Source organism: Brachyistius frenatus, unplaced genomic scaffold (assembly GCF_029030835.1).
Source record: "Brachyistius frenatus isolate BFR_SWC_R1_liver_20210118 unplaced genomic scaffold, ASM2903083v1 Contig_39, whole genome shotgun sequence".
Taxonomy (NCBI): domain Eukaryota; kingdom Metazoa; phylum Chordata; class Actinopteri; family Embiotocidae; genus Brachyistius; species Brachyistius frenatus.
In genome coordinates this window covers 600-72,688 of record NW_027210638.1, presented here as the reverse complement: position 1 = coordinate 72,688, position 72,089 = coordinate 600, and the positions used below count along the sequence as shown (strand labels likewise).

The 72,089-nt window shown below is 41.7% G+C and overlaps 2 protein-coding genes across 3 annotated transcripts; both read right to left on the bottom strand.

Moving 5' to 3' along the window:
• Window positions 1-58,175: 58,175 nt before the first annotated feature.
• igf2b (insulin-like growth factor 2b) lies at window positions 58,176-64,904 on the bottom strand. The gene is made up of 4 exons (XM_069701852.1): window positions 64,720-64,904; window positions 63,718-63,868; window positions 61,982-62,163; window positions 58,176-60,582 (listed from the first exon to the last, which is right to left on the bottom strand). Exons 1-4 carry the CDS (start codon window positions 64,792-64,794, stop codon window positions 60,343-60,345), a joined length of 648 nt encoding a protein of 215 aa, XP_069557953.1. The 5' UTR covers window positions 64,795-64,904; the 3' UTR covers window positions 58,176-60,342.
• A 1,645-nt stretch (window positions 64,905-66,549) lies between these two features.
• On the bottom strand, window positions 66,550-71,155 carry th (tyrosine hydroxylase). 2 transcript variants are annotated; one of them, XM_069701849.1, is made up of 10 exons: window positions 71,073-71,155; window positions 70,881-70,948; window positions 70,722-70,772; window positions 69,842-69,987; window positions 69,623-69,758; window positions 68,839-68,908; window positions 68,697-68,753; window positions 68,251-68,346; window positions 68,024-68,157; window positions 66,550-67,384 (listed from the first exon to the last, which is right to left on the bottom strand). In XM_069701849.1, exons 2-10 carry the CDS (start codon window positions 70,910-70,912, stop codon window positions 67,225-67,227), a joined length of 882 nt encoding a protein of 293 aa, XP_069557950.1. In that variant the 5' UTR covers window positions 70,913-70,948; window positions 71,073-71,155; the 3' UTR covers window positions 66,550-67,224. The 2 variants fall into 2 exon arrangements, with proteins under 2 accessions (XP_069557950.1, XP_069557952.1); XM_069701851.1 differs by having other exon boundaries at window positions 67,250-67,373.
• Window positions 71,156-72,089: the final 934 nt, after the last annotated feature.

Below are 72,089 nucleotides of genomic sequence, written 5' to 3'. Positions count from 1 at the left end.
CATTAGGGCCTCCTGACGTCACTGGTCTAATGTTTGGGAAACACAAAATGTCCCTCTGATGTGCTGATGCCATGCTACTCAACTCACAGCAAATATTTACCAGCACAAAAGCCGCACTACTGGCAAGGCCAAGACAATATAGAGCCAAGTAATCTGCTTGATTACTCTTGGTTTATTCCATGACAGCCATTACAAAGATGCCCCTTCCTTAACATCTAGTTTGAGTAAAAACTGCCATGAGACATCTACACTGTACTCTACATGTAGTGAGACGCGAGTGTTCCTATAGGAGCCCTGCAATGAAATCCTTTTGCTTAGATCCATCAATGTTAAGTGATTAGTGGACTCACTGGCACCAAAAAGGGGCCATGGAGTCATAAGCTGACATCATGTGGCATCCCGCTTTGCCAAGTCTTTGTAAAATCATATCACTCCGTGTTATGAGATTATTATCATGCATGACAGAGACATGCCACTGTATTGTGTTCCAAAGTATCCATCAGGGTTTCCCTCAATTTAGAAATGAGGTCATTTTCATATGGCAACACGATTCTAACTTTAAACCAGGTTTGGTCCACTGTTTCCCACTCCACCCTTCAACCACACCAGGAATATCACTCACTCGCCTTGTCTGAGAACACTTAGTATGTGTGAGTGCGCGCGCGATTGTGCGATTGCACGTTACGGTGAAAAAGAGTGAGCGTGTGGAAGTAAAATAGAGTGCGAGACTATCACGTCTCAGAATAAAACAGGGCTCAGATTGTGAGATGGAAAAGCCTCGGCGAGTGATGTCAGACAGATTTTACACAGGATTCAGCAGTAAGGTCACCGCGTCAGTCATGGAACAGACCTCAACGCACTTCAAGCTCAAAAACATTTTAGTGGCTCCTCTGCCCTCCTCGTATTTCCATCACCACATTAGCAACAGTGGAGCTTTGACTGTATATCAATTTTCACATCATTTTCATCACCTACCATGTGAGTGTTTTTGTGAGGTCCATAGAGGGATTATGAGGATTCATATTCATGATGTTCATTGCTCGTCTCCTCTACCTGCTATCTCTGTGAAGACAGTTCTCAGTGTGTCCCTGTCCACTGCACGCATGTCCAAATTTAGCCACCTGCTACGGTTGGGTGATCATTTTTGATGGTGCTTTGTTCCTGATGGTGTGTTACTATCAGAGTGAAGCAAAGCTACCTAGGGCTGGCAAATGCATCTCTAACTATGTGTTTTCGGTCTCCTCCTTGGTTTTATTCCTCCTCTCCTCATTTCTTTTCTTTCCTTCTTCTATTTCAAGCAGCTTACCACAGCCCGAGCCCATTACTGGGAGAGAAACACTGGATGAGTGTAAAGCCGGATTTATACGTCTGTGTCAGGGTGTTGCAGAGGCTACATGTGAAGTACAGCTGCAGCAGCTCAAAAATATAAGTATACGTAGAGTCTGTGGGAGCGACAGAGACATCACGTGGAAACCACAAAATTTGTCATCGGTCAAATTAGGTTTATTTATATTCTGCCTCTTGATAACTGTACGCATAATTATTTTTTTGCAATGTATGCTAGTGGTACCATTTCCTTTGTAAAACCACTCCTCACCTTGATCATCGCTTTCCATCATAAAGAGAATGAAAACATGTAGTCACGATAACTCCCTCTGGCCCGTTTTGAGTGGCGAGACAAATCTGTGTTTTGTGATTCAGTGGAATTTCCAGAACGAACCCAGTGTTGCCTCTGTTGCTCTCTATCATAAAGTGAACAAAAAAGGGGGGACACTCCAAAACTCGGCTGGCCATTGGGCGTGGTTTCCACTCAATTTAAATTTAGCACACAAATGTGACTTCAACTGATAGCTCTGCGCTGGATGTAAACAAGTGTCACGTGTAGCAGTAACATAGACAATAATACTGTTAAATGGAAAAAGGTTTCTGTTTTCAAACCTAAAAACTATGAAAAGATCAAGCTAAAGGGTTTCACAGCATCTCCACCCACCTGCTGCTGTTTGATTATCAGCTGTTAGAGATGCAATGTCATTTGAGCTGCCTCGTACGATGCCTGTATTCCTTAAAAGTCTGTTTCCCTGCCTTTTCCTGATAACGTTTGTTGCAGTCATCACGCATGTTACGTTGGTGACACATCACTTAACATAATCCTACACTGAATATAATCCATTCTAATCTAAATAGACAAAAATCCATGTTAAAACATCTGCGTTACTGTTTTTTATTTTTATTTTTACACGCATGTATAACTGTGCACCCGTTGGGTATGTGGGGATGTGTGGGTGTGTGGTCAAGTGTGTAAGTGATCTGTGCAAGTGAAGACTGCTCATTTGAAAGGGGATGACATCATCCCATGTGAGAACATGATCTAAACTATACCCTCTCGGATGTTTCCCTTTGCTGCAGTAGTTGCCACAACTAAATTATGCTTTGGCATGCGCTCTCTCGGGTACAGCAATACGAGTCGAGCAGTATGTCACACTATCCGCAAGACGCTGTGTGTACATGTGAAGTAGTGTACACCTATATAGCAATCTAAGGTCTTATGCTCATTTCTAATTCAAATTTATTTCCAAGATATTTTAAGAGATAGATTTTTACTAAATCTCCTCCATTTAAAAAGATCACATCAATCTTTTCTCTGGTTTGTCTCGTCTCCTACCCGTTTCTCATCACACCATATAGTAAATGTAAATATGTGAGGAACTGTGTGAGCCCACAGACCTGAGTTAGCGTAGTATGGGTGTGTGTTCCGCAGTCTGCAGGTCCAGGGGCCTTTAAGGGAGCTGCAGTTCAATCCAAATGAATGGGGGCATTATGTAAGTGCTTACAACATCGAGAAATTATGTAAATGGATCCGTTGCTACACAACAATGCTCCTCCTGTCAAAATATAAACAACACTGTACGAATGGCCAAATGTTCACAATGTTGAAATATGATGAAATATGCCCCAGAGGTGGTACACATGATTATATGTACACACATAGGGGAAGTTTGCACTAGTTTACAAAGCCTCCTCAAGGTTCAAATTTATGAATCATAGTCCGCTCCCATGAACGGTGAACTTCAATGAAATTAATTTTCTGGCCAGCATCCACAGGCTTCCATTGAACACATTAAGAATTATGTGTTATGAAGATTTATAAAGAGGTTCTTATGTGTTTGAAAAAGCACTTGATATATAGGATTATGAGTAACGGGTCTTCTCGGTTCATCTCTTGTGCTGTAGGTGACGTGGGGAGGTCCAGCTGCGAGCCATCATCGAACACAGCGCTGTCCCCCCTTATACACACTTTATGCGTCACTAGCTGTTTGAACTTCCCTGGCTGTTTTTATTTGGTTATGCATCTAAATCATCAGGGGTCAAGTAAACAGCTCTGGTGGAGGTAAACAGCCTCAGGGACAGGCTTTCCTCTGGGGCCTTCAGCAGCTGAACTTCACACACACGCACGCACGCACGCACGCACGCACGCACGCACACACACACACACACGCACGCACGCACGCACGCACGCTCACACACTCGCACACCCATGCAAAAACACTGTTGAGTTGGGGTGCAGATAAAACTGCTCACGCCTCTTCTGCGCGGGTTCAGCTCCAGGCTTCACTCGGCGCTGCCAGATCCTGTGGTGCTATACGAGCGCCGATGACTGTTGCAGTCGGTGAGATGATGTTTTCAAGGATTCACATTGAACTCTGCTTCTCATCACTCTCTCTCTCTCTCTCTCTCTCTCTCTCTCTCTCTCTCTCTCTCTCTCTCTCACATACACACACACACATCCACCTCCTTAACAAATCAGGGTAAGCAAGAGAGAAAGAGGGGCAGAGAGCGAAAAAGAGGATCAAAGCCAGTGAGTGGGATGGATTCTCTGAAATGAATAGTGCTGGGGGATATTGCTTTAACCTCTGTCCAAAGCGCTGTGCTCAGGGACCTCCCTGTTTGTTTTAACGGCTCAGAGTTAGCAAGGATCTCTCTAGCCGCAGAAGGAATCTAGGCTAACAAGACATATTCACTACATCCGAGCGGGTGTTTCATGTCACAAGAGGTTGTTCATCTACAAACCATGCTGTCTGCTTCTTCCATAAGGGATAACAGGACATCCCCATGACAATGCATTTTTGTGGTCGGCCTGATATTTTGGCATTTAGTCATCATTGAAGGGTTTGATCATTCACAGTCAAGATGTACAGTAGTATTTTATTTCAGGGGTAGATCAAAAGTCTCTCCATGCTGTGTCTAACCACATCTAGGACTGTATTAGGATTTATTTGTTTTGGGCCCATCCACTTCACAGGCAGGCCCGGGCCATCAACAACTCTTCCCTGCCACACCCTGTTTTGATCAAAATGTCATTAGACTGTAGATTAATCTGGACAGACATGAAAATACTCGTGTCTTTTATGCACTTATCACCGTGGGCGCAACTCCACTCTCGTTTTGGCGCTGAAAGTTCTCACATTTCTGCCATTGAAGCAGACAGCCTGATGACGATGATGCTGGGGAGTCATGGCGCGACCCCTCCTCTCCTCTCATCGCTGTCTGTGTTATCACTCTCCCCTCCCGTCCCTAAAGAAACCAGTAGAGGGATGTTTGCACGCCGCACAAACATCATGAACCACGGGGAGTAAAGTGCCTGTTGTCATCTGGTTGGCCAAAAGCTATGAGGCTGTGTGTGTCATAGAAGCATGTTGACTATTTGCATGTTTTGAGTGACTCATTGAAAGAGAGTTTGCAATACTTCAACTGCCTTTCACTACTTCAATACCTTTAGCCTTGAAAGATGGTCTACTTGCATGCTATGCTAGTCATCACAAAACATGAAGGTCTTGTTAAATATTCCTCATGTATGACGATACAACTGTCTTGTTTCATATCGCAAACAGCAGCTGACCCATTTAGGGTAAAATAACTGAGGCGGGGAAGGAGATGGTGTGTACAAAGGAGCGTAAGGAGGGTCTGAAGATACAAGTGGGAGTGGGTAGTTAGAAAAACAATCTGTTAAGGCAGTAAACGCAAACACTACACTCTCTCCTTGTGGCTGACTGAAATTGGCTTCTCCAACTCCCCTTTCCCACTCGATATGCTGTGGGACATGTTGAAACCCTTAGTTCTTTCTCCTTCGTTCTAATAATCAGCCCCTCTCTTCTGGGGCCTCCCTCCCATCCCTCCATCCCTCTGTCTCTCCCACCATCGCTACCCCTGTTGACCCACTGCATTGCAGCACTCAGGGTGGGAAGAAACGGGGAGAAGAGCATTTGAAAGAAGGAGCGTGAAGATGTATAGATAAGTAGCAGGATGAGTAGAAGAAGTGTCAGGGTGAGAACATTAAGAGGCATGTATGGGAGGAGCAATTGAAAGCTGCACATCTGTGGCAAACGGATGAAATATGACTGTTTGAAGACAAGAAGAGCTGTCTCTTGGATTAATCACTGGCAATTACATTGACTTTGAATTGATATGTAGGGTTTACTGTACATATTCGGAGTCTCACTGATTTCCTCCCTCTTATCTCCATCCCTTGGAGGATACTGTTCATGCCTGTGGTCATGGCTTTGGTGAAGTTGGTTTCTGACTGCCAGACAGTTCATCGACTTGCCATGTGTAAATCTGCCTGGGTGGGAAACAATTTGTGGCTGACGACATGTTTCTTGCGTTTACTTGCGCGCATTCAACACACGGCCGCCGGATTTACATATCCGATTCATTCTGCCCCATAACGTCTCTATCCAGTTGGCGTCCCAAACAGTATAGGAGCGTGAAGAAAGTTTCGTTTTAGGGTTTCCCATTTTAGTTTTACCTTCAGCCTTGACCTGATGCCGAAACTTTATTCACAGCGAGCCAGGTGTATTTAGTCGGTTGCGTGTATCGTCTCAGAGGTTAGCGAGGGTGTATGGTGAGGAGCTTGGGTAATAACTCACTGAGGTCTCACACTCCTCTCAAAACAGCACAACAAGCCCCACATCAAGGGAGCTTTGAGAAGGAAATGAGCAAAGAAAGAAAAGAAACACAGCAGGAGCCGGAGGAGCCACATTTCCAAATTATTAATATTGTTTTTCAAAGAAACCCAAACACTCTCAGGAGAGAAGGGGGTAAGGGAAGAGAAGGAAGCAGGTAGATTATCTGTCCCCAGTTTTTTGGTTCAACTGAACTGTCAACATATGAGAGAAACAAAGGGGGAAAAAAGTAGTGGCCTTGGTTATATAAAGACTGAAAGCTGAATGAAACACTATCTTTATGGCGGTGTTACAGCAAGAACTGGAACTGGTGCTTTGGCTGTAGCTAAAAAAACATCCTCAGCTCTGAGCTTGTCGTTTTCATTCAGACTTGTGTTTTCTTTCAGCTAAAAGCAAGCTCCCCTGCCCAGAGAGCTGGCTAATGCTGGACACACAGTCACACAATGTGTTCTTCGTTCTCCTACTGCCAAGTCAGAACCAGACACATGCCGCTACGGTACTGTTCTAATGGCCATAACATTACCCAAGGAGGGAAAAGAGAGGGCTCAAAACAAAATGCAAGTAATGTAACGCAGAAGTAGAGGTTGATGTGGTAGTAAATAGCAGTCTGGAGTTGTTTCAACAATAACAACCCTCTGAAATCAGAGACATATTAACAAACCCCTAGATTTCCCCCATTGAAGGGATGTTTTTCTCCCCGGTCCGTTGGGAAACACTGTTGTAGTGATGGGATAAGTTGTCACATTTAGCCAGTTGTATACAACGTGGAGGTCCATCTTGCTTCAATTAAAAACTCCAAGGCGTCTGGTTTTGATTAGGGGTCCTAGCAAAACCAAGGTGATTCCTTTCTTAATGAAAACCACCAGAGAGGTTGAGCAGTACTAAAAACTGGTTAACAAAGAATAATAGTTGAACGGGGAAGGTATCTCGCTCTCATCCTCCTTCCCCTGCCGTTTCCTTCCTTCTGGCCTATATAGTTTACATGCCAGATGGACGGACCTAACCTTGGAGGGCTGCACAGGGTGATGGGGTAGGGGGTAAAGAGTTTATGAAATCAATCTCTCTCCTCGTAACACCTCTTTATCCATTATATTCCTACATTTTTCTCGCCCTGGCTGCTTGCTTTTTCACCTCGCTCTTTCCCATCCCTTTTGCTCAGTGAGGGTTTCTATGAATCCACGGTGTCTCAGCAGAAGCAGACTCGAGTTTCCAATCCGAGGGGCTGCAGATTTACTCCAGAGCGGAGGTCTGTTTGCTGTGATTTGACGATGAACCATCATTTCCCCTCCTTGGCCACACATTCACCTCATCCCTCATCTTGAGACCAATGGTATTTATTATTTACAAGCGCACTACATCTTATCTCGCGACCTTGTCACTCTGTAAGTTCAAATTCCAGATAGGCTACAACCACAGATGCTGACTTGGAAACAATTAGGCTTGTTGAACACATTCAGTGCGACAGAGCTCTTCAGTCTGGAGTGGGGAGGAAGGAGAGGGGTGACTGACAGTCAGTGACAGCATAATGTATGCCCCTCTACTATCATCTACGTCACAGAGTCCTCCGGAGACCACAAGTGTGCTTCTCACACTGTGACTTGGCCTGTGAGAAGCTCATGGAAACGCGTTGGTCACCAAGAGTGCAAGGATGCAGAAAGTGAACAGTGCCAAACGCAGAGAGAAAAGTTGGATGGGAAAAGATACACACCACCCGGTCTTCTCATAACGCTGGGCGTTTCTCAGAATGTGGTCTGATCTAACGAGCAATTCAGCTGGTGACGCAGCGACTACCTCCTTTCATCTCGTCATCTCTTTTATTCTCTTATCTTTGATTGTCTCTCAATCTTTCATCTCTGTGATCAGCTCATCTATGGGCGGCATGTCTGTGTCACACTCCCCTCCGCCTCAAAGGAGAGGAAGCCCGGAGGAGACAGGCCGGCAAAATAAAACGATGACAAATACACAGACGGACTCCATCTGAGAGTTTTGGGTTACTATGGAGTATTTCCTGAAGATGTGCAATATGTTTTGTGTAAAAGACCCATGTGGAAGATCCATCTCACAATGAAAAAAGTACATTTGTAAAAGCAACAAATGTAAACATTTCAAGATGTTTATGAAAAGACTTCATTTCTGCTCAAAGTCAATTCAACATTTTGGTGTTTAAAAAGTTATTATTCATGATAGATTTATGACTACACATCAGTGATTTAAAGCAATATGTTACAGCTACTTTATTGTATTGTATTATTTTGTAAAAGTAGCTTTCACCCTGTGCACCAATAATGCAGTATTTTTTTTTTACTCTTAAAATGTGAATCAAATGTCAGTAAAATTAAATTGATCGTAGCAATGCAAATTTTAACAAAAAAAAGAAATTACTGTAAATCCCCCTCAGACGCATCATCCAAAACTGAACTCCTGTTACAAAAGGGAACGAGCTGTCAGATACGCTAAACTCATTCATGAAGGCTTGTAGAAATCTTGGGAATAATCAGAGGCCAGTGAAGGTTACTTTTGCATTGAATGAAATATGTCTGCGGACATTTTACTGCAGCCTGGCTGTCATAAAGCTTTCCGCCTGCTGCCAAAACCAAACAGCAATTTCAAACCATTAGAAGTTTGTCCTAAGTGCAACATGAATAATATGGTCTCTCACTCTTTCAGTAAATAAAATTACTTATTTCACAGAATGTGTGATAAGTGGCTTCCCTTTCGCATTAGGACTCAGTTAATTCATCTATGTATTTCTTGTAACTGCTTATTCCTGTTCGTAATCACAGCCAGACTGGAGCCAATTCAAACATTCATGCACGTCTTGTTTTTCCTTTTGTTAGTACTGAGTGAATGAAAAATAATATGCTTCATTATCCACCCCAAACATTAGGCTGGTAAGGCCACATGTAAAGCCACAAAGATTTTCAGATAAAATGAATGAAATACAATTTCTTTTATTTGTGTTTTTTTTTTTTTTACACTACATGTCACCGATACCTTAAAGGTCGTGTCTGGGTGACATGGATGTGCATTTCGAAGGCAACAAGACTGTCAACTGGATCAGCGAGACGTTCCAGCCTTTTACAGCATTGAAGTTGATGTCCTTTTCTCATAGCTGGAGCAAAAAAAAAAAAAAAAAAAAGAAGGAAATTATGATATAAAATATATCCAAACAAACCACACGCAAGCATCCAAAAAACAGCTACATAAAAAACTCGTGATGGTTGGTTGTTTAAATTGCTTTTACAAAACCAAGGTGACTGAAGAGAGGGCGGCACGTTTGTAGGTAAGTTAACAAGGAAAGTAACGTAACCTGGCATGCATTTCTAGTTGCGCATCGATCAAAACAATCCAACCGTGCCAAGCAAGCTTGTGTTTTTAAGTCTTTGGAGCTGTAAAACCCTTCTTAAACGCAGTGTGGAGCGAACAACGGCACTGCAAGTAACGTACCAAACTTTTAGCTTAAGTTGTAGGTTAGAAAAGCTAACGTGCAGAAAGGTCGACACTGTTGCCCAGAGCCAGCACACCACCTGATCACAGCATATCTTGGCAAACTAAAGAAAAAAAAAGTAGGCTGACTGTCCGTGGGTGAGTCATTTCACGTTTGACAAATGTCACCCGCTTGCGACTAGCGAGTTGGGATTAGCTCTCACGAGCATGAGCTAACTGCACCGAACAAAACTGATCTATTGGTTCTGAGAAACTGGGAAACATTTTTTGTTTCCCACCCGTCAAGCAGAAAGAGCCTCCGCAGCCGTCTCCGTGCTTCCAAACCGTTGGAGGTCTCGTCGCCTTCTGAAAGCCTACCTCAGCAATGTTAACACATCTCTTCAGCCTCGTCTGATCGTGTCGTCGTCTACTGACCTTCTCCTCTTTGGCTGTTTCACTGACATCCCCCCTCACCCCCCCCCCACCCCGATGATGTCATTATGTTGCGCAGTTTAGTGCATTCGCTGTGCCAAATTTACTGTCCCTCTTGCTCAGACTGTCCTCTTTTTGCCGTCTCTTCTTCTAACTTCTTCCCCCTGTCCTGTGCATGAACGCTCGTGTGGCTCGTTTGGTTCAGTTTTGGATCCCGGTGTAAGAGACAGATTCGTCAAGCTCTTTGGCTGACAAATTCCTTATCAAATCGTTCTTTCATGTTCTCTGTTTAGTTTTAGTTTGTTTCTGTCTCCTCTCACTCTGACACTATAGGCATGTTTATTCGTATTTTCCAGCTCAGCGGTAGCAGTGTGGCCAACCAGCTAACGTTAATTGCTTTTACTCAGTGACTGAGATCCTCTGAGAATTTTTTTTTTCCCCCCCTGCTGTTCCTAAAGACTCTCCGTGCCATTCCTACCTTTTGAAGATCTACAGACAGATGGGCTTAAAATCATGTTTACATAATTATAAAATACTGCTGGCATTATTATTGCACGCGAGCCTGGATTGCTGTCTAAATATGGCATACCAAGGTGGAATCCAAACACATAACTGCAATTTCTTCTTTTGATCCCCCAAATGTTGTTTCTGACTCAGTAGAGTGAAAAAGAGCTGCATCAGATGCAATTTCTTGAGTAATTTTATCCATTAACCTCAAATGGAAAGAATCCAATTGCATGAAGTGACCAGACTCGCTGTGCCTGTTGGATGACCACAAATGCTCAAAGGTGAAACATGTATCTGACTACTTTATTCGACTCCCAAGGCAGCACAAATCGTAACGCTGCGGGAAGCCCAGAAAAACGGAATCGTCACAGAAGATAGTTCAGTATAAGTACGCAAAGGGGTTTTTGGAACTTGCTGTATTTCCTGTCGGGGGACGAGTGACAGCTGTTTGCAGTGGAAGAATAAAGAATTGATGCTGCATGCAGGGGAAGGCAGCTGGGCAACAGGAGACAGGAAAAAGGTTCCTTATGAAATATTGACGGAGACTGGAGATGGGGCCAGAGTATGCCTACCCTTCCTCTTCAGCTCCTCCACCAGGCAACCATGTGCGTGCTCTGGAAGGGAAGTCAGTTCTGTCAGCTAAGATGAGAGTGTTTCTGTGACTGTGTGTGTGAGTGGAGGTGATGTCAACCTTTGTATGTCTGGCGATCTCTATTTAAGAGTTGTGGGATAACTCCTCTGAAATAGTAGCAGAGTTTGGGCAGCCAGGGAACATAAAACCAGATTTTATCCCAGAAGAGAAGATATCATAACCGAAGAGAAGGAGAGAGATGTAGATGGTGGGAAACGGAGCCAAGCTAACGTATTGCACATCAGAAAGCTACAGTATTTTGACATGATGGTTTCATGACTTGCCACAAGTTGCAGAGTTAGCAGATATTTAAATCGTACCTGTGCATGGTCAAACGCGGTGAGACATCACTCTTCATGCTCTAGTTCTTTGCTCCAAATCAACATTTACTGAATTAAAAAGTGCTTAACGGGGCAGTTGGCCCACGGTGGTGGCTGTTCGTTTTACTGTAGTAAAACAGCCAGGCACCATTTGATCCTGCTTTAGTTAATGACCAGTTTTAGACAGTCTTTTCTTTCCTGAGAATGTCATGACCACCTTTGTAGAGTATGGAGAAAATGCCCACCAGAGTACAGCGAGTGTTGCCAACTTGTGCTTGCCAAGGTTTAATAGCAATATCCGTATCTGTTTCTTTCTCTTTTTCTTTTTTTTCTTCTGCCCTTAGTTAGAATCACCTTCTCACAACTACAAGAATATAGGTTTGGGGAGAATATAAACTGTAAAATCTATAATATTTTGATGTCATGTGAGTCTTTTACATGGTGACTGCAGTGATTTGATTGATGAAGATAAGGGTATTAATTGTGCTGGGTTTTTTTTTTTGTAGCAAGTTGTCCCTGAATTACCTGTGCTCCTGAATGTTTGCTATCTGTTGGACTGCAATGGAAATAACTCATGGACTTGTGTTATTCATGTGTGAACCTTCCTCTTGTAATTTCAACTAAATTATGAACAAATGTCATAATTCATATAAACTCTGCTGTGGGTCCTTTTTGTACATTGTCCTTAATTGAATATGAAGTCTGTCTGAGGACGAATTTGTAGTAAATTCTAGACCTGATTCATGTTGTTCTTGTTATCACTTACAGTATCCCCATATCCCATAGTAACTGACCAGCAAAGGCTGTTGCATCTACAGTGATCTCACTTCACTGAGACAGAGTGCTGTAACAGTTTTGCTGCACAGCCAAACAGACGGAGAGAGATGCTTCGAGACTTTTTTGACCCAGAATTACAAGATTTTATTTTCCTGTTAACTTTAATTAAAGTCGCTAATGTTACTCATTCAATAGATAATATTGAAAAAGTTTCTTATTTTTTGAAAAAAAAAAAAAAATTCAAAACCAATATATTCATGTTTCAAAATGTGACCATGAAATAGTCAAGGTTGCATGCCCTTCATAATTTCCTCTGGTCACTGTTTGAAAGCCAGAGCAGTCATCTTGTGACAAAAGCCTTCTTAGGCTTGGCTGCTAGCACAAACACAATTAAAAAAAAGCATCCTCACGCAAGCGGAGCAAACTCGACAACCGTAAATGTCGGTAATTGCTCATAAACATCCCTATCCACTGAAATATGCAGTGGCACAAACTGGTAGAATAGACTAAGTGGCAGAAAAACCAAGCAGATGAACCACACAGGGATAGAGGATGTATTTGTTTGGGTCATTAGGAACTCATGGTGACCCAGTGAGCCACAGCATTATAGCAGCGACGAGGCCAAGGCTTTCCCTTGCTGTGCTAACTGTGCGTGTATGCGCAGGGCCAATTGGCCTGCACTGATATTCCCCAGTTCGCAGAAAAGATTGTTTGCATGCCTTCAAACGCCAAATAGGAGGCAGACTGACGGCAGTTTTTGGCAATTTGCCTTTGGTGTCTGTTCATAGCAGAAAATACATAAGCAGCGGTTGTCATAAAGTAAGCTAAAAATGTCCATACTCTATCAACTCTCACCATCGCTATCATGTGAGGCAACTTGTGTTGGCGAGCCGGTATTAAAAGCTTCTATGGCTTTTGCAGTTCTTGTTTGTTTACAAGGTCACCTAAGGGTGAATAACAGCACAACAGACCTTTGTGAGGTCATTAACTGTGGTGTTAATTTGGACCAACAAAAACATTCTCGTGGACTAATAGTTTCCTATTCCCCACAAGCTCTTTTTTCACATCCACTCTTTCATGTGCAGTCACAAGGAATATCTTGTGTTTAGTCCAAAGCATGTGTAAATGGGGAGTTTTCTAGAGATATAAAGCCTATAATTTCAAGGTCATTGGAGCATTCAAGGTTAGACTGGAAGGCCTTTGGACCCCGTTGCCAAATCCTCGAAAGAGCATAGGAATTAAAGAGCCAGTACATGTGGGCGGATGCAGAGTAAACACAGTGTTTTGCAATCGTGTTGCACATTGCTGAACTGATGCACCATCCCCTTGCAGCTGCACTGCCTTATAAACATACGCGCTATTGCTTTTGACTACCTTCGGTTGTTGCTGACAGGGAAAGAGGCCTTCGTTGTACCATTAAGGCTTCGTATGAAAGTACAAGGCCTTAATTATAGTGTGAAAACTGAGGACAGAGAGAGAGAGGCGGGCTGACGGAAACCCAACACCTCACACCCAGCGGTAGCACTTTGACAAAAGAGGTCAGTGCCGAGTCAGATAAAGTTTATTTATGTTTTCCTATTAGTCCCTTTCATCGACGTCCGCAGCACACAGATAGTATCCCCCACTTTGCTTATTTACTCAGAGAGCCCTACCTCTGAACAGCTCTCATTCAGCACTTAATGTCCATAATGCCATGGGTAATTGTTGTTTTCCTCTGCCCCTGAAATCTCACCACTTCACAAGACTAAGCTCCTCTGTCCTCTTGTTTATTTTCAAAGGCCTCAATCAGGACAAATACCCTCGGGTCAGCTTCACCCGGCTAGCGGCCTTGTGTGCGCCTCAAAAGTGCCCTGAAAATCTGTTGGGCTGACATAAATTTGTTCCAGTTACATGAAGGGGCAGGAAGAATGTGGCTAGGTATGAGAGAGGGAGAAGAATCCTGGTGGTGGGACTGACTCAGGTCTTGCCCAGACTGGGGCTTACAGCAGGGATCACTCAGCTTCGGTCAGCTCTTCCTCGCTTCAAAGGCTGGGAGGAGAGGTTCTGTGAAATCATACAATAACAGTGAATATAACCACCCTTTCAAAACACAACTGGACTGAACTGGATAGGTGGGAACGAGAAAGAGCTGAGGAAGTGATGGAGTTTCACTGCTGATACAAGGAAAGATAAGAACATATAGTACTTGCTTCTGTGCTGTGGGAAAATATGTAGAAGGTACGCAAATATTCCCACATGTATATTAAAATGGAGTAAAACAAAACCTATACATTTTTACACATGCAATGGCTTAAATCCTGGAAATGGTTTATCCCTGTGTGGATTATATTATAATATTGGGTGGGGAAGGCAGCAGATTATTGTCACAACTCTGCAGATTTAGGTCCCAATGGTACAACCCAATGACACAAAAATGGGGAAAACAAAAATAACTTTACTTGCAAGAATAAGTGGATGCACAAAGTTCAAAATTGATACACAGGAGGGAGTACGTAGTCCAAGTTGAGACACTGGTAGAATGATCAGCAAAAACAGGTAATCCATAAAGGTGTTGATTTGAAGCTGACTTTTCTGACAATATGGCAAAGCTGTAGTGGCTGACTTGGAGTTTTATTGTAAAGCAACTACAGCTGGGGCACATTGGGAGACACGGAACAGGTGAGATTGGCATGACAGGCATGAGACCAAGGCATTAAGAGCAAGAGGTAGGTAGAGGGAGTAACACCAAGAGCAAACCACATGTAGGTGAAGAAGACGGACCAAAACCGTGACAGTTATTGACAGTCAGTCCCCAGCAGAAGTGTCCCTCTACTATCTGCCTGTAGTCTCCTCAGTATCAAGTGTTTAGTGCCGTGTGAGCAGCTTTTGTGTTTTTCAGCGTCAAGTAGACTTTAAGTAAACCAGGAGCAAATGTTCATTCCTCCTCTCTGGCGCCCCTCCAGCTGGTGGCGCTCTAGGTGTAGGTGGCCTGTGCCTAAAACCGGCCCTAATGATTGCAGAAATTTAGACAGTTCTTTGATTAATACTTTGCAATACTGAGTTTACCACTGGGGAAACCCATCCCAAAAATGTATGACGTCATCTAACCGAATGGTTTATAGTTTCTTTTTCTATGGTGGCTTTTTCGCAGAAGGAGACATTTTGGGGGATGCCACTGTGTCGGGTTGCCCTTCCTTTTCCATGAAAAAGGTAAATTTCACCACTGATACACAACACATGGAAGCCATCAGCTCGGACTGGGAGCTTGCGGTGCGGAGACTGGAAGCAGGCGCCTGCAGAATCGTACACATATAAAGTATATGGATATATCAAACATTCAGTACACGGAGGATACACGCCACACAAGTAAGAGTGTGTGTTTGTCTGAGTGGGTGTGAATGTGTGCGTCACTTGTATTTGAAGTGTGTTTGATGTGTCTGAGCTCCTGTTATTCTCTCTTTGACAGCTAAATCATCCCCTCCTCCCTTCCCCTGTACGTAACCTCAGAAGATGATTAGTTCATATTTTCCCCCAATTGTATGGACCAGTCCCTGGTGACGGGACTGTAATGTGTTTTATAGATATGCTACAAGTCACCCTGTAAATAGGTCAGCTGTCTGAAGTGTGATGTGTCATGTGCTCTTTTCCAGCTCTGAAATGTCTTCTCTAATGAGCCCTAGTGATTTTGGAGAGGAAAACACCACAGCCCTTTTTCCAAAAAGTCTCTCTCTGCCTCTTTGAGCCTCGCATGACAGAAACAAAAGCTGTTTGTCCTTTGTGTGTGTGTGTGTGTGTGTGTGTGTGTGTGTGTGTGTGTGTGTGTGTGTGTGTGTGTGTGTGTGTGTGTGTGTGTGTGTGTACTGTATGTGCACGTGTGTGTCTCTGCCATTCTTTCTTTCAATTTGTTTTCTTCTACCATGGTCTCTCTTATTCTTTTATCTTTTTGTGTTCGCACAGTAAAATCTTTCCTCATGACTTTTAACACTTGAGGTTGAGGCTTGGTTGCGTTATTGTCACAGCTTGCCATTTTACCATCATTCAAGAAAACCAAAACAAAAACATGTTATTTGAATGTTATTTTGAATGCTGTCCAATATTCTGTCCAAATTTCTGTTCATTACTGTGCAGTTTGGTGTTTCTGTATTTCTGTGTCAACTGCTCATCTGTTCTTATTCTCAGTGAAAGTCTGCGGTAAATTGAATTGTAAACTAGTGCAGACAGATTGAGAGGATATTAAATAAAGCAATACAATAATAGGGGTCATAAAAGGCAACAGATTACATCTCGTGGGAAAAATAATATCATGGGGAACAGAGAATAGTGAAGAGCAAACAAATATTTCGGGGGTCTTGCATAGTTCAATGAGAGGGTCCCTCCCATTTGAGCTGATGATCTAGAAAAAAAAAAAAAGTGGGCATGAATGGTACTGTAATGTAACCATGGCCACCTAGCAACACAGCATGTTACTGTATGTAATAATACATTATTCACAGCACTCACTGTAAGAATGCCATCAAATGTAATCAAAGCCCAGCCCTGATTATCACCATGCTCTCTCCGTTGATGGGTAACATATGCCGGTGCTCAGGTCCGCCCCCTTTCTTTTCACACTCTGTGCCTGCCTGCCCTTGTGCCATGGAATTACAGGGCCCCATTTCCTATCTCTGCACCCGACAAAGCCTCGAGTGCACAAAGGGGGCACAGTATCACTCCTGTCCGTAACTGTATCAGAGGCAGCACATTTCCCTCCATTTCTGTGACCCGGCATGCCAGTATGCTCTATCTCTGCTTTGCATGGACAACAGCTTTTGGCATCACAATTATAGCACATTATCGTCTTTGTTATCAAGGCTGCTTACGCCCACGTGATAGTGAGTGACCTATTCTGTACGCTGTCGGCCATTAGATCATGACCACCAACTTCACTATTTACACACACTTCCCAGAACTTTTACCATTGGCCTGAAACAGAGAGGAGGATGATGGGAAATCTGTGTTTTCCTTTTGATAGTTGGTGTTTTCTTTTTTCCTCTGCCTCACATTTTTTGGGAAAGCCTGCAGTATTAATCAGTGACACACATGTGTGCAGGACTCCCCGGAGCCTTTAGTTCAACAGGCTGAGCAAAGGATTTCCAGATTTCATTCTGATTTGCGTGGAAATTTGGAAGAAAACAATCTATTACCGTAAACAGATTCTTCGTCAAACCTGACCATTGTGTAGTCTTCATTTGGGCCATCACACTTCTGAGTGCTTGAGTGGCTCCTTTGGGGTTCCTCCTGCCTTTTACATAATGCCACCAAATGTTAAAAATTATGAGAATATATAATTGAGGTATGAATCAGTCATTATCTGATAAAAATAGGCATTATGGTTAAACTTTTTAAGCTGAAATAACACTCATTACACATAATTTTACAGGTGGGATATTACAAGGTTCAAGAATTGATGTGTTATTTATTATTAAAAAAAAAAAACATCAATCAGATGTGACCATTCCTAACAATCAACATCAAGCCGAGGTGAAAGAAAAGATGTTTTGTCTGTGATTGGAAGATTTGTCATTAGTCTGCAGTCTGTCAGGTGCTACAACTTCATCTTTATCCATAGACATCAAGTATGAAAAAACATGTCAAAAACAATGAAGGCTCCAGGAATGGACCTGAATAGGACTCGGTTCTGCATGATCGACCCATCGTGTCAGAGGAACGTGTTTGAAGTTCACGTGTTCATTATGACATGGAAGACAACAAGAATCCTGCGTCTGTCGTAATGACCTCTTGGATGTATGGGCACATAAAGCTTTACTGCCAGGCAGGAATGAAGCTATTAAGTACTGCCCATGACATGAAGTGGGTGCCAAGCTAGTCATGCAGAACCCCGCTGCTAGCCTCTGCGCAAAGTAAAGACCAGAGATCACTGGAACTGAGTACACATTTTGTGTCATAGCCTTAAGGTCACAAAGGCGTCGAATGTGGCCCCCCGCCCCCGTTAGTCAGTCCATTTATACAGAGGGCACAGCCATGGTTCAGTAATCCTGTCGTCCTTCCATTCAGTCATCTCATTCTCTCCATTCTGCATCCTTAGTGTATTCATCTGATGTGAGACAAAAGCTTGATTTTTGATCCCAGTTTATTATCCTCCATGACAGAGCACACACTTGAAGCTGACTTTAGGGGTACGGCATGTCGGATCTCACCTCATAACAACGCGGAGCTGTGCACACTGTTCATTACCTGACACATTAACCTCGAAATAAACTCTGCTGTCAGGACCTTAATCTGTCTTTGGCCACACAGACGCTTTAATTCTCTCACACGCGCTCACAAATAAACACACGCACACACACAACCGCTCACTTACACACACACACACACACACACACACACACACACACACACACACACACACACACACACACACACACACACACACACACACACACACACACACACACACACACACACACACACACACACAGACCGTTAGTCAGGATACCGTTAGTACTACCGACAGTCAACTCAGGCAGAGTTTGTCTGTGTGAATGCCTGTGTGTTTGTGATTGCTCCTGCGAGGAGAGGAGAGGAGAGGAGAGGAGAGGAGAGGAGAGGAGAGGAGAGGAGAGGAGAGGAGAGGAGAGGAGAGGAGGCACTTTCATATGTGTTGGGAATTCCCATGTATAAGATGCAGGGAGTTCCCATAGTGTTGCAGTCAATGGAATTTTTGATTAATCCTCATTGAAACTGGGAACTCCTTTTATGTTAGGACGCCAAAGTGACCCACTGTGACCTTTTGTCATCTCTCTTTGAGGCCTCACTCTAACGATTAGCCCATGCTCACAATGCCGACGCATGGAGAGGCAGAGACCAATGTTCCTAGGGCTCCAATACCCCTCCAGGGTCTGGGGAGCTCCATCCTCACCACCCAAACTGGCACATCCTGAATCAAAACAGGCTACAAGCAGAAGAAAAGGAGAAAGAGAGTGAGAGGGAAAGCAGGGAGAAGGGGAGAAAAACAAGTGAATAATAGAGGAAATCCTTGAGACTGGTGATGGAGGGAAAAGAGGAGGAAGGAGAGAGGGGAAGAAAGAATGAGAAACAGAAAAATACCAGAGCAGCAGTCAGCATGGCGGATAAAAGCCACTCTTAAGATAAGGTTGGCACAAATATGTTTTTGATCGTGTCGCAGGGTCCACAGCAAACTTTACAGAGATTGCCAAGTCACAATCACAGACATGCACAGATGTTTGAGATATTAATGTTCACAAAAACACACGTCCAGGATGGGTGAATTACCTTACATGGCTGTGTCTTTGGCAGAAGACTGCAACAATGTGGGATGGAAACACACACACACACACACACACACACACACACACACACACACACACACACACACACACACACACACACACACACACACACACACACACACACACACACACACACACACACACACACACACACACATCCAAAAGCCCATTCACACAAATGATGCAGATAGACAATATCAGTGTCCTGATCAACCTATCAGAAATCTTTGACCTTCCTGTTCAAAGACTACAAAATCAAGACAAATTGCCCCCAGTGTCTGTGTTTATTTGTTGAGTTTTGTGTGTGACTAAGTATGTGTAAAGCTCACAACGAGAGAAAGTGTGTGTGTCATTGTGCAAATGTTAACACACACACATGCATTCATTATTCATGAATGTGTGTGAATGCTTGCCAAAAAACATATCGTTCAAACAAAGGCCATTTCTCAGTGTGTGGGTATCTGTGTGTGTACACTTCAAAAACACATACTCACTGAACTCCTGTCATACTCTTCCAACATATGCTATGAGTTTGGCCTGTGTCCTGAGGAGCACTGCCATATGACTGAAAGCCCAGACAGCCCCAAACAATCAACCAAACACTGAATTGCACTCAAGCACTGGAGGCATTTGAAATGTGATACGAGGAGTATAGAATTCAACCATATAGCCACAGATTTTTTTATGTAGATTAGCCCCGTGGTCCAATAACTTTTCATCCTCGTGGCTTGAATGCCGGGAGCATATTTCAGACCTCGGTGAAGGAAACCTCAAGTTCTCCCCGGTATCAGTTGCATTTTCTCTGAGTACTAAATCCTTCCAAGAGGCCTGAGGATGCTTCCAAGTAGTAGCGCACAGGGTTACGTTGTCTTACCCTCTCAGATGAATAAACAGTGTTCAAACACTGTTTTCTCTTCTTGCCGCTGGTGAATTGGTGTTAAAAGACACTGAAACACACACAGGGTTACACAGCATGTGGGCACAGACATACACACAGCAAGAAAATGGCAAGAAACACTCGCATTGGCGTTCGACTCACATCCTCATTTTCTGAAGCAGTTGAGATAATTATTTCCAGTTTTTCTTCATTTTCGGTAAAAGTGCTTTTAGAAAATTAAGCAATTTTCTCAGAGTAGGGTTCTCAAAACAAGACTGACCACAAGTGAGATTCCACTCATATCGAGTAAATTTAAAAAAAATTGGTTCACAACAACTAGTTACCTCAGCCCAGTGGCAGTTTGTTCACTGGCAAATGTCAAGACTTGAAATTAGGAATTGACCGGCAACAGCGAATACCCTTTAGCAGAGAGCACACGTTGGAGTAAATTAACAAGGCAGGTCACAGAACGTTGTCTCTTTGCACTCCCGGCTGCGATACTTGATACTTGTTTTCAGCAGGAGAAACAATGAAAGTATTTAGTCAGATGTCACGCAGAGTGAGTTTGTCTCTTTCGCAATTCAAACCTTTGTTCATCAGGCCTTTCTCACAGAGACACATACACACATTCACAAACACATGGGCACACACACACACACACACACACACACACACACACACACACACACACACACACACACACACACACACACACACACACACACACACACACACACACACACACACACACACACACACACACACACACAGCACCTTCCCTTGGTAGCTGGGCTCTCTGAGTCGGTGCTCTTTGTGTTTTCAATTACTCGCCCTCTGATCGCCCTCTCCTCCACGGCAAATTCTTCTCTATCTGTAGCCGGGCTAAAGGATATGCAGCCATATAGGTGGAGAGAGGAAGGGCAGGATTAAAGAGGGGCTGTATGGTAATAAGGTCTGCCAAAAAACACTCCCTGTCTCTCTAGCTCGCATAAACACACATGTTCACAAAAGAGCTGTTGTTTCCTTGTAGTGCTGTGTAGCAGGTTGTGATAACGCCACTGCCAATACAGCTGTGTGCCTCGCGTTGTTCTGACATGACACTGAACAATCAGAGAAATGCGCACACTGATGAAGTGAGGGGAATAAGAATGCACCTTATAGGTTTCTGTGGGCACGAACCTCCCCATTCACTAAACATACCTTTCAGTCTTTGTATTGTTTTTAGTTTTTTTTCCAATAGCTCATGAATCAGTGTGTTGATGTCTCACTCGCGTCAGGATAATGTTTCAGAGCTTCATCTGAGACTTCAAAGATCTTGGCACACCAAATCTTTTAATCGTAAGGAGCCATTGTGTTGATGATATGGTTATGACATTACGCTTTTATGATAAATCTCATCAACGCCAAAGACAGTTAAGACTGATCCACTGAGCACACACGCTCAGCAGCATTACTTAAGTCCCTCGGCAGCTTAACAAAGCATGGCCTGTCTCCTCACTTTGCTTGTGTTTTCTAGCCTTAATGAAGGGTTACTGATGCATCAAGGAGCCCCCCCCTCATTCCCCCCTTTTCCATTTGTGCACACACATTGAGACAAGCATGCGCACAAGTTGCGATCCACATTTCTGTGAATGAATCTGATAAATGCGCTTTGTTCAGCTCTTGGATGTTAATCAGCAGTTATTATCTGAGTCAGTACAGTTTGTCTGAGAAGGAAAAAAAAATGTCTAAATGTTGACTGAGCCACTTAAAGCCGTTTAGAAAAGTAATCTCCTTAGCCGAGTTAAATATCTCGGTTCGCTATTCAGACAGTTATATCCAGCTACGGCTTGGAGACGCTAGAAATACATGGGCAGAAAAGCATGTTTTCATCTGCCCCTCTGCTGATTCCTGTGAGTACTTATCTGTGCAGACTCCATTGTACTGCATTCTACTCCCCGTAATCCTCAAAGACCAAGTTGAGGAGTTGTAATCTGGAGGAACACCTCATTCTCCGTCATTCACAGTGAGGCAGAATGAAACCCTTCTTTGATGAATAAGTCGATTAGAAAGCTCTATTTATGGTAAGTTATTCAGAAGGAGCTGAGGTGGTTAGAGGGATGAGTTGTTCTTAAAAGCACACACTGTCCTGAGTGTTTAATAGCCAGGTCTCCTCCTCGTTCCTGTAACTCCCCCTTTTCACTTTTCTGTACTCCCTCTATCAATTTTTCAATCTATCTGTCCTCATGACCTCCAACAGCCCCTCTGTCCCCTCCTCTTCCCTGTACTAGTCTTATCTAACTCTCGCCTGACTACGCTGCCAAGCGAGAGCACGAAAACTGATTTATGCAGTGGCCATCACAAGACAGCAACCATTCTCGGCTGTGGCCGGAGAGAGATAAAACCACACCATAAAGACAGCATTGTTCCCAGTCCTGAAAACAGCCACAAGTGGGATAAATACTGCTGCCTTTTTTCATGGCCTCCTCAAGGACTTGCATCTGCGTGGGCTTGTGACTGATCTTCCCCAGATCTCATGGAAGCAGCTGACTGAGGCAGCATCTCTGTGAGCGCTTATGGTGATGTATTGGCAACCTACAACATCAAAGGGAAAGCCAGTATCATCAGCATAATGATGACTAAACAGAGTGAAATGTGATCCCTTAATGATAAGCTTCCTGAAAGTGCGAACATGTGCAGTAGGATTTATCAAATGTAGAAACTGGAACAATCCAGTAACAACGTATTCTTGTGTCCTGTCCTGCATTTCTTTCACTCCATCGCTAATATGTCTGCTTCCAAGAAGCCAGTTTTGAGCTCACAAAATGTTTTCATTTATTTCAAGTAATCCCACAAATCCTACTTGAAACGTCAACAAGCAGGTCAACATTAACAACGACTCTGCAGATCATATTTTGATTAAAACCAAGACAACATGATAAAGCAGATTTACAAGCAGAATAAACCACAACACACCCCACATCACTGTTTGTGGGCTAAATTCTTATAACAGCAGAAAGATTGGCATGAGCAGTGCTATGAAATTTTGGTATTTCCCTAAACATGCAAACACGCAAGGGCATTCTTTTAAACTGAGTATACAATTGGTTTGTACTAAACAGCTTCTGGAGGAAATGAGGCGTGCACAGCACGCTGTTTTTCACATTGTCTGATCACCCTCACATGGCAATGCAGATCACTTACGTTAATGTGTGAAAAACTTGAGAGGCATAAACATGAGCAAAAACAACTGCCTGGCACCTTGAATGTTATTTGTTCCTGTTTGAGAGCATTATCAACAACAGCCATTTGTTCTGTGTTGGACAAATGTAAAAACTTCAAAATAAAGGCAAAGGAGAACTTGCGGGAATATTGACCAGTGGCTTGCATGATCTCTTTTGTCATTGTTGTTAAGCTATAGATGTTACACCACAGATATTTCACAATAAAAGCACTCTGGGGAACGGATTATGTGTCACAACCACTGGAAGGTTTTTAATGTGAAACAGATGAAGGAAGTGTTGCGTTTATGTTAACGACAAACCGCAGCCAACAATTAGGACAGAGGGAGGCTTCTCACTAAGATATGATAAAACACAAAACAAAACAGGGACATTTTAAAATGGGTGTTTCTAACAATAGCCTGATTGTCTGACGAACACAAAGGTAAGGTTTGTGAATGTGTTTGACTATTTAGAGGACTAAAAAGGGTTCAGTAAACTTCAAACTAGCTATTTTGTGTGATGTGTCATCCGACTATGTCTAAGGCAAAAGTTTTATATCTGTTATGAATGGCAACACTCAATGGCACAAAGCCGGCAGATTTAACATCCTCCTGGCTGTCTCTCTCTAAGACCAAGGTATGAATTTGACAAATGATAAAGCTGCACTTCATTCACTGCATTCGGTCGTCAGTGTTGTGAAAGTTACTGGAAATTTGTTACTGCTTCTAGTTCCTTCTATCAATGGCTATCAATTTATTTACTACATGCAAAAAGTATTTATTCTGGAAACTTTTAAATGTCTGCCTCGATTCTCTTATTGATGCATACATAGCTGCGTATATTATTTTAGTGTTGCCTGCCTGCCTTCCAGGCCCGGTTTGCCAAGCTTTCTATTGGGTATCAGCATGCCCTTCTTCCTTTTCCAGGTCGCGGAGGGCCATGACCTTTCATTCTCCATCATCCATCCCTGGCGAGGACCGGCAGTTGCCCTTGCCAGATGAGACCCCCTGGTCTGGGCTTTGCTCCCAACTGGATGACCCTGTGTCCTCCAGCACCTCCATCTAAGTGGTGCGATCCCAGTAACCTGCAGGGTTGACGGACTTGACGTCCTGGTGCACACAGGGGCTGGTGCAGGATCCCCTTCTGCTGACACACATGCCACTCGGAATCCTAGAATGCGATACGAGTGGCTTCTGCCTGGTCAGTTTTCAACTCTCTTTCCTTCTCTGGAGGGTGCCAGACAGGAAATTGGAGGAATGGATTTAATTTATTTTCAACAGTCCGCAGTTGCCCATTATTATTTATAAGCAAAACCAAAGTACAGTGTAATTAGCCAACTTCTTCAGTTTTATTAATTGTTATTGTGTTATTTGATCTGACAAAGTAATTTAGTTACTTCCAAAAGTACTAAAACCTGGAAATTCAGAAGTAGCATTAATCATTTTGCTAAAGCCTTAATTATTAAATGACAAAGAAAATTTGAAGATTTAATGGCGGTTTCAGTAAAAGTTAGGTTGAGTTGGGGGCTAAATTAAAATTTGCAATGCAACTGCTACCAAAATCTAAATCTAAATCTTACAATACACAATTTTAGATTCATTTCCAATCACAGAAAAGAAAACTGCAGAGGAAATAATGTTTTTTGTTTCTTTGTGAAAATGAGCAGCAATCAAAGAGTTAAAATTACCACTGTATTTCTATGAAGTAAATGTTCATAATGATACCTGGGAAATCAACCATAAATATTAAAATAAAACAATCTGGTTCGCTGTTAAGTTCAGTAAAAAAGTTTTTGCCTGTGATAGGATGCGTGTTATTTGCAACAGGGATGATTACTTCCTCTTGGTCTTGGTTTTATCCTGTTGTCTCTGATGTATTTCTGGAGGTGTGGTCAGATCCGGATGGGTCACTTGTGTGTGGTGTTAATCAGACCTCTTAGAGACTGCAGAGGTAGACAACAGATGCTGGTAGGAGTGAATCACTCTGCACTGAATATACCACATGTCTGGAATACAATGACCACTCAGTCCAGACACAATACCCACATATAAACACAGTAAACGCGCCAACTCACTGGCGACACTGGCATAAAAAACACTCCGCTGTACGATCAAACTCACGTACACACACACATACATATGTGTAAACAAACAACAGAGGAATAAACTGAGGGGTTGCCCCATCATCTCATCATGATTATGACATTCACAGATGCCAGACATGTATTGGTTTCTCTGAATCATCTTGCCAAATATGTCATTCTTTCTCTCTTTTTCTATCCCTCAGTCTCTTGTGTTCCTGGAAGCTAATTTGGTATCACAGTCAGAAGGCAGTGAATCAGTTAGATACTGAGCCATTAGTTAAATGGCAGCCCATAGTTTTTGTTAGTCAAATGTTGCTCGTGCTGGAGGTGTGGGGGTGTTGGGTGGTCAGGGGATGGTCATCCAAAGAGGCGTGACGTCTGCGAATACGGAAAAGACCCTTTTACCATCACCTCGGGGGCTCTAAGTCATTTCCAGCCCCGCTAGGAACATTTCACACATTGGTTAAAAAGGGCATTTAGTCACCCGCACACTAACACAGACACACAAACACAATTGTTAACATCTTGCATCTAACCCCCACTTTCTCCCCACCCTTACACACACAGACTAACAGGCACACACACACAAACAGGCACATATGCGCACACTCACAGACGACAGCCTAATTATACACAGAAGTTGCTAAGGCCATTTCCAAGAGGATATTTACACTTGTATTTATTTGTCTTTTTTCAAATATTCGATTTATGTCTCAGACTTACTGGAAGTGCTTGTTAGGATCTGCCAGGGAAAGCATTTGGGTCCACTTTAAAAATGATATGAGGCCAGACAGACTGGGAGATGAAAGGAGTCACGGTGAAACAAACAAAACACAATGAAATACCATAATGCAGATCAGAATGGGAGGGGAATGAGTGGGGGAGGGGTTAGAACGAGAGGGAAAGGGGGGCAATTTGCTGTAAACGTCTTTGGTAGTAAATCGCAACCAAATGGGTTACAGAATGAGCGTTGCAATGGTGAAAGTGCTGAGAGATCTTTTGCTGTGATGGCTGCATGGATGGATGAGCGGGAGCTGCGTGAGATAATAAACTGTAAAAAGCTTGCCCATCACTTTCCAGGAATTGCAGCATTCAACGGTCGGCACTGTTAACATGATCCCTGCCAGGGGTGGCTGGCCAAGAAAGGACTGTAATATGATAGGCTTGAATTTAGTACAATATGTTGAAAGTGAATGAGTGCATGTGTTTGTGTCTGTGCGAGTGTTTTATACCCCGTCTGCTGTTCAAACCTCTGCTAACTCTGTACTGGTGTGCTGCGTCTACAGCGGTGAGTCGGGTGAGTCCCGTGGCGAAGTCTCTCCCCCTGAGCTTGGCAGCAGGCACACAAACTCACAGGGGAGTTTGAACAGTGGCTAGAGGAGGGCAAAATCCAGCAGCATTTTCTTATTTATGGCCTATAAAATCCCATGTAATTTGGTGGTTAACTTTAATGGGTAATGGGTGAAATCCCTCTTTGTCTTCCTCTTTAATCGTTTCCACATTAAATGGGGCAACTGTCAAAATAAGATGATGTCATTATGTTAGGTCACCACTTGTTGCCACCGTCCAACACTTGACTTTAAGTACTAATCAGCATGCGGCTTTTGAAAAAAAATAATATTTTGATTTTGCCTTTTCTATTATGTTTTTTGTGGAGGAAATTGTGAGGAATGTTTGCGTCATTCTTTTTACAGTGCAGGTAGTTTTCAGTGTGTGAGCTCTGGCTTCAATGATCGCCCGCCAAAACGGAGTGATTGAAAGGGTTGAATGTGTTCTCGTCGTGCTACTGTAAAATGAAGACTGACGTACGCAGTCTACAGTAGCCTGTCTGCTGTGGCATTGTGGCCACAGTTCATGTTATTTTTCTCCATCAAATGAGGATGAGAGAGATCCTCAGCTCTATAATGGTAACTTTATGTGGCCAGAATTCCGCTACTTGCAATTCGACTGCAATGGCAGTATGGTGGACGATTTTATTCATAGAGACATTCAGGAAATACTTGTGCACAGCTGAATTTAGTTTTCCATCTGCAAATGGGCTTTAGTATGCTAATGCTGCAAGCCCCATAAAAACATCTGAGTGCTCTCTCTCCAGTTGACCATCATCCCATTACATGGATCATATGGCACATGCTTAGACATGTCTACTCCGGAAGCTTGTGTGGACAGAGCTATTGTATTATGCTATTGTAAAATCATTAGTTTCTGTCCCTCCGCTTGTGCAGGACACTGAATGTGGGGTTGCATGCAAACAATAGTTAACCTATAATTTGGCATTGCTATTTCAGACTGCATAGTTTAGTTTGTAAGGTCATCAAGGTGACCTTTAGTTACAGTACTCTATGTTGTGGATTTTAATCTGTTATGATCATAAATACTGAACTAAAAATGTTCGAGGGATTTAAAAAAAAAAAAAAAATGTTGGACTGCGAGTATATAAAATCTGGGGTGGATCAGAATTACTGGGCACTTCTCGTTCCCAGTGTGTTGAATACTACCCTTTGGTTAAAGCGATACACACAAGATGCCCTTTGGCATCTAAGACATATGCACAAGGTACTTCGTGTTATGCACTATGATGAGGCAAGTTTAAAAAGATAATGTGACAAAGTACAAAGGGGTGAAAACTACAACCTTTTCCTAACCAAGCAGTCTTTGTGTCAAACCCTAACCAAACTGCTAGTGTGTCACATTTAACCCAAACCGTAATCTTTTCCTAACAATAACCACGTCATTTTTGATGCCAAAACATTAAGTGTCTCATATAGATGCAAAGGACACATGACACCTTTTCCACCTGAGATGTAAATGGCTTTCCCTGACACCCAGGGAATGAGAACTTGTTGCACCTAGTTCTTTTTCACTTTCATTAACATTGTGAGCTAGGACATTTTGAATTCTTGAAGTCCAGTAGAATGAAGTGATGACTGATAAATTACTGATAATTAACTGATCAGCTGAGGTGTGAGGCAAGGCACAGGTTTATTTTGCATCATTCTAATAGTTTTGGAAATACATACAGACATTTCGATTTTTTTTTTGGTTGCAAATTTGTACATCGTGGAAGAATGGACTATTGGTCTTGGCAGACGTCTGCGTTTGCTGAGTCCCCTTCTAGTTGCAAGTAGCATCTGATGTGATTTTTTTTTTTCAGGTTTTTTTTTTAAAACAAACCTTATTTTCTTTTTTTTTTTTTTTTTTTTCAGTCATTGTTATTGTCATTGTTGCTGACTTTTAATCTTTCCTATTGCAGTGTTTTGGTCGCCTGCTAAGATGCTAAGCTAGCATTACACATGCAAAGACTCAAGTTTCTAATAAGACAAAATTACTTAAATAATATCGATGTCTCATGAGTAAGCGATAAGGAAGATAAAAATGATTCGCCTTTTTCAAGTCCATTAGATATTGAAAAAAATATTTGAGCCATATTACTGTACGTGTACACGTTGATTTGAGTTTCTGGTTTGTTCGCCTACAGGACTTGTTTAAACCTGTCTGACTGTCCATGTGTACGATGGCACTTGAACTTGGTCGTTTTCAGTTGGGAAACTTGCATCTCAGCAATTTTTCTTGTGAGTAAAATATTATCATCATCAACAAAAGTGATGAGTCAGACTTGCGAATCAGAGTTGTGAAAGATACTAAACTTTAAACTAAACATTTTGTGACCCTCTGCTGTGACCTGATAAATCTGTCAAACATATAAGGGCAGACTAACTGTGGTAGAATTAACAATGAGGTCAGCCGGCTCCATGTAACCTACACTTGACCTTTGTTGGAGCCATGATGAGGCATGCGTGACCACTCCTGGGTGTGTTTGTGCCCATTGTTCCAGGGCATGTCGGCATAGCAGGTTTTTTCTTCTTTTTCTTTCTTTTTTTTTGTTTTTTTATTTGCGGAGGCTTTCAAGTCGACAACCGAGAAGTAGAGTTTTCAAAACAATTTCAGAAAACTAGTTCTTAAAGGAGCACTTCTTCTGTTCATCAGAAAGGCAGAGCTCACTGTGGATCATTATATCGACCCATTAAAGAGGCATTTCAAACTGCAGATGCTTGATGTGGCCTTTGGGCAATCAGGCTGGACAACAGCTCCCTATTAACCATTCACCATTCACTAGTGACAGGACATTTTTAAACAGGCAAAAGGTCTGTAAAACACCCTGCAGGTATGAAAATTCACTGGAAATGGTATTTTGATAGCATGTGTTTGTGTTTAATAACACGTAAAGACATCATATAAATCATTTGATATATGCAAGAAATAGTAGAATATTTAATAAAGTAGTCATGATCACTGTTTGCTCTCTTTGGGCCAAAGTTCACAGCATGAGTTCAACGGTTCTTGGTATTTTGCAAATGAGAGGGGACAGTGGGGGCAATTTCAGCAAGTTCATTACGTAAAGTCTGTGCACAGTTCACCAACGTGACTAAAAAAGATTTTTCAGAGGGTTTCCATTGTAGTGATTTCAAACATGGGTTGTTATAAGCCACACACGTTTTATTAGTCGGGACAAAATGTCATACATCAGCCAGGCCCACACAGTCTGTTTCAAAATGAGTGTCCCCTGTCGACAAGACGCAAACCAAATTTTGCAAGAAAGTTCTGACGTCCAACCTGTATTTACACCCACAACATGGCTTTAGCCATGTCGAGCACCACGGTAAAAATCAAATAAGGTAAATATAAAAAATTTTGGTAAGTCTACATATATTAAATTGGTAACTCCATGAAAAATTGTGTGTATGTGTGAGGTGTAGTGAAACAAATCAAAATGGTGGACAAAAATGCATTTGACATGCTGTGCAAATCATTTAGTCATGACTAGATGAATTAAGTATTTGACGTTCACCAAACATAAAGTAGACAGTGTAGAGTTTTTTGTTTTTTAAATATCAGATTTTTGAAATGTAACTGCGAGCCCGTGCAGAAAAGATCAAATCAGTTACACAGGTCAATGAGGTTTCAGCTAAGAGGAGAACAGTAACGGCAACATCTTACACCTGCATTTCCAAATGCACATAAACACACACTAAGAGAGAGAGCTCTGTCCCATGTAGACAACTGCAGATGGCAGCATACCACTGTAGCCTTTGAAATCAAGGAGGCATTTCTCCAAAAGTATCAAAACACACACCGACAGGACTGCCATTAATGCATTTCTAATGATCCACTCCGACACAGAAAATAATTACACGGCAGTTAAAACGTGAGGTCTGCTGCTGTACCAAGTAAACTGCCCACTCCTTTTTACGGCTGCTACTTGTACAACTCCCTCAAGACCTCAGGTCAGTATGACCCAGACGAAATCCCCCAGAGAGAGCCAAGGAAGGCATAGTCTGCATGGAAATCCTTTTGCAGCAGTGTTGAACTTTCAGCTTTGGTGGTGGGAAGTTTTGTCACATTTCATAATAAGATGAAATCCACTCTCGCGTGCTTGCAGTGCGGTATGTTGTTTTTGGTATGATGATGATTATCACTGACTCAACGGCGACCAGCCACAGGAATGTCTGGGCATCAGGCAGGTGATAGCAATTATGTCATCTGAGCTGTTTTGGGTCATATCCTGTGACACCATGATATCACGATCATTTCACTGAATAAATATCCCTGAGAATTAATGGGGGGGAAAGGATGACCTCATCTCTAAATATTGTTGTAATACACTCCGTAAAAGAATGAGGGCATTGATGGCCTGTGAATACCACAACACCAACGGTGACCCTTGGATTTTTTTTTTTTCTGTTTTCCCGGCTGAGATCTGTTGGTATTTTTTTTTTAAATTTGGACACATTTTAGTTCCTCTTAAAACAGAATCACTGTGATCTAATATAATGTAACATTTCTAAATAACACGGTTGTGCAATCACTTAGAAATCAATTTGATTTGCTGGTGACAACATCATCTTCATTGACTTTAATTTTATTTTTTAATAAAAAGCACAGTTACAGTAAAAATTACATCATGATGTATTTAGTCTGTTGATCCACATGATTCCAGTGCATTTAAATTCCCAGGCCATCTCTGAACATGAAGTCTAAAATCTAGCAAACCAAACAGAGTTATCTGCTCAAGGGCAACCTGTGCTAAGCAAAGTTTTTTGCTCCCTGCCTGGAAGTATAATTCACATGAAAATGTCTGTTTGCAGTGGAGATGTGTGGGCATGAGTGTTGAGCTTGTGCATGCGTGTAAGCCATGTGCTCGTGTGCATGTATTTAAGGTGTTTTTGTGAAAGTATGCACGTACGTTTGTGTGAATCAAAGTGGGTGAAAGTGTGTTAGACTGAGAAAAACCCAGAAAGGGTGGAACTGAAGGTTTTCCTCCACCATAAAATTAGTTCAGTTGTAATAGTCCTAAAAAGCTTCATCAGGCTTCATCAACATTGTCCAAGCATTTTTTTTGCCCAGTCAGTCAGAGATATTGATCCAGTGCACAAATTAGACTATTCTCGGTGGGACAGAACGTGGTGTTGATTGTTACTTACACAGAAGGAGGAATTAATTTTAATGGTAAGTTGCAGGTAACAAGTTTTTTTTTCTCCATTTCTATTTGCCATCCATTAAAGTAATTTATTCTCACAATACTTTATAAAATCTTGTAGTTTCAGCCCTCAGTCAAATCAGCAGGGATACGCCGTCTCCTAAATTAATAGGAATTACTAATCAGAAAATGTAATTGGTGTGGCAGATGGAAGTCTAAATTAATAACTGTGTGCTTTTGTTTTGAAAAGCTTTGATTAAATCTTTATCTTTTTTTTTTTTACATATGCCTGTATAAGAAAGTGATTTTTGATAAATGATGTAAATTATATTAATAACACTGATGAGAAAAATCTTACTTACTTATTTTATTAGATTATTCTTCTTTTTCTTTATTAATGAACTTCCATTGAATTTATGAATGAAGGCTTTCGTAGATCCAATAAAAGATCAAAGTCCTTTCCCCTGGGAGGGAAAGTGTGAGCATTTGGAAAGGCTGAGGGATGGGCAGGGTTAGATGTTAGCAGGATGATTTCCTGGAGTTTAAAAAAACATGTCGTGTGTGTTTGGCTTCTGCCTTATCCAGTTGAATCTCTGTTAATCATAAACCCCAAAGGCAGCATCTCAGTGTCTGAACTTCTGATGTCAGAATGTCCCCTGGCTCCCACCACACGTCCAGCTCCCAGGAATAACAGTCAGGCTTCTGCTGTCCGCCTCAGAAGATACATACCTGTAACTGTCTGCCATGAGCTGCAGGGACAGATCTGCTCAGTGTTTAGGAACCTGCTAAACGATCGGTATGGAGATGAAATGGCGCAACACTCATCAAGTCTAAACTAGTTAGACTGATTTTTTTCCTCATTCCAAATGAGTTTCTAGTAGATGTAGAATGTGGTTGCCTCTAGAAAGTCTGAATTATCTTGCAGTGATGTTTCTTCTTTATCGCTAAGCTTGATACATTTTTATTAATTTTGTTATTTTTTGGGAACTTAACATAATGAAACCCTTACCCTTTCCAATATTATACAAAGAAACCCAACAATCAAACAATTCCCCAATAACCAACAGCTGGAGAAGAAAATAAACTCTTTTAACAGGAAGAAAAACCTAAATTCCTCTCAGATAGAGATCAGCAAAATCTAAATCCTTTAGCCAAAACATCTTCCAGACAATTGCAGCTGAATCAGATGCTTCTAAGCTTCAGGATATAAAATTCCCCAAAATAAAAAAAATTAAAAAAAGGATCTGAATCACTGATTAATTCACCATGTTTAAATTGGTCTTCTTGTGAGTCAAATTGGACATAAACATTAAGCAAACAACACAGTCAACCACACCAGGTGTATGTCACTGGATAATTGGTTAATTAAGATTTCAAATCTATTGGACCAAACTTTTTTAATTCCATAAAATATCAATACTTTTTTGTAATTTTTTTTATGATAAAGATACAAATACTGATCATTTCTTTAACAGGTATGTGATTTTTCAACAATAGTCATTTCTTTAACAAAAAGAAAAAGGGCAAATCACATGACACGTAAAATCTGCCTTTCCTCTCTGAAAACTCCTACATCAACATCTTTTATCGGACAGAGGGTGGTGCAGAAGACTTTTATTTATGTTGATTTTTAAATGTTTTTAAGAGGTTACTCATGTTGCTGCTATGTGGCAATCTTCTGTCACAAAGAGATAATCTTGCTGTATTTTTATCTACAGATGAAAAGCGTTTCCCTTCTGCCAGATCCCAGAGTGGATCTGCCTTTCTGCCATGTCATTCTCTCATGTTAGATGCGGAAGTGTGCACATGGCACAGTTGCACGGTGCAAATGTGAACACTCACATGCCAGTAAACACGGACAGGTCGTGTCCATGTTTGCTGGCGTAAATATTATACGACAGTGGTTTGGAAGTGATGCAGCCTCACAGCCGTTTTGTTTTAATATAGTATTGTTACTGATTCTGTTCAAAGAAATGATACCAAATGAGTAGCTTGTGTATATAAAAAATATCGATCAGGCACTATCAGTTTCTGAGACATGAAATATGATCCAGCAAGTCCAGTTGCAATAACAAATTACATAGTTCCAGGATTATCAGATGTGAAGACACTGCACAGTGGTTAGTACTGCTCACTCACAGGATTTTACAACTCTGCAAAGTTATCATGCTTTTATCATTTTGTCAGGATGATCTCAACAATGCAGACAGTAGAAATACAGTATTTTCATGACAAAGTAATCCAAAGATAATTATTCTTTGCTAGTTGCAGTGTAATTTTGCACTGAACAGATTTTGTAAAATGCTAATTTAATCGGACAAACTGAGACTGGGAGCTTCAATTTGTTTTGCCAAATTTTGGATTAGACTTGAATATTTGCACGATATAAGGACTGTGGAAGAAATTTAGTTTGAAGGAATCCAATTTTTTTTAAAGACAGAATTTAAAATCTATTAAAGACTCTCTCATGCATTACAAATATAGAAGAGTGGTAATCCTACACTATTTGTTGATTTAAAACCATCATACAGTACTCTGGCAACCACATGGATACGCTATGGATCCCATGATGACCACAAGGGATACAGCTCCGTGTAGTAAGTACAAACTATGCAAAATATAATTTATATAAATTATATGAAACATGCAAAACATGAATTAGTTTACGTGAAAAGGGTTAACTCGGTCAGCTAAAGTCCCCTTTCTTTGTTCCTAGATAGTGCAACATGCATGTTCTGAATTTGCAGAATTTCCACAGATTATGAAGGACTGTTTTAATCTGATAGACAGGTTATGGGGTTGGAATTGGAGAGCAATGATCATCTCTCACACAGAAAGAGAGACCAGAATCAATCAGTCAATCCAAACCTTCCACTTCTGTGAAAGGACAGGTTGCTGCAGAAGCACTTGGTGTTTCATAATGCTGTGCGAGTGTCAATGATCTCCTCTTGTGTTTGACACGCGAGGACTTATCAGCTGAGCCAACAGATCTTATCAAGACTCTGGTTAATCAGTGACCGGCCAAAGCAAGTTGGAGCTTATGATATTGGAAGGGTCAATGCTGAGCACTTGTAGCCCCCATTACGTTGTTCCCAAAGGCTTGTGAAAGTCAACTGAATTCAGAGGACTTCAAATGGTTCAGGTTCAGAGAAAGTGTTTGGTTGTTTCGGTGAAAATCATGTGAGTGTGTGTACAGCATGTGTCTCCATCTGAGCTGTGAGGTTAAACAAAAAAACTGAGCTCCTGCCGAACTTGTCTACTAAATGTCTTGTGTTTCTTCTGAAGTGTTTTTGTGTGCATTTATGGTATTTTATAGTCCTTTAGAGAAAAGGACAGAAAAGGACTGATGTAAATGGTGACGAAAAGACACGTGACAGCAGACGTTAGGGACATTCTGGCCTCCTGTGTGCTGTATCAACAAGTATATCTCTACAGATACATGGTCTACTTTAAGGGACTATCTTACTTTACAATGACAGACCAAAAGAACAGTGCTACAGACTAAAGATAAGTTTTATCATTGACTTTACTGATTCATTGCCAGATAAATTTCATGAATTTTCTTACCCTTGGCTAAAAACATGTCTACCCAGAAAGCGTTCACCTTCTTCATTTTCCCTCATTATGCGTATCTGACCATTCCTTTTTTAATCGATACTGCTATATACACATTTTACTTCACGTTAGACACCCATAAACATGACTTAAACCATATTTTTACTCTTGCTGTCTCATTTTTTGCATTTATGTTTGTAGCTACAGTGATTCGGATTTTGGCTCTGAGTAACTCAAGGAGACAAGTGATCTACAGAGCTGTGCTGTGCCTGAGCGCCTCCTGTGTAGAGACCCGGAGCGCTGGAGCTGCTGCCGCTCTGCTAACATGCTGCTCATGTTACACACATCATGTCTTTCCTTTATGTAGCAGACAGTAGCCTAGTCCCTCTGAGTACATGCCACTACGCATTATTTAATTCATAGCCCATATATGACTCCGTTGATGGCTTCTGTATTTCTAGTTTGTAATCTACCCTGTGCACTTATAAAACATTGCAATGGCTTGTAGCAGTGATTCCTTTATTGTGTTATGATGCACCAAGCCCCAGCTTGTGGTGCACAAGAGCTTTGCTGGAAGGCCTAACAATCCAAATATTGTCATTTATTTTGTTGTACAACAGACAACAGAAATCGCATATAAACACATTACAATGATGTACAAAAATAGTTTGCCTATGATTAGCCTTGTAGGGTGACGTCACATCTTGACTAACAGACCATAACGCTAGAGTTCGTTTAACGCAATCGAATTCAGACTTTTGCCGTTATAGACAGAAGAGGTCAGAAGAACCTTTTAATGATGAAGAAGAGTTGAAGTCAGCAGTTGAGGTGCTGAGTAGCTCCACCTTGAGCTGTAAAAATGTTCTTTGATTTTGAAATAGTAGCCTTGTGTTGTTGTTTATTAGCCTTTCTGAACTGTTGCATGGTTAAGTCAGTGACTATCAATTAATGAACAAAGTTGGTATGTGCAGTGGGAAGTGGTACTTGGGAAAGTTGGTTTGATATATAGTCTGATAAGTTTGTGAACCTCTGGCATCTGGGACTTGTTGATTTCACGGTCTGAGTCTGTCTGACTCAGAACTGGCAAGAACCCTACGATTGCATTCACCATGTGAGTCCTGAGTATCAGATTCACACTCCTGAGCACCAGCTCGTGGCATGAATGTAATTTACATTGCATCCGCGGTGTAAAAAAAAAAAAAAAAGTAGACTGACAGAAAATTATTTGATCGTCATGACTTGTGTATGAAACAGCACTTTTCCATTACTCATTTGTACAGTTTTACATGAGCCCAATCTTTTGTAGTGTATTCACTAAAATATCACAATGGCTAATGGAATCAGGAATTTCTTTCACAAACGACGACAAAGTGGATATTAAAAATTTAGCGCTAATCTGTAGGCTACAGGCCTATGAGTGGAAGAGCAATGTTTGTAGAGCAATACCATCGCCAGGCAGTAGAGGCACTAGTGTATGAGAAAATTATATAAACACCACAGAAATAAAGGTCTTCCTGCCAAAACTTTACTTGCTTTGATAATAGCTTAGGCTATGTATTTGTAATGGGATAGACGATAAATGAAAGACAACATAAGTAAAAAAAAAAAAAAAAAAAAAAATTCATATGCCGTTGCCGTCTGATTTGACTGTGAAATAATTCAGTTCAATTAATTGGATTTTCGGTTCTTCGTCAGCTCTACTTCCCAGTGAGTTTGTCAGGAAATGCACTTGACACTTGACATCCACCCAGATATCCAGCTCGGCTCATTTTAACTCATTCACCGCCACAGTGTCGAGACTCCATCAGGGGGTTATTTCTGTGTGGCTCATGGTGTGTGTCATAAAAGCATGGTGTTATCATGGGTCATCATGGGTGCTACACATAGACTATCAACATATATTGTTGTTCCCTGTTGTTGTTTTAGAAATATAAAAATTTTCTGCTCTCACACCTCTATGATTACAATTTTGGTTAATTTTAGACACAAAAACAATTCTGGGGAAATAAAGAAGTTTCAAGGATTTAGAATTACAACTTTGTGAGGGTTAGGGAACCTTTGTTGTCATGGTTACACAAACAACCACTTGGTTATGGTCAGCGAATGACCCTGATCATAGTTAAAAAGAACAAGTGATGACTGTTGGTAGGAAAAATACATTTCATTAACCTCAGCTTTATGAAAAATAAATTGTTTAATGGGCTGACTTACAATAATCATTTGGATGGTGTAAAGTCAAAAGAGCAAAGATAATTAAGTGTGTGTGTGTGTGTGTGTGTGTGTGTGTGTGTGTGTGTGTGTGTGTGTGTGTGTGTGTGTGTGTGTGTGTGTGTGTGTGTGTGTGTGTGTGTGTGTGTGTGTGTGTGTGTGTGTGTGTGTGTGTGTGTGTGCGCGCGCGCGCGTGTGTTTGTGTATGTGGGTGGCAGGAGTAAGTTTGAGTGATGTGGACATTATTAGGGTGGAAGGTCAGGAGCTCACAGCGGGTTTATGGCCTGTGGCTTGAGGTGACTAAGACACATATGCATATCCGCAGCGAGTCACAGGCACCCTGTAAAAACTTTGAAAAATTTGTGTCTGATTCACGGAGTCAGTTTAAGGTCTGGGTTTTCTAGCTGCGTGCAGCACAGTCTGCACCGCGGTAGCTCATATCTGTATTAGTCACGCACATGCAAAAACTAGCTCTCTGGGCAACTTATTCACAGCATGTCATTTAACTTTCAGAAAGCAGGATGTTTCGTAGATTCAAACACTTCCTGTTGTGGTGTTTACTGAGGACGTCTCCTCATGCATTATGCGAGTGGAAGCCATTTGAGGTGAGTGCTCCGTTCTTCCCGGCACACTTACTTCTTTGACATCTCAGGAGAGCGCAAGAGAAGATGAAAACAACAGAGGACAGCATGCTCATCAAGGGAACAGAAGGCGAAGGGAAGTTGTCTACCAGATAGCTTGATCTATTTACATTATACTTTCAACTTTTCAACTTTTAATAGCTTTTACATTTTTCATGAGATTTAAATAAATCTTCCCATGTTTGTACTGAAGGCTACTCATACGGCGGCTAAATATCAGCAAATATTTCTTCCTCACGTTAAACATAAATAGGTTTTATACAGTAGCATTTTCTGGCAATTCCACATTTCACACATTTATTTAGAAAGACATTAAAAAATTCAGCCAAAAATATTTGGGTGCAAAAAAGACATTTCTTTTCAGCTTGCTACTTGTCTATATTTTGAACTCATCTTCTGTTTAGGTAGGCTGTTAATACAATGTCTGGTCAGTCTCTTCTACTTGCTCTAGGTCTATGGGTGTAGCTGAGTGGTTCAGGACCATGGACAGAGGCTCAGACAATTGCACAGTCTGGTTTGGAATTTTCTGCTGCTGGAGCCTCCCTCTTCCTCTCATCATCATCACTAATGTCACATCAAGTAATTACTATAGCAACTAAAAGAAGCCCTGAATTGGGCAGAAAGTGATCCTGCATATACATAAGACAAGCTTTCCCGTTAATTCACATAGTGTCATAAATCGTAATATATGTGACTAAGTTGAAGCTCCATGGGATCAGTCAGATGTTGTGTGTTGGCCTTACAGTTAGTATGTGTCATGGCACCTGAGAGAGTAATGTTCACATTTTCCCAGACAGTCAGAGAGTTTGGAACAAACTGAGATAAGATTCTGAACCCCGGTCTGTACTCGCCTGCTGTTTGACAAGCACGAGACAGGGCCAAGGTTTGAACTGCTAAACTGTTGTCATTTGCCTTCATCCAATCACTCCACTAGCTTGCCTGTAAAGTTTCTTGATTCTCTAAATCAGAGAAAATGATCGCTTCACAAGTTGCGGCAGTTTCTGTGTAAAAAATAGTTTCATACAAAATCAACGAGAGCAACAGGATTTGATTTGTGACCGCTTTTTAAATTTGACTCTCTCACGTGATGAATCACTGCATGATGCAAGCTATCTTTAGCTTCGTCACTTCCACCAGTGCAGCACTGACTTGACAGCTGTGAGGGAAGTGAAAACACATTCATATGGTGGCTCAATAGTTACTCAATTGTTTTTGCAAGAATTTAAAGTTTGCTGATCTCAGTTAAAAAGTGCAGTTGCAAATAAAATCACTTCACTCTCATGTGTCCAGTAAACTATGATGAATTTCAGGGCTTTGAATTATTCAAAAATACATATTTTACTCAATATATGTACATGTTGTATACTATGATGATGTCAGAAAATTTTGCTGACATGTATGAGGTAGGTTACCCGATAGGTGATCTTTGAACTCTTCAATTTGATACCAGCAGATTGGGTAAGACCTAGAGAGGCTCCAGTAGGACCAATGTTCACTCAAACCGCTGTGATGTGGAGTGCATGAGTCCAGAGAAAACTAGTACGTTGTTACAAAGAGTTCTCTTTCTTTTTTATGAAGCTCTCTATTTTTCTTCTCACTTTCCCCCCCAATCCTCCTCTTATCTCTGATTTATCTATTCTGTTGGTTACGCTTTCATTTTATTCCCATGAACTCTACACCACCAAGGCACACAGCAAAAGACTCTATAAAACTGGTATTACAGCAGGACTCACAGTTGACTGTGGACAACATGTTCTGCACCTGCTAAAGAACCCGAAACTATGCATGTCATTAAACAACAGTCTAATCTCATTTAGCTTATCCATTTCACTCTCTTTATCCATCTCTTTCTCTCTGCCTCCACATCTGGGCACAGCGCAGGCCTCTGTTCATCACTGAGTAGTCATTGCCAGAGCCACTGCTCATTACAGCCCCACATCTGCACTCAATAACAGGCCACACTCTGCATGAATAACAGCAGTGTTGCAGACATGAGCGAAATGTCAGTGGAAGACTTTATTACTGGTGGGCATAGAAGCGTGTGTGTGTGTGTGTGTGTGTGTGTGTGTGTGTGTGTGTGTGTGTGTGTGTGTGTGTGTGTGTGTGTGTGTGTGTGTGTGTGTGTGTGTGTGTGTGTGTGTGTGTGTGTGTGTGTGTGTCTGGTAGGCCCCTCTTCAAGTTCTCGCTGCTTTAGTGCAAAGGCTGAGGGTAACCTAGCTTAACCTCTGACCCTGCTCTTCCCCCTGTGTGACCCTGCCCCTTGCCCCCGCCTGAACCCCCTTTTACCTCCTCTGCCCCCTCGGCTTCTGGCAGAGATGGATGTGAAGGAGGCAGACAAGAGATCACACGCATTCTGCACCCCTCCTCAATGAAAACAAAGAGTGTGGCATTTAAGGAAGACTAGGAGAGCGAAGCTTTAATCTGACAGGCTGACAGCCCACAGCGACCTCAGACAGACATGGGGAACAGCTGAAGAACGCAGCCAGCGGTACCACACACAGAGGGGAAAGATGAAGGTGGGGGGTAGGTGACCTCAGATAGAGACGTTCCCCTGCATTCCTCCTGTTGTCCAAGTGAGCTGTAAATATTTGTCAGCGCCCGCTACATGACTTTACCTTTCCCTACTGCTTCTGTTGAATGAGCCACATATCAGAGATTCCTGTCTGAGCATCATGACCTGCAGTGTCTCGGATGGCAGCCTTAGTCCCTTTATTGAAGTGTTTGGTTTCCCCCAAAAGCTCCTCCAGCTGCTTGTTTGCCCTTCAAGTAAAGAAGTAAAACATGGCCTTTCACTTTTACAACATGAAATTGTGGGAATAATGGAACAGAGGCGGAGAAGGATGTGGAGTGGTGACCCGCCTGTCAGGACGTCTAAACAAAGAGGGAGTGGAGGGTCAATCAGACAGACCTGATAAGCCTGGTCCAGGCCTCCGCTAGCCACTGTTTACTCTGCAGACATACCACTGACCCACAGTCACTTCCTTCCAAGTCGGTCGTGGAGATGGAGAGGGATGAAAGAGAGAAGGGATGTAAAAAGTAAACCCAAGAGTAAATTAAAGCAGTTTTAATACAAGTTTTGAAATATTGCTATAACTTTGAAAAATGCTTGTGGTGTTTTCAGGGTCATAAGTCAAAGAAAGAGTAAGATTTCATATGCTGAATGTAAGAAATGTAGAAAGATGGAGAGAGTAAGGAGAGGTGAATCTAGCAGCAGCTGAGAGTCGGTTTCACTGCTGGGATCTGGAAAGGTGATGTAATTTAGAGAGAATGGTTGCGGTTGCCTGTACAGAGAGAGGTTTACTGGCCCCAGGCTGGCCGTCTAGAGGGCACACACATCTCTTTGCAGACACTGGGAAACACAGAGCCATAAAACTGAAAGAACTCGTGTGTGGAGCACCTCATAAATTAGGCCAAATAGCAATGAAATAATACCCCGAAACATCCATAATAGAGAAAAATCTGTAAACATCTTTTATGTCACTTTGAGTAAGAACCTGGCAGCCTCTTGACTTTATCAGCTCTCCTGATAATTATTTTAGGGGGTGTCCCATGAAGACTATTCAGTCTTTCCTCTGCTCTCCCATGCTTTAGATCATGACTTCAACAATTGAGTCCCCCCAATTCTGTTTTAATGATTACCGCTGTGGACATAAACCAGCAAGCATTTATCACAGAAGAAGACATCTCACTTAAAAGGTATTTCCTCATATATATTTTCTTCTCTCATCATGGGGGGGTGAGGCACCTCTCATCCCTGATAACGTATTATCTATTGGCTTAAGACATTGACAGGAAACAAATTCCCAGGGATGACAAAAGCCTGGAATGTGCTACAAGGAGGTTGTCTCCCACACTCCCTTAGAGAGCCCACCCCAGCCCCCTCCCCTCCACACTCCCCCATCCCCTTCCCTCTGAAGGATGTTTTTGTTGGGTAATTGATGCAAAGGTGCTATTGATAAGAAAGAATGAAACATCAAACCACCTCACAGAGAAGTAGACAGGTTGTGAGGGTGGGGGGGTGTCCTGTTGAATCAAATGTTTTGAGAGCACCACCAAAGGGAGGATTAATCAGTCTTTCTTCCCCATTTCTGTTCTCACGTTTTCTGTTTTCCTTCCCTCTAACCCCTCCTCCATCAGTGTCTTTTTCATCCCTCTATGTGTGTGTCCGTGTCCACAACTGTGTGTGTGTGTGTGTGTGTGTGTGTGTGTGTGTGTGTGTGTGTGTGTGTGTGTGTGTGTGTGTGTGTGTGTGTGTGTGTGTGTGTGTGTGTGTGTGTGTGTGTGTGTGTGTGTGTGTGTGTGTGTGTGTGTGTGTGTGTGTGTGTGTGTCCGCAACTGTGTGAGCACCATTAAGGCCTCGTAAAATTTCGGGAAATGAGCCCAAAGTCTGAGATGCAAATTACGTGTTGCCAACGGTATATTCCTCGACCACAAATTAGATTATATGTCAACAACACAGATTGGGACATCTTGTGTTCATCACAGTAATGGTTACCTAATGGTTAAGGTTCATGTGAGATTTAGGCAGTCAAAGGTTTGGTTAAGGTTAAGGAACTAAAACAATTTGGTAAATGTTTTAGGTTTATGGTTGTGGTTGGGGTTTGAAAGCCTTTGGTCATGGTTAAATAAGAAAAACTCACCACAACAACATTCTTGTGTGCACCTTTTGTCTGTTTCCATTCTGCTTAGTCACGTCATCTTTTTTTCATGTATTCGCACACTTTTTAATAAGCTTTTAGGACATGCCTTTTATACGTGTGGCCTGACGATGTGTGTTTTAATGAATGAGATAGGTTTAAAACAGACAAAATCTTCAAACTGTTCCACCTGGGCTTTATAAGGCCCATGCCGGACAGACTTTGGCCTCTTTGCAGCAGACTGATGTCATAGGTCGAATTCCTGTGTAGAAGTAGGCCAGGGCCCTGTGCGATAGCAGATTGCTGACTAATCATAGAGAACAAACTGGGGAGGAGACAATGCTCAAACTCAAAGGAGCTTTGTATTGACAGAGACTCACTGAGGGCTTCGATGCGGCTGGGGCCTCAGACGGAAGGTCCTCGTCCAGAGAGGTCCTATGTGGTTTGAAGCAACCTAAAAGTGGCTTTATCAAGAACTCTGTTTGACAGAAAGGGAATGTTTGCCTGCATGCCTGTCTCTTATCTATGCCTTGTATCTGTAAGAATCATTGGCTGACTTAAGTCCAAGGTAGGAGCAGAGTGTAGCCAGTATTGTTTCTGTTTATTGTTCTGCTACTGAGCAGATTTCTCTCTGTGGCCTCTTAGAAAGTGGAGATGCCTTTCCATTGTGAGTGGGGGAGAGAAGAAAACAACAACAACAAAAGGAAGGGGGTAGGGGACTGTCTGCTTATTGTGTGTGTGTGTGTGTGTGTGTGTGTGTGTGTGTGTGTGTGTGTGTGTGTGTGTGTGTGTGTGTGTGTGTGTGTGTGTGTGTGTGTGTGTGTGTGTGTGTGTGTGTGTGTGTGTGTGTGTTGGAGATGTGTTGTGTAAGGCTGAAGTTGCCCAGAGGGGGGTTTGGGCTCGCCTGCTCTTAGGGCTGGGCATGTTCCTCGAATACCAAGCCCTGGAATTCCACACCCTGAGGTCAATTTGCAATCCCACCTTAAACAATTTCCCAAAACACACACACACACACACACACACACACACACACACACACACACACACACACACACACACACACACACACACACACACACACACACACACACACACACACAGTCCTTGATATATTCCTGGCCAGGGGAGGAAAACAGCTTTTGTAAGTGAAGGATTTACTCATATGCTAAAGCAGGTAAAAAAAAAGAATTTGCTGCAAGCAACAACTTCTCTACCAATCATACACACTGAAACAGCACAATCAGATAAAGCAAGTTCTTTCATGCAAATTACAGTGCCAAAGGTCACTTTCCACAGGAAAAATTTGAAAAATGTTGATTCTTCAGAATCCATTGATAGCAAACTTCAGACTGAAGCTTTTAACTTTTAAAAGCAGTAAACTTTGCCGTTTGCACATCATAAAGGTAATGGCCAGAAAGAAGCAACGTATGCAGCTTGAAATTGTCAAACGATCTCCTCCTTTATCTTCCCCTAATACACCATCAACTGCAACTGCGCAACAATTTGATGTAAAAGCTTGATTTCTATGCATCCCGTTACAGTTTTAGTATAACTTGTATATCCATCTGTTTCTGGTGAACTTAAATGTTCTTTCTGCTTCTTCCGTGACCTGAAAACACCTCCAGCATGGATGGCATTAAAGACAGACCTCAAGCTGCACTGAGTTAACTTCTATTTATTTGCAGTACCATATTCAACATCTGAAATGATGTCAAATTTGTTTTGTTTTGTGTATACTTTCAGCATGAAAGCACCAAACTTCAGGCTGTTTGGACTATCCACCTGCTCAGTGAGACATAATTCATCACCGATGTCCTGGTTGTTGTCGTACAGTCCCTCTGCTGCATCTTGAGTGCAATACAGCCTCAGTGTATGCGCTGTGAATCACTGTAAGATGAGAAGTTCTTGTAAATGTCAGCGATAGGGCGGCCAGCTGTACTGCTGTCTGTGTCAGAGAACTTTTTTGGGAACTGCTGTAGAAGTGAAACTCCCAGTAAACTATGCAGGGGGTCAGCCAGCTCGGACTATGCGGACAGCCAAGGGTACGTTGGGTAATGTACAGCCTCATAAGGAAAACAATTTCACTAATGTCAACATTGTGGCTTCTCTAACAAGGACCATACATTTAATGACAATCTGGCTTTGAGGCTGTAAAAAGGGTGTTTATTGTGTCATCTGGCAACCAAGATCTCTGTTTTTGGGGTAGAGTTCAAAGAGAGTGTCTCAGTATATAAAATGGAAATATATGCTTTGTGTATGTTACAGGGCTTGCCAAATGTGTCACAGCACGCGAGGATCATATTTATATCCACTTCACCTTGTGGGAAAATTCTCATTGTATTATGAATTATATCGTACACACTCCCGGCTCCCCTGAACTACAGAGTGCATACATACGATATCACTTAATTACCTCAGTAACGCAGAGAAAAACAATCACGTAATGATTACGTGTGAAAGAACGGGTAGTATGGATGGGAGGAAAGGGATATACGAGAAGGGAAACATTTTCTGCAAAACTTTCTGTATTCAAACAGCTATAGTATAGAGTTGCTTCAGCACACACAGGCAGCAGCTAATGCCCTGAATATTGGGGGGAAATTGGCCAACACAGAGTATATGTTGTATATAAAACATGCCATTGCAACACAGCGAACACATTTTGAAAGGACATGCTGGCTCTCACTCCTTTTTTGAATAACATATTTTCACCGCAAAACATGTGAGGCCCAACATTTATGTCACTCTCCACAGAGACAGCAGAGAAATTAGAAATATGATCTGAGTTGATGGAGCCAAACAAATGTAGGGTAATCTGCTACAGTGTCAGCATCTGTCTGATGTGTTAGTGTCAGTGATGTTATACTGACAATGTTGACAACCAAACCTCAAAAACTGCGCACACTTTCCATACCTCCTACTGTTTCCCAGGAATTTGTGTTTAAGCAAAGCAAACACACACACACACACACACACACACACACACACACACACACACACACACACACACACACACACACACACACACACACACACACACACACACACACACACACACACACACACACTCTAACATGCACTGCCGCCTAATGAACATAGCAGAGCAGCAAGCCATTACACATACCTCATTCATTTCCCCATACTGTTTTCGCACATTACACACATACAGCTGCAGACACTGCACATGCACACACACACCCACATGTGCATCCTCTCAGTCACACTATCTATCAAAACACACACACACACACACACACACACACACACACACACACACACACACACACACACACACACACACACACACACACACACACACACACACACACACACACACACACACACACACACACACACACAGACACACACACACACACAACATCACACATAGTCACAAAATCACATAGGCATGCTCAACGTTACGCACCGTCCCATTTTTTGTTTGTGACACGGCGTTAGCGGGAAGCCCGGCTGTGAGCTAACCCCACCATGTTTTTCTCGTCTCCTCTGTTGTGTTTGGCACCTGTTGTGCGCTTAACATGCACACATACACTCCCCCCCCCACACACACACACACACGCAGTACTTCTTTGCCATGTGCTATTAATAAATTGAAGATATCAAAATTCTTTCCATTCCTGTCCAAAGACCAATGCCAGAGGATTTGAGCACATCCTTGTTCGTTTTTGTTCACTCCTCAGCTTATATTTCACCAAACATTTTTCATTATTGACATTTTGTTCTATCTTTAAGCTTTAACCGTATCTAAAATTATCTTTGGCGTGGGGAAAACATATAAAAAATGTAAAAGATAAAGCAATTAAGCTGCTTGTAAATAGGAGGAGGAGACAAACAATCACATTAGCAACAGCAGAAAAGTGACCCTTGGGTGTTATTTTCCATCAAAGTGTTGTTTTCATGGTCTTTGTGTTGAGCAAGACTCATTCACACGTAGAGTGGACATAGTACATGATAAAAAAAAAAAAAAAAAAAAAAAAAAAAAGTGTTACTGAGTGCTTTAATCTCTCTGTTTTTCTGCTGTTGTTCCTCACACCCCTCCCCCACCCGACAAAAAACCCTCACTGATGACACATGGGAGCCGAGCTGAGCCGGCAGACACATCATCCCCTATTATCAGGCTGCTGGAAACCCCAGGACCCTCAGGACTCTCCCTGTGGGGTACACAGATGAGCAGGTGATACTGCTGGAATGTGGGCTGGGACAGGTGAAGAGGGACTTTTAGAGGGGGAAAGGTCACGTGGCGTCATCGCCTGTCCCCTGCGCTGCACAGTTTCCTTCAACAACGTCAGCTGGCAAAACTCCGACAACAACTCTGGATCTTGCGTTATGTTTTGTTTGGCTGCTCTGATTGTTTTCATAGAAAGAACATCTTTATTGATAAAACTTTTTGTCTGTTGTCCAGGGCTGTTTTGCTCACTTTTATGTTTGGTTTGCCAGTCTGTGGCGACAACTCTTGCCTCCCTCCTGACTTGTGGGAGATACATAATAGTAAGAGTGATATTTTTGTTTTTTTAAGAAAATAATACTCGTTTTCAAAGAGAAATTTACTAGATATGAAAAAAATGAAAGCAAGAAATTCCACAGGATGTTTCCACTTTCAGTTTGGAAATGATGAATTTGACCATCTGGAAGATCTTCGTTTGCTTCTTTTTCTCATTTTGCTCCACCCACCTGAAAAAGTCCACCTGTTCTCATAGCAGCATCAAATACTGCTGTTTTGTCATAGCCAGCTAGCATCTCAGACATTCTCACAACGTGAATTAGGTTTAGGCAGCATGTGATAAGTTTTAGGAAAACCTCATGGTTTGGGTTAAATGTGAAAATGGCCACAGTTTAGTTTAGGTTAGGAAAAGGTCATGGTTTGGCTTGGAATAAGTTATTTACATAAAGAAACATTATGTATGAGACAGAAGTTATTGGAGTTGAATACGTTATGTGAATCACTTACTTAATCCTTGTTGACTTTTGCTTTCTCACAGACTCGAACGCCGGTCTCTGAACACCGGAATCCCAGTTGAAGGTCCTGTGTTTGTTCCACCCAACCATCCTCAAGCTCATCTCTACATGGATGTTGTCACTCTTTTTACTTTGTCATTTGTCCTTCTTCGATCCGGGGGGTCGTCAGGACGTATGTCTTAAACGCCAAAGGGCACCTTGTGCGTATCGCTCACCCTTTCCAAATGGCATGTATTGGACACCCTGGGAATGAGAACGGGCTGAAATAGTCTGCAAAAGGAATACAAAATAAGTGAATCTGAGATCTCTGTCAGATTTCAAGACTTGTGATCCACATGGAAAATGACTCCATGCTTAATTGATTGTTCTCAGCCTACTTTTAGCCGTATTTTAGTATTATTGTCTGTTTTAACATTGTTTGTGTATCACTTGTCTGTTTTTTTTTTTCTGCAGCTGAAATAAAGGTTGAGCAAGAAAAAAAGATCAAATAAATGCACCTTTCAGGACCTCACCACCCCTCCCAACTTTCCCTCTCTGTTTCTTAATACAGTCATAGTAGAGCTGAGCAGCTGTCTGAGCAGTTACATGTGTTAAAAGAGACCCGAGCTGAAGTACAGGTACAGTTGGTCACACACAGAGACTCACAGTCGGCTCTCAGCACTGGGAGCTGAGCAGCCTTCATTGTTTATCAGACTGCAGGGCTGCAGGTGTTCAAACCTTCAGGACTAATAAGTGATAATACACTGCCAGAGAGAGATGGCTGAAACCATCAGCACAACCTCTTATTTTCACAATTTTTTAAATTAGTGTCAGTATGGAGGTCAAATAAAGACAAATTGTTATTTGCAGTGATGACCTGTCAGTAATTGCTACCAGGCAGCAGTTGATTCACTGAGCACCTCTGGGACAAACAGAAGGCTTGTAAGCAGCAGTTTGTCTGGAGGAACATCTCCCTGTTCAACCTGGCCTCAGACAGAAAGCTAACTCTCGCTTTAATGATAATAATAAGACTAACTTGGTACAGCCTCTCTCCCTCCGAGCCCACAATTACTAGCCTGGCACACTATGTACGCACAAGTCTGTCTGGGGAGCAAGCCACTGGATAATTCTTGGTTACCTGTTGCAGCCACTTCTCACAAACACACTTAACATGTAAATACCAGAAGAAAAAAAACCATCTATGGTTTTGAACACCCACTAAAAATGAACTTACATACACAGACATGCATTCAGGAACATGCACATACCACAATATGAATTAGCCAACATGTACAGGGAGATAAACGTGGATTTGCGGCTAATTTTCCTGCCCAAAACGTCTAGTTAAGGTGAAACCACCACAGTTACATCATCTTACGTGATTCAAAACCCCAAAGGGCATCAGCATTCATGTGAGAACAGGATATTACTGATGATGTTCTGAGTTAATTACAATAAAATGGAGGCACTTTGAGGGTGTTTTATAGCTTTATTATTACCCCGTAATGCACAGCTAAAACCCTGCTGAGAAGACTGGAAGTTGATTCCTGCTCTCAGGAATGACTGAACATCATGATTGTCACTCTGCAGCGAAATAAAAGCATCTGGAAATGTTATTATTTGGGGGTTTTCAGATGGGTTTTGAACCTAATGACTACATAAAATCATATTTTATTCATATTAATAATTTTTTTGATGACATCTTAATATGACGTTATCATTAAGTTTCAAACCAGGCAGTTTTTATTTGTCTCTTAAAAGTTAAGAATTTTAGTTGTCAAGGTTTTCACAGAACTGTGATGATGGTTGATTTAATTCATTCTGGCATTTGATTTTGACTGTCCTTAAAAGGGAAGCCAGTACACAGGTACTTACACTTGCTGCACTCAGATGCACTCCACAATGAGTACATGAGCTGTGTACTCATTGCCACCAAAGGTCTATAAATCCACATTATCTCCCATTCTGCCACCTTTATGGCCCAGCCATATCCTCTAATTTATCATGATGTGGCTGAACATTAATCAGGCCCATCCACACTGCACACTTGCCCCATTTATCTCAAATTATCTATTCACTTTTCTTCACTCAAGGAGTGATTTTTTGTACTATTAGATAGAGCAGGTGTAGATACTGAACCATGGACCGGTGTCCTGTGAGGTCACTGGCAGCGTGCCATTAATACTCAGCACTAAATAATGCGATGTGGACCGTCTTTGATTCTCTTTTTTTTTTTTTTTTTTTTTTACATATGTCAAATACAGAACGCTCCAAATATAGAAATGATGTAAATCCTATTCAAATTACAGTTTGACCTGCTTGTTTCATATAGTATTTATTTTTATAGTCAAATTGGAGACACTCTTTTTCAGAATAACTTAAATTTACAGCACGTGTAAACTATAGAAAAAAAACCTGGTATCAGTGGCAATGACTTATTCAGCTTGAGAACAACACTATTCATTCATTCATTCATTCATTCAAGTGAGAAAAGTAATTAACAAGATGTTTAGATCTTAAGCACTTAATGCAAATGTTCATTATATTTTTCCCTTTTTCTGCCCTGCCCTTCATATCTGTGCTGCTTATCACCTTTGTTAAAATGGTCCAATATAACAGCAGATAAAAGCTACTCATCAGAAGTTGTTTACATTTGAGTGCTGTAGTTTTACCACCTTGCGGCCATGAACGAGCCATGTTTTTCTCCCTCTCCGTCATGTGATCTTATTTTATTAGACTTTCTTGAAAACCTTGTGAGTGCAATCCTAATTGCACAATTAAGATTGATATCATACGGCTGATTAAGTAAGACCAGGCTGAAGAAGAAGTAGAAAACTGTTTGTAAATTGTCTCTCTTTCTATCATGTGTTGGAGGATATTTTTCCAACATAGTGATTTTATCTCCCACCACAGTTTTCCATCCCTGTATGTTCCTGCAGGTTTTGACTTTGGTAACAGGATAGTCTTAAGTGTGGCGAGTCCATTTGGATGTCAGCTGGACACAGAACATGGTCTTCATTTTGATTTACCCTGTAATATAGATCAGAATTATAAATGTATGCTTGTCATAATATGATCTCTTCTTCCACCACGCCTTGTATTATTGTGCATATGTTCTCGAGTTTGCCACAGTTTACTGGTCTCCCATAGGCAGACCATTAATTGCTTGGCGCCTCTCAAGAAAAAAAGGGAAAAAAAAAAACAGGAAAAAAGCAAACAAAGAAACAGTTTTGTTAATAGCCTGCTGCTGTTGGCTGCTGATTTGGCCCAAGTAGTAATGCCAATTCTTTTGGAACACACACAAACATCAAACTGCCACCCATCATTAGCAGGGCTCCATGAACACAAATGCATGAGTGTGTATGTATGTATGTGTGGGTATAAGTGCGTGCATGTGTTCACATTTTAACATGTGTAAATGTGCATGCATATGTTTATGTATCCATGTTTGCTGTCATGTGTGTTTATGTATGCCTGTTTGTTTGTTTATGTTTGCCCGTGTATGTGTGGGTTTTCACACAGAAAACGTTGCCGTCACTTGACACTGCCGCATAAAAGTCCACACAAACATACGCATACAGACACACATATGTATATACATAGTCTTCCTGTTGTGGCATTTCTGGATGTCTTCCCATCCACGTTACTGAAGCATGAGAATGAAATTGACAGTTTTGGGCTCAACGATGGCACAGCAGACACAAACAACTGCTGCCAGCTTTCATGGCAAGTCTCAGTAGACAATGGTTTAGGGCAGCCAAATGGCACAGTTGCAATGTCCTTCTCGAGCAATTTCCTCACAAATATTTTTGCTCTTCTGCCATGTTGTTGTTGAGTATGTGTGTTTGTGCGTCTTTGGTGCGTGGGCTATGACCACATCTGAAATGTCTGTCATTCTTAGAAAAGGTAGTTGTTTTTCCAGGATAAACTGATTTGCAATTATGGAAAAAAAAATTCAAATGAATTTACTGGGGCTTTATGTAAATAAATGATCAGATATTAATTATTTCATGAGTGAGGAGATTTTGCACACGATTTCTGCAGAAACCCGTACAACACCAAAAAACAGAAGTTGCACAAAAAAAGGTCAAGGAGAGGAAGAGAAAGAGAGCAATAGGAGGAACAAACTCTCTAACCTCTGGGCCTTGGTGAGGGCCAAAGAAATGGAGCTTATCTTGTTTATGTGGGGAAGATAACTAAAATGCTCATCTGGCCAGAGAGAGGAACCTCCACCATAGCTGTATGCTGACACTGTTCACTGGGGACTTGAGACTGGAGCCTGTTTATGTGTGTGAGAGCATGACAGCTGGACACACATGCTGGAACGCACTCAAGTGTTGCACAAAAGTCCAACTCAACACTTGTCATTCAAAAGCACATAATAACATCCACAGGGATCTGTGAATGGTTTATAAAAATGGAAGTAAAAAAAACATGCAGAAGAGAAGTTTGTTTCATTGCTATTTGTGGTTTTTTTTTTTTTTTTTTTTTTTTTTACTTTTCTATTGAATCGGCATCATTCAATTTTTCTGTATTTTTAGTAAGACTTAAAAACTTTCAGAAACTACAAATGTGTTTTTTTTCCAGCTGAATTTACCGTTGTCGGTCTATAGAGTTCAGTTTATCTGGTAACCCTTTTAGGACTTGTGTTGTTTATCTCTACCTGAACAGAAATAATATTGCCAGCCACTCCAACAGAGAGTCATCTAAAAGAGTTATTTGAAGTGAGGGATAGGTATGGATCATGGCCTGCCTTGTAATTAAGAGAGATTGCTATTTTCCCCTCAGAATGGGCTCTCCTATCCTGATCTGTAATTATATGTTGTTCAAACATAGAGGGGAGTGTCCCTGGTTATTGTGCAGCCTGCTTTATTGCGCCTCTACTGCCACAACAAGTGCCAGCATCACTGATTGTCTGCCTTTGGTTTAAAAGTTGCACTTCTTTGTAGTTTAGCATTAAGACTAAAATGCATCCAGCAGGGTTCGTTTATCTGCCACAGTTTTGCACCCATCACTGTCTTCCCACTAATGTGCCTAATGGATCATGGCAGGAAGGCATTGCCGGTGTGTGCACGTGTATTTGTGTGTGTGGTGTGTGTATATTCCCAGGTAGTGCCCTGGTGACCCCCACATAGTGACACTGACGTGCAACAATGATGAATGCCCTGAGAGAGTGAAGTAAGGACCCACCTGGATAATGTTAAAGTTAGAAACTCAGAAACCTTAAACGTTACAAGATGCTGACCTCCTTGTTTAATTAAGTGCAGCATTTTGCTTTTAAAACATTTACTGCCACCCACTTCACTCTTCCTGCAACACCTCCAATTAAATTTTGCCTTAAACAAGTCCATGAATATTTAAAAACTGTCAAAAGTGATGATACTCCCTGTTGAAAACTACAGATCGTGTGGACGGATTTTGTTTGTTTGAAAATGTGCATAGTGTTAAATCTTAAAAGTGAGAGGCCACAGAGTGTAACATTTGACCCCTGTGAATAAGTACAGCCCAGACAGTCTCTGCACCACACACAGAGTATATTTTGGTGTAAAGCTGCGACCCCCTTGTTTTCCAGTAAGAGGAAATTGTCATGCCATGACCCAGTGACCACAGTGGAAACCACTTCCCCCTTTGTTATGATTTTGTATGGCTTAACTACTTCATTTCCCATGTTCAGGCCCTCCAGAATTCAGGCTACCCGAAGGGCTTTGTCACATCCACATTGCCCTGCTGTTTCTGACATCTCTGACCTTTCGGTGTGTGTTGACAAAGACACCAAAAGCCTCAAAATTGCAAAACTTTACAAGTGTAGCATCCGAAGCCCTCTATATATAGAGAATGAGTGGGCTGCGTGTATCCTTCTCCTGCTTTTTAAGACATGATCAGACACTGACCAAAGACAAACACTGACATTGTGAAGTTGTTTTTGCGTGCCTAAGTAGTTTGTTTTTGCCTCATTATCACACAATTGAATTCAGATGTTTTATTTTACACGTAAATTTGTTGAAAATAAGAAAAGACCTATGATTATGACAACTTGAGCGATGTAAACAACATGAACACACATAGTTGATTCAGGAAGAAGATTCAGTAGTCCTGACCTTCTTCTCTTCTCCTCACACAGTTTTTCTTTGTAGAAAATCCACTAAAACTTCCACTTCATTGTTAATATTTCAGAATCTACGGTTACATAATTAGGAAACGCCTCACCGCAGCTCCTGGTTGATTAGGAATCAACAATTAGGTAGTTTTGTGGGGCGCTGAAGAAACACAATCCCCTCTTTATACTCTGGCTCTGCTGTAACCACCTCAGAGCCCATGCAAGGATGTAGATTGAATTATATTTCACATTATGAACTTAAGCTCTTTGGGGGAAAATTAGCCAAACGGTTATGTTTCTGTGTAATTAACGAGAGAGAGAGAGAGAGAGAGAGAGCATTGGACGCTCGAGCCCGTACACACCACACACAGGAGTTTTGACTATTCCAGGGGGCCAGTACAGTTTGTCCTGGCCATAGAGGTTCTGTGGTATGACCCCTTTTCCCTCTAATTCTCCCTCTCACTGTCTCTTTCTCTCAATCTCATTGCCTTCACTCTATCCCCTTTTCAGTCCACAGCAATTAGAGAGGCAAAGTGGGAAAAGAGGAATGTGTGAGCACGCTTTGTGAGGATTGAGAGAAAGAGAGAGGGAGTACAAGGGAGAAAGTGAGAGATAAAGAGAGAGGTAGAGATGAGAGATAGACAGAGGAGGAGAGGAGAAGAAAGGAGAGGAGAAGGCCTGTCTTAATTGGCCTGTGTGGCCACGCTGGGCTGTGATGGTCTGGGCTTGCCAAACCCTGTGCCTCAATAGTTGGCCTGGCCTTACATGCATCCCGTGCATCCGGCCAACCACAACTAACTCTAGTGTGCTCTTTGGCAGTTTCCAATGTCAGGCCTGGGAGAGTTGTGCCACCCACATCTACACTCCGCTCCACAGTTCAGGAGGCCTCTCTGATGGGGATGTATGCATGGGTTTGGGTTTATGGTTTATTTGGCTCCTCCACTTTAGGTTGAGGTGGCATTTTTTGTGCTCTTTCTATTGTTTACTTATTTAGGATAATTTTATAGTGATTTTATGTCCAGGCTCCAAATTTAGATGCAGAGGTCCTTTCAAATTTGGCAACAAGTTAAAAATGCACGCACCAAAATTACATGCATACTTTGGATAGAAGAAAAAAACGTGTACTCTTCCACATATTAAGTTCTGTTCACGTTTTTGCATTACAAAGTCATAAACACTCTGTAATTCCACAGTAAATGAGAATGCAATTTCCTTTGATCTGTCTATACTCAAATCGTACTCTCTAGACTGCGCCAAACCATTGCGCTATCACTGTTAATGATCTCGATACTTTGGCCTGATTTGTCTTGTTTTAGTTGACTTATGTTGTGCCAGACGCTGCCCTGCCAGGCATTGCAGTGACATGATGAGCCCTGAGGACCAGAGAGTGCCTGATCTCATCTCCAAGTTGTTCAGTCATACTTTGTATAAACACCTGCACAGAACAGTTTCAGTCCCAGAGTGTGCACACACACAGTCACTGTGTGAGAGTGTATTAAGTGTCACTCTCACTGATTGTGTCAGTAAGAGTAAAGCATTTTTCTGGGGATGATGCATAAAGAACATTACACTAATAATAAATTGATCAATTAAGTGAAGTGAGTCAGAGGTGAAAGTATGTGAAAAAAATTCACGTGTTTACGTGCACGTTCAGGATGTGCATGCTGTGTGTGGACTTGTACAGCCTCTAGCCACCCTTCAGAAACAAACTATTTTTGACAACGTACACTTTCAGTGTTTTTCCCTCTTTCTGCTGGGGAATGGACTCCTTTGTAGGGCAATAAGGTTTCATGAGACAGGCAAAGGTGATTTAATAGAGCGATTTATGACTATAAAACACAGAACATGAGCTCCTCTACGACGATAGCCGACCAGCTTCTCCACTTTGCCAGAAGCAACACATGTGCATCTCATCACTGTTAAGACAAAACTTTGCACTAAAGCCAAAGAAAAAAGATTTCTTCACTTCTGGCTGTAAAGTTCAAAGTCTTTGATGCCAGCCTAAAACATTACTAATAGCTACAGTAAACTCTGCTGAACCAAGATAACCCCGGTGCCCCAAACTGTTCCCTTCTGGGAACAAAGATACTATGCTGTAAACCTGCCCGGTAACAGACATCTCATGTGTGGGTATGTGCATGCATGTCAACAATGAAAGGTTGTGCCATTTTCAGAACATGCATGTGATAATTTGAGACATGTCGGTTACTAAACTAAGCCACTGAAGTGGAGCTTGCTCCAGTAGTTAATAAGCCACCGGAGGATGGAGGGATGGATGTACGGAAGGGTGTGTCAGAGGCAGCGAGAACAGGTCAGGTTTTAGTGTGGCATGCACAAGAGGAAGGACTGAGGAGTTGCGACCAGCCAGCTTGTCACTCTGAGAGAGCTGATTTCCACTTTGGCACACTGTGCCCTATCACAGAGCAGACAGACAGAGACAGAAGGACAGCAGTAGAGGCAGGCAGACTGAGAGAGAGCAAGAAGAGAGGGGGGAAAGGGGGCTGGTGGGTGAGAGGAAGAGAGAGGGTGCTAAAAGCAACTGGAGATTCTTTGCAAGGACTCAAGATGTAATAAATAATTTACAGGGTACATGAGGTTTAATTGATATAAAAAGATTTCGAAAATGGCCCTCAAGCTCAACACACGGAGGAAATTGTGAGCCCACATCCAAGACTGGCAAATCCACCGAACAAAGCAGTACATCTTTTAGACTTTGTATGTTTGATAAAATGTTTTTTATTGATATTAAAAATGAAAGTACATGAATTGTGCATTTCGGACGTTCTAGCGTGCAGAGGTTAAATCAATAAAATACACACAGGCTGAGTGAGCTACTGACACAGACAAAGTTGCCGTTGCTCGGCAAGATATCTCTTCATATTCAGCGAAAAGAAGTGGTTGTCTTTCACGCCATTCATAAGAACACTAGAGTAGCCTGTTTGAACATTACAATAGTGAATGAATGCAGTCCTAGCAGGAAAATATAAAATAAAATATAAAATATAATAATAATATTAATAATATAATAATAATAATTGCACTGCCTGCTTTGTTGCACAACTGAAGTAGAATATAATTAGAGACAAGATGCAGCCTTGATAATTGAGATCTCTCTGACAGAAAAAAGATATAATGTATTCTCTTGACTCTTCACCGCAGTATGGTGAGTATCCATTAAGTCTCCATTTCATGGGATGATGCATGACACAATAGAGGAGGAAACTATAATGTGGCACAGAATGACCTTGTTTCTGACATGGGCTTCAGTGGTTTGTCACAGAGAACTGTATCATTGTGACCAGGTATGGGTAACAACCTCAGCTGCCCTTCCACAACAAGGTTATCACTTGAACTCAGCAACTACTCCACTTCTCCCTCGGAGAGCACAGATCTTTTTTTTTTCCTGAGTGCTTCAGAAATGGTTCAGCGTGATAGCCCTTCATCGAATGCATAATGGATGCATTATTGGAAGATTGCGAGGGGAGAATGCCACCCCCAAACACACATGCCATGCGAATACAGAAACATACTGATGATGCATAAGACCAAGAACATTGTGTTTCACAAACAGAGACATAGATAGATAGGTAGGTAGGTAGGTAGGTAGGTAGGTAGGTAGGTAGGTAGGTAGGTAGGTAGGTAGGTAGGTAGGTAGGTAGGTAGGTAGGTAGGTAGGTAGGTAGGTAGGTAGATAGGTAGGAAGGTAGGTAGGTAGGTAGGTAGGTAGGTAGGTAGGTAGGTAGGTAGGTAGGTAGGTAGGATAGATAGATAGATAGATAGATAGATAGATAGATAGATAGATAGATAGATAGATAGATAGATAGATAGATAGATAGATAGATAGATAGATAGATAGATAGATAGATCTCTGTTTGACAGACAATGACCTTTTGGTGACCTTTGATGGTTGCTAGCATTATAGTGACATCATTACCTCCAATTAGGGCATCAATATGATGACCTGGTTAGGTCAAATGAAAGCTAAACCCTAAATCTACAGCTAAGCGGGCATTTATGGCCTCATGACCCAACCAACACACAACAGCATCAATGGCACTGGCACACGAGATGCTCCGTAGAAGATCATAGGACACCATGCACAATTACAAAGACATGATTTAATGAAGGACTGATCATTCTCCCCGCCATCAATACTAAAGTGGCTTCAAAAACATAGTGGGTTTGAGTACAATCAATGTTGAACAGTTATTTTTCCAATAATGAAAAAGTCACTCACTGATGCTATCCTTTTCTCAGACAACCCTGACAGGCTTCTGGAAATCCATGCAGACCAACGTATTCAGAGTATGTGCCTATTTCTGTGACATAACAAGCCTAAGCAATCCAGGCTATGCTGCTGTTAAAATATTAATTTAAAGTAACTATGGCAAATGAAAAAAGGAAAAAAAAAGACATTATTTTTGGTACAAAGCATCTACAAAAAAGCCTTACAACTCCAATTGGAAAACAGAGATCATAAAAAATAAATCCGTCAGTTGAGCATCAGTGCTACGTATATTATTTGGACCAATTTTTCAAATATATTTCATAACAAAATAAATAATGCCTTTATACAGTGCCCTTATTTGTATTTCAACAAATAAACAAAAAAGCTTGGCGGCTCATTACGCAAGATACAGCTCAGACTAAAGGAAAATAACACAACGTCCCTGGAAACTAATTATATATCTATATATCTATATATATCTCTATATATATCTATACATAGATATATATATATATAGACGTGTATATATATATTTTCAAGTATTTGTTTTCAGGCAAAAGCATGTGAATACTACTGATATACAATAAAAATAAAATGTTAGTTGACATTATTGCTGTTTTTTTCCCTTTGAATTGAAATTTTGTGCCTTTCTTTAAAAACTGCAAAATAACATCATAACAATAACCATGAAAACAAAAAAAAAATGCCTAACTTGGAAAAACAGGAATGTCACGGTACCAGAAACTGACAGGGTTTTCCTTTTTTTTTTTTTCATTGAAACATTGATATGAAAAAAGACAAAATAAAATATAATCATCATTATCCCACTCGTTCTTTGTCCATGCCATGTTACTTCATGTCAAAGCAGTCTGCAAAGCCATGGCAAACAGGGAGTACTGTCCCAGAACTATAGTACTGTCCCAATCCAGGCGGTCCACGGTGTCCAATATGTGTCCCCACACTGCTCCATGTGTCCGGCAGCCTCCGAGGGACAGGAGGAACAGGGACTAGATCTCAGGTCCCCCCTTTTGCCGCTTATGCTGGCAAACTAGAAATGAGCAGCCGCTAGCACTCGCCAACACAGCCCATGTTTTTCCTCAGTGACTCTTCCCTCTTGACATTGCCACTGCCAGGAGCTCCCCCATATCCTTTATTTTCCTTTTTTAAAAGTCACACTTTCCTTAAAACGGAAAGTTTTAAAATTCATTCAAAGAAAAAAAAAAACGTGCTTTTCGACCTCTTCTTTGAGTCCATTCCCAAAGCTAGCACCATGACATTTTTTTAAGCTACACGTTCATTGTTCATAAAAAAATAGTGCCATTTTTTCTTTACTTTGACGTAATCCGTGGCAATGTGCAATTTTGCAGACTCTTTTCTGCTTTTTGTTTGTGATCAAAAGGTGCTGGAACAGGAATCTAATTTTACAAAATAATTCCTTACAGTGTGGAAGTCCCTTTATAGGTAGAGGTGCAAACTAATAAGGAAAAGAACTAACAGAGATTTTCTTTTTGCCTCAGGAAAAATGATGTGGAATGGATTCTTTCATGCAAGCTGCTCTTCACTTTCAGTTGTCTTCCACAAGGACAAAAAACATTCCGCTAGGTGTCCTCTTGACACTTGCAAACCACCGATCTCTTTCATCTTCTTTTCTCACTTCCCCTTTCTCTTTTGCTTAAGGATCCACCTGAATTGCATTCAGCCGAATTGTTAACTTTTTGTTCAACATTTGTATTTGTGCCTTTTGTATCAGTGACTGAAAGAGAGAGGGAGCGAAAGAGTTCAGACAGGAAGAATGTGAAGGCATGTTTGTGTGCCGGAGGAGGGTGGTCGGGTGGGGGTTGAGGGGGGCGTTAGAAAAAGGGCCAGGGGTTCAAGACGTAGTGGAGGAGAGCGAGGGGGAGGGATTGGTGGGCTCGGACAGGGCAGGGGAGGTCAAAGAGGACTGCCACAGAAATGACGTCAGAGACAAAGCTATAATCCCCTCGTCTTTTTTTTCACCCTCAAAACTCTTGTCTGTGCAAAGGGCTGGCAGCGGGCTCATTTGTGGTTGACAAAGTTGTCCGTGGTGAGCAACACGGGAGGCAGTTTGCTGGGCAGGCTGATGAGGGGCCTGTGGAAGATCGACTGCTCCTGGGCTTTAATCTTCTCCGCCTGCCTCTGAGACTTTTTGGCCTTCAGGATGGCAGGGACACCCCTCCGGAGCCGCTGGGCCGCCTTCCTCTGCCACACCTCGTATTTGGAATACTTAACGGTCACATGCGGCTTCCTTGGGACTTCCTATTGTGGCGTGCAGGAGAAAATAGAGGAAAAAAGGGAAAAGAGTGAGTCAGTTCATTAGGGGTGATAAGATACGGTACAAGTTCTTATTATAATGGAGGAAAGCCTTGTTTATTTTATGAAAACATTCAGTCATTGTCAGGCCAGCAAAATGGAAATCAAATGTCATTCTTATAGTACTGAACGTCATAACAGACTCGCCCTGCCTCTGACTTGCCCTTGTTTTGGTTTCCTTGACTGAGAGAAGCCATCAACAAGTGCTTAATTCAGCCTCTTTAACATACAGTCAAAGGGAAGGGCGGTCACTCATATACGTATGAGCAGCAAGTCGTCATTCAGCCAATGAACTGCGTAACATAAGATCGAATGAAACAACACATGAACACATTGTCATTTCTAAACTTCTGTTCTTACACAGCAGGCTCTTGTAAACAGCAAAGTGTTGTCCTGAGCACCAGAGATTGAGACAAAGTGGGAGTGGTGGCAGCGAAACCAGAATTTATGCGTGAGTAGCCAGTGCTCCATATGAATGGCTTGTTTTGGTCCTGCCACTTGAAGAGTGTTTATCCCCCTTCATTCACTCCAAGCCTTCTCAATAGCCAAAGAACAGCTGGCCCTCAGAGCAAGCTGTACCCATCAACTCTCGCTACCAAGACAAACGAGGGACATGTCCAAACTAATTCCCCTGCAGCCTGTTTTTTTTACGTTTCAGACAAAAAGTCCATTACATTCCTCTTGACATTTACAACATTTAATTCTTTTTATTTAAATCTCTAGCCACGTCACGTCACCAACACAGATTTTCTGACAAGTCAAAGAAAAAACATTTGAAACATCTTTCTAGGCTTTTCTGAAAAAAGTTTTTAAGGGTTTTTAAGAGGTTTGGAAAGCAGCCATAACTCAGTCTTGTGACTGCAATGAAAAGATCTGAAATGCTTTGACAATCCCCCTCCCATGTTTAAGATATATTTCAGAGAAGCTCTGCAGGCCAGGTGGGGGTGTTTTTGACCGGCAATTCATTTAGAGAGCTCGCTGTTCTGTGACTAATAATCACACTCAGAACACACTGTTTTGTTACAGACCAATGGTCTCCACCATCTCTCATACTCTCTCACAGACAAACGCACTTAAGTCTGCAACTATGACTCTGCTGTTTCCTTAATGCAGTGTGCTGTGACGGTCTTGCTGTTTTCCACGACGGTCAGCACTTTGCATGGCAGGTAACTGCTTACCATTGACCATTTAACAAGATAAACCTGTCTTCGCGTGGGTATCAGTCTGTACTTAGTGTCAGTGACATAGGGGTGAATGAGGTGCGCAGTAGATGGCAGGACAGATAAGAGACCAGGATTAGCATTGTTTCCCATACTGGTGTGTTGTTGTTGTTGCTCAGACGTACCGGTTTTAGTGCGGGCATCACGGGTATGACCTGTAAAGAGGTGGCCGACACGTCCCTTTCGGACTTGGCGGGTTTGGCACAGTACTGCTCCAGCAGGTTGAGGTCACAGCTACGGAAACAACACTCCTCTACGATCCCACGGTTCTGGGTGCGCCGGTTGTTACCCCTGCTGGTTGGCCTACCTGAGGAGAAACACAGCAAGCAATGAAGACAGGCAATGAGGAGGGTGAGGTTAAGGCCTGAAAACACAACACTGGCATCAGTAATGAATCTAGGTTTGTTTTTGCAGGATTACTTCGACAATCATAGCAGCCCTTGGCGCAAAGAGGATAAAAGGAAATCTATGACCAACTGCAACAAATCTTTTTGTTTGTAGAGGGTAATCTGATTAGGGCTATCTGGAAGTCTTTAAATGAGTGAATACACAAGTAAACACCCTGTGCTGTAGAGACCAAAAGAGACGGCTAAGCTCTCAGACAGACCTTAGGGTGAGCAAATACATAAAATGGAAACTCTTCTGTGACCTTGTCCTTTGTCAAGTCAGCAGAGATAAAGAGGCTGAGGAGGGATGTTGGAGAGGAGGGGCAGAGAGGTAGAGAAAACAGGAGAAAGGGGATCAGTGCACAGAGAGAGATAGAGCAAGAGGGTCAAAACAGAGGGGAAGAATGCATAACAAAAGAGCAAGAGTGTAAAGACATGAGAGAAAAAGGTGCAAAAGAATAAGGTGAGGGGATGGATGGTTAGCATGTTGCAGAGGGGAACATTATCCGCGATCAATAAAGGCCTTGTTTGAAGTCCTGCGACCCACACAATGTTGGAGAAATCTCATGAGAGGTATGGCTAGATTTGATTGCGGGAAGAGGAACATGAGAGAGAAAGAGAGGGCGATCCAGGGGGGGAGGAGAAGGCAAAGAGGGAGGGAGGGGAAGGGAAGCACATCTATGTTGGCCCAAATTGGATAATGATCTTTCCGATTGGAGAAAAAACTTCTGTGGCAAGCAGCACACAAAGAAACTGCTGGTCTGTTCAAGGCGAAAAGCAGTGGGTGGGACGCAGCTAATACCTTTTCTGAACGATCTGAATTATCAGAAGAAGGTGAAGTTATGTATATCACAAACACCGCAGACTATGCAAACAGAAGCTTATCCAGTCGAGGATTACCAGCTCCAGCTTTTACAGCTATGCCATCATCACTACAATGGAAGCAATGATCAGAATTGATGTTAATGATCTTTCCTCTCAGCCTGACATCAGCACCCCCCACCCGGCTCATCAGTGTGGTCTCCTGGCCTGGGAACACTGGTGCTGAGGTGACTGGTATGCCTCTTGGGGTGCTATTACTTTACTGGTAAACAAGTGGCCCATTGTGTCCCTGAGTCCTGTGTGCCTTCGCCTCAGCCTTTCATATGCAATGAGAGGTATGGGCTGTAAGCAGACTCAGCAGAGCAGCCTGGACGAGGTCTTGAGACACACAGCTGGCTATAATCTCCCTCTCTCTCTCTCTCTCTCTCTCTCTCCTTCCGTCTCTCTGTCTGTGTGTGTATGTGTGCGTGTGAGAGTGTGAGTGCGTGAGAAAGAAAAATAGCAAACACGCATACCACACAGCCACAGACAGTCTCAGCTATCCAAACAGATGTGTGCGAACGAACAACAGAGATTCAACAGAGGGAAATAAAAAAGGCCGAATCAACATTTATGCCGCTCATTGTGAAAACTTGTGACGGTCTGAAACCTACTGAAATAGAAGCCTCTGTCTTCACAGACAAACTGCAGCGCATCCACCAATTCTCCCCCACACAGCGTCTCTGCCGAGGCCATTTCCACAGCGTAGAGCGTCAGGGTCAGCGCGAACAGCAGCGCACGGCTGGTCGAAGACATCTTCTTGATCTGCAGACAAAAACACACGTTGCAAAATAAAGCATGAGATCACAAAACGCAACTACAAAATGTATTAAGAGGTAGAATATAAAATGCAATAATAAAACTGAGATGACAGCCAGATGTTTCCACAAAAAGGCATGATCCTAATAATACGCACACTTGTACAAAACGTACAATCAAATTATGTTCTATGTATTGACCTACTAACTCAGAAAAAGTATTTTGCTTAAAATATATAATGCCAAATGTGCAGATTCCCCCTGGCTATTATCAGCTGCTGCCATGTGTGTCGCACCTGAGAGAAGTGCTTATTCTGGAGGAAAAAGTCGACGGTATCTCTCGCTTTCACACTCTTACACAACTCTCCAGAAGTTGCAAAGCCGGCTGCTCGATAGTTAACTATCCGAAAAACCAGACTCAGCATATATTTTCCCCTTGCTCACCCTGGAGTGAGCTCACTGACCCTCGGACCTACCGCCCCCTATCTGCCGGCAAAAAAGACCAGCTGTTTGCTCCGCGTCCAGCGAACGGCGCACCATCCAGACAAAATATGATTAAAAATGCCTCCCATCTCCTTTTTCTTCTATCCTACCACAAATTCCTCCAAGCTTCAAGCGCAAAGCTCCCAGCGCTCTCCATGTCATGAATGCATCTTCAACTTTCTCTGCTGTATGCACATTACGAGATGTCCGGTTGCCCACACTGCACAAAACTGATGCGGGCAATGCATCTACTGAACCCGAGGCTGTTTTCGCACTTATAAAGCCAAGCACACATCGCTAGAACTCTGCCAGAGGTCTGGCATTACGCGCACAGCTCAACCGGACAGTATAAAAGTATTTGCTCCTTCTGGTTACCTTCATTCTGCTGTTCTCCGTTCTCCGGCAGGTGTGGCAAAGTGAGTGGTGTCCGTGTCTTTGCTGGGTTTCCATGTCAGGTGGCAGTAGTCAAAATGTTGGAAGTTATTTGGTTGGAGAGATTGCAGGTGAGTTAGTTTCCCAGTTGGTGAGACTATAGAGGTTGTGAGTGAAAGGCTGTCCCAGGGACCAGGCGACAGGCAAAAGTTCTCAGTGAGAAGTATTATATACCAAAACACGCCCCTTACACCCACCCCACCCCCTCGCTCCTCCTCTTCACGTCTGATAAAAAAAAAAAAAAAAAAAAAAAAAATGGCCCAGAGACGTTTTATGGAAAAGTGCTTAAAGGGAGAAAAGGCAAGAAGAGAACGAGAGGGTGAGAGTCACCAAAATATGGAACACTTCCATAGGCATTTTCCACGTTTACGCACTGTAACCTACAATCACAATGTTTACACACGGGACGCAGACTGAACAAGAATAGACGTAATTCCTTCGACTCCAAGAAAAATGTCAATGTCTCCGCCCTGCTGTAATTAAGATTAACATCCAGTGGAATCAGTGTGGCCAATGTCTGCGGCTTTCCTCTGACTCAGGTGTAGATGTAGTCACTGGGGTCAAAGGTGTCTGACAATGGAGTGGATACTAAGGTTATCCGACCAGAGGGGAGCATAAACAGGGGCAGATGCAGTGAGGGAGGATGCAGCAGTGACTCAGTGAGGAACTTCATGTGTATTTCAAATGTAGCTTCATATGATGGAGATCCACGATAGATATAAGAGAATAAGACCAAAAAAAAAAAAAAAAAATCTGAGCATTTCTCACCCATTATAGATGACAAGTAAACTCCTTCCTTAGAGTCCAGTAAAACCTCGCCCAGATGTTGCACAGGCAGCTTCACAATAGACAAAAGGTTGCATACATTGAGTTGGAAAATGTGATTTTATATATGAGCAAGCACATTCACTTTTTTCTTTGTGGAACTGTATGAGGGTTCCCTTATGTAAGTAAGTGTGTCTTCACCAAAAGGTAAAAATCTGGGCACGTCTTCAGACTGAGACTGACACCTACTGGTCCGGTTGGAGAACCTCCGCTTGTTTGTCTGGCGGTTTTTGAAACAGCTGCTCTGTGCTGGACTGCTGATCCGAGGTCTGTTTCACAGCCACTTACCTGACCAGCAGGAGTTATGTCCGGACAAGCTCCCGAAAGTTTGATTTCTTATACAATTTAATATTTTTCCGTTGTGTTAATACTCATAGGCAGTATATTTCCTCAGGTATCCTAAATACCACTCAGTAAAGTATATCCATTCGGGGAATATGAACTTGCACCATTAATTTAGGTGTCAGTACCATTCATTTGGGTGGTGATCATGCAACACAAATTTTTCAAAGCTAAAATATATCTGATTTTAATGTATGTATGACACTTAATATTGTTTCCATCTATGTCTCTGCACATTTGTTTTGTCATTCAAATTTCAGAAGCGTATTTTTTTCAACATTGAGTAACGTTGCAAAACAGCACATTTCGGCTGCTGGCAGGAGAAGAGCTTTGACAAAATTTATTCCATTGATAAACTCAATAAATATGCTGTGATTTTATTATCTGGCACAACCGGCTGGACTGCTCCCTCTTGTGGCAGATAAATGTAAACTATTAAATAGTCAGTTATTGTTAAACAACGATTCATATAATTTAGCGATTTCATTTTCTCTTGTCAGGCACCAAAGGATCAGAAAAGTATTATTATTTATATATTTTTCTTGAATTAAAGGAATACAATTTGATAAAATATGTAAACTTGACAGCAAAATGTTAATTTGCAATTCTTTATTATTTTAATATTTGTAATCAACAGTTTATTACGTTTTAGTATGTCTTTTTTACTATGGATCTACACTGTAAGACAAAAAACAGCATAAAATACACTGCGAGACAAAAACAGCTTAAACCCAATAAACCAGCAAATATAATTACTCATATATTGAATTCACATTTCTGGAAAATAAAGCCTTTAATAGAGCAGTTATAGAATATTTTCTAAATAAAATAAATAATTAAAATATACACCTTAATCTCCACTGTAACATATTTCTTTGTTTTTAAAATACTTAAATCATTGAGTTATCTTTTAATACATTCTTAATCACAGTTCCCTTGGATTTTGGTTCCAATTGTTGACACATTTCTCAAACAACACAGTTTTGCTTTAAAATCATGAATGGCCCAGTCAGTAAAACCCCATCATTTTACAAATACATCCACACCCAGCGAGCCATTAAACATCTTTGGAAACTTTGCCAAACTTTGCAGTGTTATGAGGTTTTAATGGTCGCAACTTTGTTGGCCAACCAGGGGGCCACAACAAGAAAACAACTCAGCGTCATACTGGACTTACAGCACAGAAAGATGAACACATCGATGTGGTAACATGTCGGACATTGCAGAGCTCAGCGGAGAAGGAAGCAAACAACAGCAGTATGGTCACAGACGAGGACGTCATCATGACAGAACACTGAGGGCATCTGCCAACACCTTGAGCTCGTCCTTCACACCTTCCAGGCCTCCTTGGATCTTCAGTGGGTTGTCCAGGACCTCGATGCTACTGGTGTACGGATCAAACCTCACTGAGAAGGGACGCTTGATGCCAGCTACATATGTCCTGGGAAAAATTCAAACAGGTTAGAAACCACAAAACTGTGACCTGAAGAGCTCAGAGGTGCAGGTTGTCTTCGAGCTCCTCCTGAATGTATGCATTGAAACTGCCCTGTCTGGAAGTTGTAAACCCAAATATTTCACTTGGCTCGAAGAAACTTCCCTTTGTCTGACCAAAAACACCTTGTTGTTTATGCATATATGCACTTTACAGAGACATGAATTTCCACTGCATAAGAAACACATTCATCTCTAATAGTATTCATGATGTACTCTGTTTCATATTTACTACGCTTCTCCAAACATCCCCATGCATATTTTTCTCATCCGGTGCGGCAGGGATGTCGTGTGCTGTATTCTACTCGAGATTGAATACTGTCAAAACACTCACTAAAGCTACTTGTTTTGCAGGGCAACATTTGATGTGTTTGCCAAATCAAACTCCAGCATTTTGCCTTGGTAAGAAAGACTACATTAGTAACAGCTGTCTTCTGGCTGCTGTGGCTGACCTACAAAGGTTTGTGGCCTCAGGGGTTGGCTGGCTGTTCTCTGACCTTGTCCTTACATAACCCTTCTCTTTTTTGTTTTTATTTCCTATTTCTCTCTGTCTTTTTAAGTTATTGTGTATTTGTTTGTCTGAAAGTACCTGAATTTCTCCTTTGCATCTGAAAAGCTCTCAGAAATAAAGTAGACAGGCTGGTACGTCTGGTCTTGATAAGGCTGCAATGCTGCAGTCTCTGGTTCAAACTCTCTGGTCTCTGGTTCATCAGACAAAGAGTGCTGGACGGACATTACAAAAAAAGATGTAGGGTTAGCTGATGGCTCAGTTGGCTGCGATCGGTGCATTGAGAAAAAGATTATGATGGAACGTACCACAAGTTCTCCATAAGAGGAGAGCAGTCCAGCCCCATAAGCCCTCACTTCACCATTCTGTTTACATAAGCCATACTCGACTGTGAACCAGTACAGCTGATGGGAAAAACAGAAAGGGGGTGACTCTAAAAAGGGATACTGGGGTGGACAATCAGTTCATTATTTATATATCACATTTCAGATGAGGGACTATACAAAAACTATTGGATGTAGTGGATAAATGCATTAATTTGTGATCTAGGATGTTGAAATTGTGAACATATTATGCTTGAAATTGAGGCTAACTTGAGTTAGTTGGAGTGTTCATGGAGAGGGCTCAATGTAAATAATCTTGGGGAGGGTCTTTCTTTTTATAAAGTCCAAGATGAGTTTATTCCCATCCCTTCACCTCAATCATTTGTGTACAGTCCTAATGTGTTGTTGGTGTTGGAGGACTAGAGTCTTACTGTGGACAGTTTCTCAATATCTTCATCCGAGGCTCCCAGTGACGCCAGACCAAGGTTCTGCAAAAAACAATCAAAACATTTTTAGACAAAACATAATAGCTCATGCACGGGTAAATGATCATTTATAAGGCTGCAGGACAACCTGTGAAAACTGGGCAAAGGTACGATCAGCCAGCATGGGGACGTGGCCCAGCAGCTCATGGACACAGTCACTGAAGAGGGAAAGAGAAAAGAAAAAAAAAATCAACTGTGACCATGTTGAAGCCAAATTGAAAAAAACTACACAGATAAATTTAATGAAATACAGATTTTGTGATCACAAAATGGTAATTCAATCTAGTCGCATTACAAAACAATGGTTACGGAGTGAAAACCAATTCTGTGCCGCAGTGAAAAAAACATTAAATTGACCCCACAAATCTGCACTTTCCTTTTTTCTCCTGACAAATCAGCTTATTTAAATAAAGAAAAACTAAAAATATACATCTTTATGTACTATTAAATCTTAAATATTCCAAAGAATACTTCTTACATGACCTGCATTGGTTGTTTGTCAGTGGATGTTTCATGCTGTGTGCTTAGTCTTTTTGCTTGTGTCATATATTTATTGTATTGATGTTCTAATGTTATGTGGGAATTGTTGAATTGTTGGGTTTCTATGTATAATATTGTAAAGTTCTGCTGCAAGGACTTTTATGTGTTAAGTGCTATGAAATAACCTGTGTTGTGATTTGGCGCTATATAAATACAATTTTATTGAATTGAATTAATCAAAGTGACATACCTGCACAGAGTGAGAGGAAAGCAAAATTAAAGGTTTACTCAGCTTTATTGTGATATTGACACACACATGGATTTGCATGGCACTGGCTGAAATATGTGGCAGAATTAGATATAAGAAACTAAGCCGGAGGAGGAATACTCACGGTTCTGGGGAGTGCATGGGGGAGGAGGAGTGTCGGATGTACTGGGTGCACTGGAACACCCGGAACGCCAAGCTGGCCAGAAAATCTCTGGCTGAGAGCAGACCTGCCACGGGACGCAGCTGAAACCCAGTGCGCTCTGAAGAGATGCAGAGAGAGAATCAAACTCTGGTAAACATCTTTAGGTTTCAGTGCTTTCATCGTTTCTCATCTCATCTTTACCTTTGAGGAAGCATGACACATCTTCCAACTGGGGAATGTTGTCTGGACTGTACCCACAATGCTTTTCCAGCAGACGAAAGGCCTCGAGGTATTCGTTGCAGGCATGGGTGGTATACAGGTCCCGCAGGGTGAGATAGACTTCCCGCCTAATATGGGGTGTAACATCATAAAAATGTATTTGTTCATGCAAACATTTTTCTTGACATAGAAAAGGGATGGAAATTAATAAGTAAGATGCAATTGAACAAGTGTGAATAAGGTCCAATTTAATTTGGAAAAAAAAATATAACTTATATATTGCACTGCCACTAAGTATTATTTAAATTTATATATACATTTTTTTTTATCTTTATCTTTAAAATTATATTAATATGTTTTTTATGATTTATTTTTTCTTTCTTTTAGTTTTTGTCTTATGTAAAGTACTTTGATTCATATTCCTACAAATAAACTTTCCCTTTTTATGTGGCTGAAACATAAAACTTTTCTTTTGTCACGCACTGTTCAAATAGAATTATTGATACAGTGGAAAATGCATTGACTTTTAAACTGTTCTTATAAAATCCTTTGTCTCTGGGCCACTGATCCACTGATATATTTTGTGATTCGACAAGCTCAAGCTGCCACATCTAGATTGCTCTGATAACGCCCCCCATCTGTGACTAATTTACCAAAATATCAAAAGGCAAATCATAAGCAACTGTCAGAAACCAGATGAAACCAACACAACAGTGCTCTGACACGGAAACAGAAAGCAGCTTGTTTGAAAAGAAGTGACAATTTATATTTGGTTTAAATTTTGATTTCATGCTTGTTGCTGCGAGTCTTCAGCCTTCCCAAATATGAACAGCATTTGAAATGAACATGCAGCAGCCCTTACCATGTGCCAATCTCCTCCTCTGTGTATTCCACCCTGGGAATCGACTGGCCGCTGAGGACAAACATACATACACATTTATCAGGAATAATCAAATTTATGATTCATGTCTATTTTTTTATGGTTGTCTGTGCATTACTTAGTGAAAAGACTGTATCTTACTGTCTGTATCTGAAGGCGATGTCGCCAATCATCTTCCTTCTCTGTCTGTAGGCAGGGTCTGTGTAGCCCTGCTCAAATCAAATATATCAATCACTGATCACATTTTCTGTGTCATGACATATTGGTTCAACCACATAACCAGCCTAGTAATGAGGATAATTTCTCATCTCGTATGCTACTGGCATTACTTACAGGATGGTCTTGATCTAAATCTGGATCAAATTTCGTGACCAGATGATGACATTTGTCCAAATCCACAATTCTCTTCGGGAACCAGTGAACTAGAAACAGGAAACAGGAAACAATTCAGCTGTGCTGTTTTTGTGCTTACTACTGCAAAATATAAATTGATTTTATAAGAGGTTAAAGGGTGTCACATTTGACTTCTTTGGTGGTTTTAACATCCTCTGCGTTCCTCTTGATGGAGCCGATCAGAGTGCTGACGTCTGAGAGGTGCACCTCACAGCGAACAAAGTACTCCAAGCCTTTCAGGTTGTCCTTCAGTTTCCGGCATGGTCGTGTCTCCAAGTGGTGAATTCTAGATTCAAATGTCTGAAATACAGTCAACGCACTGAAATGCAACTCTGGCAGCGGTACAGGATGATATTCAAAGCATGTTAAAGGAAGCACAGCGTCGGATGTTTAGGGGAATATTCTGGATGCACACTAGACAGTTTAAAATGTGGAACAGTTTCTTTGAGCATAAAATAAACATGGAGGTCAAATGGTTTTTGACCAAATGACAAAGGAAAAGATGCAAAATGTCATACAATAGCTTAAAATTGTCAACCATAACAATAATCATTGTCCACCAAAATAGGTGCACTTGCCTACTTCACAATATCCGTTGTTTAAAGGCACCATACATGATATATATGCTTTCAAATTTGTTTATCTTTTACAAAGGTTTTGATGGGCTATTAGTTTATTAATGGTTTATAAATAATTTATCAATCCTTTACAGATGAGTTATAATCCAATAATAGAAGCGTATTTTGGGGTTGCTGGCTGTGAAACGTTTCTTTGACTAATTACCCTTCAAGTGACATTTTAACTTACTAACATTGATGGTTTATTATAAAGTGGGAATTTCATTACCAACATTTATAATCGCAATATTTTGAAATTGTCAAAATAAACATGGTCCAGTGGGATTTTTGACAATACATTAACCAAATTGATCTTAGTAATGGCTTAAAACTGATCTGT

Coding starts and splice junctions, on each gene's coding strand:
- th (XM_069701849.1), bottom strand. CDS start 70,912: ATGATTGGCGACATCGCCTTCAGATACAGACA. Junction 70,773..70,880: donor ATCGCCTTCAGATACAGACA/GTAAGATACAGT, acceptor GTTTGTCCTCAG/CGGCCAGTCGATTCCCAGGG. Junction 68,754..68,838: donor CCTTTGCCCAGTTTTCACAG/GTTGTCCTGCAG, acceptor TGTTTTTTGCAG/AACCTTGGTCTGGCGTCACT.
- igf2b (XM_069701852.1), bottom strand. CDS start 64,794: ATGGAAACCCAGCAAAGACACGGACACCACTCACTTTGCCACACCTGC. Junction 62,164..63,717: donor AGACAGAGGCTTCTATTTCA/GTAGGTTTCAGA, acceptor GTTTCTCCTCAG/GTAGGCCAACCAGCAGGGGT. Junction 60,583..61,981: donor TGATGCCCGCACTAAAACCG/GTACGTCTGAGC, acceptor ACGCCACAATAG/GAAGTCCCAAGGAAGCCGCA.